At 35.3% G+C, this 72,089-nt stretch overlaps 3 protein-coding genes and 2 pseudogenes across 3 annotated transcripts; 4 read left to right on the top strand and 1 right to left on the bottom strand.

The window, feature by feature from the left end:
- Positions 1-14,312: 14,312 nt before the first annotated feature.
- LOC139864018 (flotillin-like protein 4) lies at positions 14,313-16,792 on the top strand. Its single transcript, XM_071852610.1, has 3 exons — positions 14,313-14,870; positions 15,522-15,890; positions 16,139-16,792. Exons 1-3 carry the CDS (start codon positions 14,313-14,315, stop codon positions 16,634-16,636), a joined length of 1,425 nt encoding a protein of 474 aa, XP_071708711.1. The 3' UTR covers positions 16,637-16,792.
- A 6,064-nt stretch (positions 16,793-22,856) lies between these two features.
- Positions 22,857-25,341, top strand: LOC139864023 (flotillin-like protein 1). Its single transcript, XM_071852615.1, has 3 exons — positions 22,857-23,414; positions 24,261-24,629; positions 24,874-25,341. The coding sequence occupies exons 1-3, from the start codon at positions 22,857-22,859 to the stop codon at positions 25,339-25,341; spliced, it is 1,395 nt and encodes a 464-aa protein (XP_071708716.1).
- Positions 25,342-28,715: 3,374 nt separating this feature from the next.
- On the top strand, positions 28,716-44,677 carry LOC139864011 (flotillin-like protein 1; annotated as a pseudogene).
- Positions 44,678-45,245: 568 nt separating this feature from the next.
- On the top strand, positions 45,246-47,239 carry LOC139864004 (flotillin-like protein 4; annotated as a pseudogene).
- Positions 47,240-47,486: 247 nt separating this feature from the next.
- LOC139863996 (hydroxyproline O-arabinosyltransferase 1) lies at positions 47,487-49,993 on the bottom strand. The gene is made up of 8 exons (XM_071852593.1): positions 49,448-49,993; positions 49,152-49,219; positions 48,847-49,048; positions 48,646-48,743; positions 48,493-48,562; positions 48,282-48,353; positions 48,058-48,171; positions 47,487-47,787 (listed from the first exon to the last, which is right to left on the bottom strand). Exons 1-8 carry the CDS (start codon positions 49,850-49,852, stop codon positions 47,728-47,730), a joined length of 1,089 nt encoding a protein of 362 aa, XP_071708694.1. The 5' UTR covers positions 49,853-49,993; the 3' UTR covers positions 47,487-47,727.
- Positions 49,994-72,089: the final 22,096 nt, after the last annotated feature.

Here is a 72,089-nt window from a genome sequence, read left to right as displayed (position 1 = left end):
AAAATTAATATATATATATATATATATATATATATATATATATATATATATATATATATATATATATATATATATATATATATATATATATATATATATATATATATATATATATATATATATATATATATATATATATATATAAGTTTACGTATTAGTGAAGAGAAAAAGGTGTGTAAAATTCGGCCGAATGCTCAGCCTTTTAAAGGTGGATTTCTGACTTTTTGGGCTCCGCGAGTGCGGTGGATTTTGCTCTTCAGAGCTCCGCGAGTGCGGAGCTGTGGAATCCAGCTCACACAAGCTTGGCTCCTAGCTTGCCGACGGTTTATATAATATAATATAATATATATATTAATTTTAAGAATTAATTATATATTATATTATATTCATGTGCATAGTTGACTTGTAATTTTTAGTCCATTGCATTGAGCGTTGAGAGATGACTCTGGTCCCGGTTCCGAATTTTCGAACGTCCAAGCGTACAATTTAATATCTTGTATTTTGTGTTTCGAATCTTGTACTCTTGTAATTTTGAGACGTTTCTCATCAATAATTGGAACCACTTTGATTGTATTTTGTACTTTTGAGCTTTTTGGTCGTTTGCGTCTTCAATTCGTCGAATCTGTCTTTTGTCTTCACCTTTTATTATTTAAATGAATATTACTTGTAAATAGGACAACTGCAACTAAAAGCTTGTCTTTCTTGAGGAATAATGCTATGAAATATATGTTCGTTTTTAGCATTATCAGTGATCTTAGATGGACAATCTTGAAGGAGTGTCATGATTCAAAGTGGGTTGGTCATTCAGGTATCAAGAGGACGCTGACATTAGTAGAAGGCACTTATTATTGGCCAAGGATGGAAGACGACGTAGAGACGTACGTGCGGACATGCCTAATATGCCAACAAGACAAGATAGAGCAACGCCAACCAGCAGGACTATTACAGCCGCTACCTAGACCAAAAGGACTATGGGAGAGTGTTTCCATGGACTTCATTACTTGCTTACCCAAGTCGGAAGGGTGTGGGAGTATTATAGTCTTGGTAGACCGGTTTTCTAAGTATGGTACCTTCATAGCCGCATCATCCGAAGTTACCGCGGATGAAACCGCAAAACTATTTTTCAAGAATGTGGTGAAGTATTGGGGAATACCACATGTGATAGTAAGCGATCGAGATCCGAGGTTCACGGGGCGCTTTTGGACAGAGTTGTTCAAGATCGTGGGAACGGACTTGAACTTATCTATGAGTTTTCATCCCCAAATGGATGGACAGACGAAAAGGGTGAATGCACTATTGGAGCTCTATCTTCGACACTATGTAAGTGAAAATCAACATGATTGGGCTAAGCTTCTTGATATTGCTCAGTTCTCTTATAACATTCAAAGGAGTGAGTCCACGGGGAAGAGTCCTTTTGAGTTAGTGACAGGACGCCAACCTTTAACCCCGAATGCTTTGGCCGCTTCATATGATGGAAGCAGCCCAGCCGCTTATAGAACGATGAAGGAGTGGCACGAACAAGCCGACTTGGCGCGAGCATCACTAGATAAGGCGGCCAAGAAAATGAAGAAATGGGCGGATGAGAAAAGATGACATGTTGAGTTCAAAGTTGGGGATAAAGTAATGGTAAAGCTTTTACCTCAACAATTCAAAACATTTAGGAAGGTGCACAAAGGATTGATTCGGAGATATGAAGGCCCATTCCCGGTAATTGAACGTGTTGGGAACGTATCTTATCGAGTTCAACTACCACCCAAGTTAAAGATCCATCCAGTATTCTATGTAAGTTTTCTGAAACCTTATCATGGAGGCGAGGAAGACCCAGAACGAGGAGTTTCCAAACGAGCAACAATGGCAGTTGCGACTTCGTTTGATCGTGAAGTGGAAGATATCTTGTTGCATCGAACTGTACGGAGACGAGGTGTGCCGAGCTATAAAGAATACCTAGTTAAGTGGCGTAACTTGCCCGATATTGAAGCAAGCTGGGAAGTCGAAGACTTATTATGGCTGTTTACAGACAAAATCAAGAAGTATCACGAGGATCACACGACGAGGACGTCGCGAGCTTAGGTGGGGGAGAATGTCACAACCCAATAAGTTTGTGGCCCAACCCACTAAGATTATGACCCAATTAAGAGTTTCAACCCAAGAACCTCATGGAAGGCCCAAGAACATCATTGAAGCTCCCTAGAACTTTCCCATGAGTTCTTCCATGGAATGGTATGGAATGTTCATGGAAATATCTATCTCCATGTATATACTTGAAGTTTCTAGTACTTAGATCCTAACCATTGATTTAGATTAATCTTAGCCATTCATTTTGTGATATGAGTAGTATAAATAGGGGTGGCCTCATTTGGCACAACACACCTTAAATCTCAAACATTTTCTCTTGTAAAGCATTCTCAAGCAATATAAGTATTTTCTTCAATTCCACTTGTTCTATAATATTTTCTCTTTTGGTTACTTGAATCGTTATAAGGTCCGAGTAAGGCTGACTTAGTAGAGACTAAATGCCGCACGTGAGCTTATCGAGATAAGTCCGTGACAAATGTCAGACCTACTTAAATTTTATTAAGAATTTTTAATATAATGCACTGAACCAGTCACGTGAAGGAGAATTGTGAAAGAGAAAAAAACATGGCTTTGATTGAAAATGGTGGTGGCGTTTTTACAACGAAAATAATGATTTTTGGTTGAAAATTATAAAAAGTATTCACGGTAAGGATGGAATGTTGCGTTATTTGACTTCAAATCGTAGGTCATGCAATGTTTCAATCTAGAAAAATATAAGCAGAGTTGGTATTGACATTCGAAAATTGAACTTAAAATTTGTTAACGCTTTCGTTAAAGTTATTGACAATGGGAAAGACACCTTGATTTGGAAAGATAGATGGTTAGATAACCAACTTTTGTGTGAGAAATTAGAAAGGCTTTACAGGTTGAATTCAAACAAAGAGGCCCTTGTTAATGATCGGGTCAGTTTCGTTGAACTTTCAAGGACGTATTTGTGGGAATGGCGAAGAACTCGAAGTGGTAGAACACTTTCAGAATTCGAAGACATGCTGAACAAGTTGAATTCTTTCATTTTCATAAATAAGGACAAAGATTTAAGCAAGTGGCAAATGCATTCGAGTGGTGTTCTAACTTTAAAATCTCTTACTCAAATGCTCGATGAAAGGATTATTCCTCGACTTGCACAACTTCTTCCAACATTACGCAATAGGTTTATCCCGAACAAATTGGAAGTGTTTATTTGGCGAGCTAGGTTACGAAGGCTTCCAATAAAAATGGAGATTGATAAGCGAGGTATTTATATTGATTCGGTTCGATGCCTTATTTGCAATGATGGGCCGAAAATAGTAGACCATAGGCTATTCTAATGTTCGCAATCTAAGGAAATCTGGAATCGAGTTTTTCGATGGTGGAATAAAGGTACGACTCCATACTCGAATCTTGAGGAAATGTTTCAAGGGAAATGAAGGAATAATGGTGGTGATCAAACTTCAAAGCTTTGGCAAGCAATCGAATGGGCCACCAGTTACTTAATTTGACGTTATCGAAATAAAAAGGTTTTTGAAAATATATCCTGGAAAGTGCCAATGGCGTTAAATGACATACAGTCTCAAAGTTTCTTATGGTTATCTAATCGTGTAACAAAAATGGCTTTAGAATGGACGCAAATGGCTTCATAATCCTGTTATTTTTGATGATCACGGTTGAGTGCACATAGCCTCCTGGTTTCCTGTTTTGTTGTAAATGTAATGTACTCAGCTTGCCATCCTCAATGGTGATGGCTGTTGTATCGTTTCCTTACTGTTTTAGGCTTTTTTGGCTCTAGCATGATCATGCTTAAATGTTGTACTTATTTTGCTTATTCGTATTATATATCATTTTTTCTTTTTTTTAAAAAATATTTTATGATTTGACTGGTGAGAGTCTCATGACATGTTATTATATAAGCTCTTGTTAATATTTTTATGTAAGTTTAACATTTCTCAAAGGGAAATGTATATCTGGATTATAATTAATGAATAAAAATATGCGATTGTTGAAAATGTGTGTTGAATGACTAATTTACCCATGAGGTTGTGCTAAATTACAGCCTTATCACCGTGAACAGTGACAGACTCATGACAATTAGTATTATGATAAATATTGAAGTATTTACAATAGGAAACTGTATATCTTGATTGTAATGAATATTAATTTTTTGAAAAAAAAATTAGAAGTAATTACTATAGAATTAGTACGGTGGTGTTTACTTTTTTCTGTAATAAATCATGTTTTTATTTGCCTTTTAATGTGAAGGGTGTCTGATTCAATGTATCATAGATACTGGTCAATTTCAGATTAAGTGATAAAAAAAATAACAATTTTTACTTACTTAATTAAGAACTGTTTAAAAGCAGATCATTAGCCATTAATCAACCCTCTTTATCTCTCCGGTATAATTTATAATTAGTTTTATAATGTACAATAATAACAGTAATAAAAATAAAAAATTGACAGAAATTGTTTTATATATATATATATATATATATATATATATATATATATATATATATATATATATATATATATATGGAGAAACTACTTATCGTTTTTTATATTAAGATAGTATATATCGGATTTCAAAGGATAATACGTAGTATGAGCGTATTTACTATGGTGATAAAATGTTAGTGAGGAGTGTTGTGAAGTTTTATTGTGAGAAACACAGTTGTTATGGTTAATGTTGTAAAAGATTGTGGATGATATAGTAAAATATAATTAATAACTAGATAAAAAATGGATAATTAATTTATATTAGAAAAGCCAGAACCAATCAAATACCTTCTATGTTCGTTGCGGATATCGTGGTTATATGCACCACGCTCTGAATATATTGTCCCACAACGTCCCACAAGTGATCAAGGAGTAGTAACTCATATCACGGAAGAAAACTTTGCACAGAGGGAGCGTTGTGGGCTTGTGTGTGTTCCATTAGACACGACGAGAATAATACAACGCTACAAAAAAAAATTCGTCAAAAGATGGTAAAGGATTTAAAAAATAGTGATCAGATTTCAAAGACTAATACGGAGTATAAAGAATAACTAGTTGATCGGATTTCAAAGAGAAATACGGAATATAAAGGAATTGGGCAAATTTAAAAATATTAGTAATTTTCGAGGTTTTATATCGAACGTAAATGAAAGGAAATGAGGGAAAAGGAACGAGTGTTCATCGGTTTTTTTTTTTTTTTTTCGAAGACTTTTCACTCATATTTAGGTGGACGGAAAAAGAAACCTATGAATTAATCTTAATTTTAAATTTAAATATTATTGTTTGTTGTACGTAACATAAAACAATGGAAAAAATTAACTGAGTCGTCTATCTATGCTTATTTCTCGTGTTCAAAAATAATACACTAATGTGTATAAACGTGACAATTAAATACTGACTGCGTTTTGTAAAATATAATTTATTTTCTAACAAAGTTAGTTCAAATACTGTAAAATGGTATTAACTATAAACATATTTATTTTGTTTAATTTCATTTCCTTTAATTACTTTCAACTGGAAAATACGATATATGCTATCTTTATACTGAACCATTTAGTTGACTTTTATTAATTTTTTTCAACAACCATTAGTTGACTTTTATTATGGATTATTTATTTTAAATAGGGATGACATCGGGCTAGATTTGAGCCGAGTTTATGTAATCCGAGACCCAAATTTAATTAAAAACCCGTCCAAAACTCGGACCCGGACCCACTAACTCCCCATTTAGTTACTAACTAGCGGGTTATCGGATTTTTCCACGAGTATCCGGGTCCCCATTTATTTACGAACTATCGGGTAAATGGGTTCCACGGGTAATCGGTTGTACGGGTAATCGGGTATACGGTCCAGATAATTGGGTATACGGACCGGAATTGTGTACTCGGATCTTTTTTCGGCCATACGGACCGAGTAATCAGGTTTGTGTAAAAAACCATCCCCAGACCCGGACGTGCGAAAAATATTAATTCTCATACCCAGCCCTAGACCCATCTACCCGGCCCGAACTCGGTCCAAAAAATTCGATTCCGGATTTCCCCATCAAGTACGGATTTTTTGACATCCATAAATTTAAGTGGGCCGAAATGACAAAAGTTCTTTTTTTAGAGTGTTCCCATCGATTTAGTCATCACCACCACCCTGGCTAGCCCTCATGAGGGCGCCGAAGGCACCAATTAGCCCTGGGTTTAGCCCTCACTTCTCGCCCTACTCCATTTCCTTCTCAAGCATGTTGTAGCACGAAACAAAAGGTAATCGGACTTGTACATTTTGTTCCAATATTTTGTACTACATATTAATTAATAATTAATTAATATAGTGAGTCCCAATTTATTTGAGGAAATATATCACGGTTGGTAGTGTCCTGAATTAATCCTAGTGAGGGAGTGTTGACGTGACCGCTGATTTTTTTTCGGTTACGTTTGATAAGGAAACTTGTAATGGTTGGAACCACTTTTATTATTTATTGATTTTCTAAGTTTGCTATATATACACTCCATTAAAAACTTTCAGTTGACTTTTATATAAGTCAACAACACCTTTCATTACCCGATTTATTCAAAACACTTTCCTAGCTAAGCAATCACTTCTTAATGTTTATGAAATTGCACTGAAATTTAAATGTTAAAATGACACCTAATACATAATATACCAAAACCATCCCTAACTCACTTTCACGATCCAATTTTTGTAAATATAAAAATGGCGTTTACTTGACCTATCATTTAGAATTTACAACCATATAATCAATTACGAACTTCAAACTTTTCATGAGGGACAAATAAAAATAATTATGAATTATGACCAGAGGCGAAACTAGGATTTTTTTCACAGGGGGCAAAAAAAAAATTTTTAAACCGTAGCAATTTTTTTGGACAAAATTTGAAGATTTTGGGGCAAAAGTTGGAGAATTTGGGGCAAAATTTGAAGGTTTTGGGGCAAAATATGTAGGTTTGGGGGCAAAAAAAAAAATCCACCGGGGGCAAAGTCGAAAAACCCAAAAATTTTACACTGAAAAAAAAATCCACTGGGGGCGCCCGCCCCCCTGCCCCATACCATTTTCGCCTCTGACAGAGGCGAAACTAGGATTTTTTTCACAGGGGGCAAAAAAAAAAAATTTAACCGTAGCAATTTTTTTGGACAAAATTTGAAGATTTTGGGGCAAAAGTTGAAGATTTTGGGGCAAAATTTGAAGATTTTGTGGCAAAAGTTGGAGAATTTGGGGCAAAATTTGAAGGTTTTGGGGCAAAATATGTAGGTTTGGGGGCAAAAAAAAAAATCCACCGAGGGCAAAGTCGAAAAACCCAAAATTTTTACACTGAAAAAAAAAAATCCACTGGGAGCGCCCGGCCCCCCTGCCCCATACCATTTTCGCCTCTGATTATGACTAATTTAGGAATGACAATTAAGGTACATTTTTTAACCTTATATACGTAAAACTTACAGGAATAAAAAATTTTTGAAGGGCGACAACCTACTCTTTTGTCTCCACTAAACACCATCCGTGTACTTGTGTACACGATCTACAGATTAAATAACCCGCAATTTAATTATATCAAAAGAAATAAACATAAACATCCATATTATGAAAAGGTCTACTGTTGAATTTTTCATAGAAAGAATAAAAACTTTTGGCATACACAGCTGAATATCCACATAGATAAAACAACTTTAGGACATTGTTTACAAGTCAAGATGCAAAACAGATGAAGATTTTCAGCCTACAATCTAGAAGCCCACCTTCTAGATATTCAAAGTAGGCAACCTTGACAACTCATATGGAAGTAGCAAAGTTGATAACGATGACGGCCGCCAACCTTCTCCGTTCACACCATTCCACCGCCATAGAATCTTTACTATAAATAGAGGTGCAAACCTCAGTTGTAAATCATCCCAAATCACTCAGAAAAGTGTAATCACAACCTAGAGATTGTGTGTGTGTTTGAGAGTTTTTTTTTTTTTTTTTTTTTGTAAGAGTTTTGTAATACTCTGTACAAATCTATTCTTTTAAAGTAATAGAGTTATTTTCTCTCAAATTTGTATCTCCCAACGTCCAGGCGATCCCCTCTTCCTAACAAGTGGTATCAAGAGCTTGGTTAGAGACGTTGGTTGAGTTTTTGGGTCTTCTGAAGTTTTCTCAAAATTCAATTTTGAATGTACCATTGGATTCATCTCGTCGAACCGAGTCCAACGCAAAAAACGGCGACTTAAACGGAGTTGTAACGAGCCAAGAAAACGCGGTCAAAGTTTGGTCAACTCGCCGGAATCTCGCCGGAGAAGACGACCGGTGCCGGAATTTTCGCCGGAGAATACGATCACTGTAACAATTCACTGTAGCAGCTGGCGGCACTGTAGCAAGTCACTGTAGCAGTACTGTATCGGTACTGTAGCGGTACTGTAGCGGTGCTGTAGCAATTCTGAAATTTTACAATTTGGTCCCTGAAATTTTCAGAATTTCATTTTTGGTCCCTGAAGTTTATAAAAATTATAATTTTGCCCCGTAAGTGGAATTTAAGCCGCAAAGTGTCTATTCCACCATTTTCAACTGTTCCGGACGTAACGGTGATCTCTGTTTTCTACAATTCAACCCCGTTTGTGTTAAAAAATTATTTGTAAGGTGATAATGTCCACAGAAGAGTCAACATCATCTTCCGGAGCTATGATTATGCTCACAGCCACAAACTACACGCTGTGAAAACCTTGGATGGAAGATCTCCTCAGCTGTAAGGATTTGTTCGATCCTATTGAATTGAAGGGTATAAACCCTGATTCTGCCAAAGAGAAAGAGTGGAAGAAATCAAACCGAAAAACTATTGGTCAGATCCGTCAATGGATTGATCATAGTGTCTTCCACCATGTTGCACATGAGACAGACGCATATGTCCTCTGGAAAAAGTTGGAGGACATGTACCAGGCCAAGACTGCTCGGAATAAAGCCCTGCTGATGAGGCGTTTAGTCAACATGAAACTCAAAAGTGGAACTTCAGTTGCCGAGCATACCAGTGAGTTCCAGAGCTTGGTCAACCAGTTATCTTCTGTAGAGATGCCGCTTGGCGATGAAGTTCAGGCGCTACTGCTACTTAGTTCCCTTCCCGATAGTTGGGAAACGCTGGTAGTAACACTCAGCAACTCAGCCCCGAATGGCAAACTTACCATGTCAATGGTCAAGGATGCCCTATTCAGTGAAGAGGAAAGGAGAAAGGACATGGGCACAGATCAGACCCATGCCTTTATCACAGAGAATCGGGGGAGACAGCGAATGAGTAGCAAAAATAAATGTAGAGGCAGAAGCAAGAGCAGGGGCAGGTCAGTTGATGGCAGAAAACCAACATATAAATGCCATCATTGTGGATTAGAGGGACATATGAAAAAGAACTGCTATAGATTGAAAGAGGAACAAGGTCAAAGCAGTTCACAACCGAAGAATAAGGTTGGAGAAACATTAGTGACTATCTCTGGTGATGTAGCTTATTGTTTAACCCATGATGAGACATGCCTTCACGTCTCACGAGAAGAAACAAAATGGGTGGTAGATACTGCAGCTTCCTACCACGTGACTCCATACAAGGAATACTTCACAACATACAAAGCTGGAGACTTTGGAGCTGTGAAGATGGGAAATTCCAGTTCCGCTGAGATTGTCGGAATTGGTGATGTCAAGATAAAGACAAGTTCCGGGAGCACAATCACTTTGAAGGATGTCCGCCATGTGCCAGATCTTCGGCTGAATTTACTTTCCGGAGTAGCTCTCGACAAACAGGGCTATAATAGTCATTTCAGTAGAGGCACATGGAAATTGTCAAGAGGCGCTATGATAGTCGCTCGAGGACACATTTGTGGCACACTATACAAAACTCATGTGAAGATCTGCACATACAGTATTAATGTTGCAGAAAAAGAGGCGTCACAAAATTTATGGCACCAGAGACTCGGCCACATGAGTGAAAAAGGGTTGTCTACCCTAATAAAGAAGGAGCTTATCAATGTAGACAAGGACGCTGCACTAGATCCTTGCAATCATTGTCTGTTTGGTAAGCATCATAGAGTCTCGTTTAATTCATCTTCAACGAGAAAATCAGAGTTACTGAGTCTGGTACACTCTGATGTTTGCGGTCCCTTGGAGGTTGAATCAATTGGCGGCAACCGATACTTTCTGACGTTTATCGATGATACTTCTCGAAAGGTGTGGGTATATTTCTTACGGACGAAGGACCAGGTGTTCGATTACTTCAAACAGTTTCATGTCATGGTAGAACGTGAGACAGGAAAGAAGTTAAAGTGTTTTCGATCCGACAACGGCGGTGAATACTCTTCCAGGTAGTTCGATGCCTATTGCAGATCATATGGCATCCGACATGAGAAGACGGTCCCACGTACCCCTCAACATAATGGTATAGCAGAAAGAATGAACCGAACAATCATGGAACGTGTTCGGAGCATGCTCAGTATGGCTAAGCTGCCAAAGCCATTCTGGGGAGAAGCAGTCAGAGCCGCTTGTTATTTGATCAACCGATCTCCATCAGTACCACTGAATTTTAAAGTTCCGGAGAAACTTTGGTCTGGAAAGGATCCATCATAATCTCACTTAAGAGTATTTGGATGTTTGGCGTACGCACATGTATCCAAAGAGCTCAGGCAGAAGCTGGATGTAAAGACTACTCCATGCATATTCATAGGCTATGGAGATGAAGAATTTGGATACAGATTATGGGATCCAAAGGAGAAAAAGGTGATCAGAAGTAGGGACGTGGTGTTCCATGAAAGCCAGACAATAGAAGATATTGAAAAGCCCACAATATCTCAGAAATCAAATGTTGTCACTCAGGTGCCAGAGGTAACAACAGAATCATTTATGAGAAATGAACATGCAGTGCAAAAAGAAATGCCAGAAGTAGAAGATAATGAGGAAAATGACGGTGCTGAGCAAGGGGAGCCACAACCCCATCTGCCAGACGTTCCAGCACCATCACAAGGTCAAGATGATGGTGGATCTCCTCAGAATGTTCCAGAAGTTCGTAGATCTGAATGAGGTCGGATTCCATCGAGTAGATATCCAGAATCCGAGTACATTCTACTTACTGAAGATGGAGAACCGGAGAGTTTTCATGAAGCAGTAATTCATAAGGATAAAGAAAAATGGTTGCTCGCAATGCAGGATGAGATGGATTCTCTGCAGAAAAATCAAACTTATGAGATTGTAGAACTTCCACGCGGGAAGAAGGCACTGAAAAATAAATGGGTGTTCAAGCTGAAAAAGGATGGTATTGGAAAAGTGGTGAAATACAAAGCACGACTTGTAGTCAAAGGATTCCAATAGAAGAAAGGGATTAATTTTGACCAGATATTTTCACCAGTAGTCAAGATGACTTCAATTAGAGTCATACTTGGATTGGTCGCAAGTATGAACTTGGAGCTTGAACAGATGGATGTAAAGACAGCTTTTCTTCATGGAGATTTACATGAAGAAATTTACATGGAGCAGCCAGAAGGTTTTGAGGTTTCAGGAGATAACCTCGTATGCAAGCTGAAGAGAAGTTTGTATGGTTTAAAACAGGCACCTAGGCAGTGGTACAAGAAGTTTGACTCGTGCATGGTGAGTCACGGGTACAAGAAAACTGCAGCAGATGAGTGTGTCTACATTCAGAAGTTTTCTGAAGGAGATTTCGTTGCTCTTCTACTTTATGTAGACGATATTTTGATCGTAGGGAAAGACGCAACGAAGATCAACCAGCTGAAGAAGGAACTCTCTAAGTCTTTTGACATGAAAGACTTAGGACAGGCTCAACAGATTTTGGGAATGCAGATAACCTGAGACAGGAAGAATAAAAGGTTATGGCTATCTCAGGAGAAGTATATTGAACGAGTGCTTTCACGTTTCAATATGAACAATGCCAAACCTGTTAGCATTCCATTAGCTAACCATTTCAAGTTAAGAAAGAGTTCTTGTCCCTCATTCAAGGAAGAGATCGGGGAGATGTCGTCAGTACCATATTCTTCAGCAGTTGGAAGTTTGATGTATGCGATGGTGTGTACAAGGCCCGATATTGCTCATGCAGTGGGAACGGTGAGTCGTTTTCTCTCGAACCCCGGGAAAGAGCATTGGGAGGCGGTAAAATGGATTCTCAGATATCTTAAAGGTACAAAGAATCTATGTCTTTGTTACGGGGGAGCTGATCCAATCTTGGAAGGCTATACAGATGCGGATATGGCCGGAGATCCTGATAGTAGGAAATCTACTTCAAGATTCATTTACACTTTTGCAGGGGGAGCTGTTTCATGGCAGTCAAGACTACAGAGGTGTGTTGCATTATCCACAACTGAAGCAGAGTATATTGCTGCCGCAGAAGCTGGAAAAGAAATGTTGTGGTTAAAGCGTTATCTTCAAGAATTTGGAATCAAGCAAAAGGAGTACAAGGTATATTGTGACAGTCAAAGTGCTATAGATTTGAGCAAGAACTCCATGTACCATTCTCGTACAAAACATATTGATATTCGCTATCATTGGATACGCGAGGTAATTGATCGACAACTGTTGAGACTAGTGAAGATCCATACAAAGGAGAATCCTGCGGATATGTTAACAAAGGTGGTGACTCGAGAGAAGTTGGAGTTATGCAGAGACATAACTGGAATGTTTGTGGATTCGGCTGGAGGGGGAGAATTGAAGATTTCCAGCCTACAATCTAGAAGCCCACCTTCTAGATATTCAAAGTAGGCAACCTTGATAACTCATATGGAAGTAGCAAAGTTGATAACGATGACGGCCGCCAACCTTCTCCGTTCACACCATTCCACCGCCATAGAATTTTTACTATAAATAGATGTGCAAACCTCAGTTGTAAATCATCTCAAATCACTCAGAGAAGTGTAATCACAACCTAGAGAGTGTGTGTGTGTGTGTGTTTGAGAGTTTTTTTTTTTTATAAGAGTTTTGTAATACTCTGTACAAATCTATTCTTGTAAAGTAATAGAGTTATTTTCTCTCAAATTTGTATCTCCCAACGTCCAGGCGATCCCCTCTTCCTAACAACAGATTAAAAGCATGATACTCCATCCTTATCGTTGATTATCAATTATTTATTTTAAAGACAAAGTAGTCGGAATCACCGATGGGGATAGAAATCACCAACTAATCATCTTTCACGCACATATGCGTCTTCGGACAAAAATTTGAACTGCATTACAAGGACTCGATTCTTAAACCATTTCGAGAGGCAGCCGGAACATGCTTTCATTCCTGAAATACGAGTCGGTAAAACCTCCCGTAATGGCTTATCAATTATAATGCAAACAAATTTTGGGTGATGTATAATAGATTGGAAAATTATTATACTCTTTGTATTTAAAGTTAGTTCAACTATAAATGATTTAAAATTAAAAGATTAAGAGTATTAAAATATACTATTGTACATGTTAGTGATTTTATTATTTATTTTTTCAAGTGGTTAAGTTTTTCGAGACTGATAAAAATGCTAAAATAGAAGACTAAAATGGGATGAAATAATACGTTTTTTTCCTTCCAAAAATGATTGCTATTATTAGATTAGAAGTCATGATAAATAATTGCAATATCTTGTATCTAAATGTAACTTTATCATCATAACCATAACTTTTTTCATGAATATGAATACATATTTACTTTAGACAAAAGAAGAAACATTTCTATAATAAGTAACCCGCCCTAAGAATTGAACACCACGAGTCGTGACACTGAGCTCGGTGTTAATTCTCAGTGTTAAGCTATTTAAAACCGAGGCCAAAACAGGAGAAATCGTTCAGTGTTAAATTTCAGTGTCCAATTTATTATTTAATTATTTTTTAATACTTTAATAATATTATTTTAAGAAAGAGAAGAAGAAAGAGAAGAAAAAAATAAAGAAAAATAAAATAAAATTAAACAACAGCGTTACCCATCCAATGCTGAAATTAACACCGAATCTAACACTGATTTAACACCGGGGGAACTCGTGCGCACCGTTATCCCCGGTGTTAAATCTCCTTAACACTGAAAAATGTGTACGACTCCCCGTGCTCTAAAATATTTTGCATCATTTAAATTCTTACTAAAATTAAATAAACATCCATCAATAACCCACATAACTATTTTAGTAATTAATTAAAGAGGGAAACCACATAGAAATTTACGTTAATTTAGCACTTATACAAAACACCCTTGCACTATATAATTGTGGTAATATAATTCATTAACATAATCTTCATACCAACATACATTAAAATTTTACCAAAACTCTCCCTTTTAAGCCATGTACAGGGTAGCAAAAGCCTCCGAGTATCTTGTGATCACCGGTTACGGGATCAAAGACATCAAAATCGCGAAGAAAGCATGGATACTTCCCGGCCAATCATATTCCGTTTTCGACATTTCACCGGTGAACTACACGTTCGAAGTTCAGGCAATGAGCGCCGAAAAACTCCCTTTTATTCTCCCCGCAGTTTTCACAATTGGTCCTCACTCAGACCACGAAGAAAGTCTACACAAATACGCCAAGCTAATATCGCCTCACGATAAGCAATCGCAACATGTACACGATCTTGTGAAGGGGATCATTGAGGGGGAGACACGTGTACTTGCTGCTTCAATGACTATGGAAGAGATATTTAAAGGAACTAAAGAGTTTAAGCAAGAGGTGTTCGAGAAAGTTCAACTTGAATTGAATCAATTTGGTTTGTGGATCTACAACGCGAATGTTAAACAGTTGGTTGATGTTCCTGGACACGAATATTTTTCGTATTTGGGACAAAAAACACAAATGGAAGCCGCGAATCAAGCTAAAATTGATGTTTCTGAAGCCAAGATGAAGGTGATTATGATAATTTATTACTATTTTTATTTAATTATTAATTTTCAACTTTATACATATATTTGTTACAGTTTGAGGACTCCGCTCCTTTGAATACAACCTTATCAGTGTAAACGAGCTGAGTCAACTCAGAGCTCAACTAGACTCCAGCTCGGCTCGTTTAAAATTTAAAAACCTCGAGCCTCGATCTCAACTCATTTCAAGCATAAATTAAGCTGGAGCTTGACTTGTTTGATATATACCATACAAGCTCGAGCTTGGCTCATGTACAACTCGTTTATATAATAGTTATTTCTATATAATCATGTATTATTTTTTTTAAGAAAATAATGTATATAAATGAAAGGTTCGTTTAGGCTTACAAGCTTGTTGGAGTTTGAGATAAGAAGCTCGAAGCTCGTTTATTAAACAGTCTTTGAAAGTTGTTTAAGCTTAAGCTCGAATTCGTTTATATATGTTCAGCTTGAATCATGATTTTAACGAGTCAAACTCGAGTAGTTCAGCTCATTAACTTATATACATCACAATACCTGGGATTAACGGATAAGTAACCCCAAGTTTAGTGACCATGTTTCTAAATTACTAGAGTAGAAAATTGGAGAGTTTCATAAAACAAAGTGATGTTGATCAGTTTTTAATTGAATGATATAGGGTGAAATAGGATCGAAACTTCGAGAAGGGCAAACACTACAAAACGCAGCAAAGATTGATGCAGAAACAAAGATTGTATCAACACAAAGGCAAGGACAGGGGAAGAAGGAAGAAATAAGAGTAAGAACTGAAGTGAAGGTGTTTGAGAATGAAAGGGAGGCTGAGGTGGCTGAAGCAAATGCTGAGCTGGCAATGAAGAAGGCAAAGTGGGCCCAAAATTCTCAGGTGGCGGAAGTGGAGGCCAAGAAGGCGGTAGCACTTAGGGAAGCAGAGCTGCAAAAGGAGGTCGAAATTATGAACGCGTTAACTCAGACGGAGAAACTTAAGGCCGAGTTCTTGAGCAAAGCTAGCGTTGAGTACGAAACCAAGGTAACTTTCTACACATAGAAAACAACTTTATATACTTTTAGTTTTTCATCTAGTTGATTGATCATATATGAAGAAATTTTGGGTGACGATTTGTATGCACTATTTTTTTATTCATACACCATCAAATGCTTTAAAGTGTTATTCTGTACAACAGTCTAATGCATGTTAAGTGGTGTATGGTTAAAATTGATGGTGTATGGATCATCTGCCATACGGATTATGGAACTAATAAATTTGATTAAAACAAGGTTCAAGAGGCGAATTGGGATCTTTACAAGAAACAAAAACAAGCAGAAGCAATTCTTTACCAAAAAGAAAAAGAAGCAGATGCTCAAAAGGCGATGGCGGAGGCTGCATTCTACTCGCGTCAACAAGTAGCTGACGGTGAACTATACGCAAAACAAAAGGAGGCCGAGGGTCTAGCTGCTCTAGCTCAGGCCCAAGGTACCTACATACGCACCCTTCTGGGAGCGTTGGGAGGTAACTATGCGGCTTTAAGAGATTATCTAATGATTAATAACGGAATGTATCAACAAATTGCCAAGATTAATGGAGACGCGGTTAAGGGACTGCAACCCAAAATTACAATCTGGACTGGTGCAAATGGTGGTGCAGAGGGCGGTGATGGTGGTGCGATGAAGGAAGTCGCTGGGGTGTACAAAATGTTGCCGCCGTTGTTTAACACGGTTCATGAGCAAACTGGAATGTCGCCACCTGCTTGGATGGGCAAAATTAACGAGTCTTGATTGTTGAATAAAAGTTAAGGTCATGATATGAAATGAGATAAGTTGGTCTACGGATATTTGAATTCTAATAATGGGTTGGAGTGTCTAATTGTCTACTACATATAATGTGAATTATAGTGTAAAAGTGGAAATCTATGTGTTTGTTGCAATTAAAGTATGGGCATTGTATATTTGGTTTGAATGATTGTGCAATAACTTTGTGTCTATCTACATATTTTCATATTATATTTTCTTATTAATTATATGGATATGGATATGGATATGGATTTATCGAATCTCAAATGTTTTAACCTATTATTTATAAGTGTCAGTTTTTAGATGGGTTCACATGCATAACATAAGTCCACTGAATATTAATTAACAATTAACAATTTCAAATTTCTATCATATGTTTTTAGCAAAAAAATATAATAAGGATAATTTACCATACTAAATTTTACTGATTAATCAAAGTAGTCTATTGCATATGATATGATATGATGCAGGTGTAAAACGAAACTAAAATACGTTAAATTAAAAATATTTCTTGCTGCTTGCCGTTCAAAAAAAAAAAAAAATATTTCTTGCTAAATGCAGAATAATACAAGATACGGAGTAACTTTGTTGGCAATATGCATGTTTTGAAAGTAGCTTAGTATAAGTATATATTTTGCCATCTTGATTGATATAAATTGATTATACTAATTTTAATGTATAAAAGGTACAAGAGGCGAACCGGGCCTATACAAGAAACAAAAAGAGGCTAAAAAGGATTTGAGAGATTATTTGATGATCAATTAATGGAGAAATGTAAAGCGCGGCTATTCGAAGTGAAAGAAAAAAATGAAGAAGGGTCATTACCCGGCGTTGTTTGGTTGTAGCGGAAGAATATATTGCGATTGTGAGGTCCCATCTTTTGAAGATTTTTGCAAATCTTAGTATGTTTAGAATAAAAGTTCCTCAAAAGTTCAACTTGATGACGTAAATTTAAGAACGAGAAAGAAGGCGAATGAGGCTTCCACTTCGAGTTCTTACAAGCTTAAAGACTATGTTGAAGACTTGGATTATGGTGAAGCGATTCAAAACTTGTTTATGGGTTCTTAGATGGTGGAAACGGTGGTTCATTGGAAAACGGGAAAGGAAAAATGTTTGAGGGGGCTTTTGCGACATTCGATGAAATGATGACGAGTGTGGCCGAGGAGAGCGAACCGGTTATTGCTACTCTTATTAATCCTCGTGAGATCCCTAATGCGCCGTTTAAAATTAAGAATCAACAAAAGAGGAGGAAAAAATTGATTCATGGTGCAGAGATAATAGAATTCGGCGTGTTTATTAAAGATATTTGATCTCGGAGTTTTCATTTTCGTGTTTCGTAGTGTTTTTCTGGTTTTGAGATTTGTTTCTTGTTAGTTTGTTGAGCATTTTGAATACTTTCTTGTTAGTTCTTGTCCAACTTGCCTCGATTTTTGTTTCGGTATAGGCAAGACGAGACTCGGTATAAATAGTTTGTATGTTCGCCGCTTTCTAGGTATAAGTCTCATCAGAATTCTCTTTTGTATCCTTTGTTGAAGACGTTTTCTGTTCGAAAATGTGTCTGTATTTATACAAGTCTTCATTCGTTTTTCGAAAAAATACGAAGTAAAAGATAACACTAAGACTGCTAGTATTGGCTCGGACATTAGAGCGTCGTTGCCACCGCCGTTCAACGTCACCAATACTAGCAGGCTTCCTAGGGTGCGTCGTTGCCAAGCGTGGTTTGAGATGTCGTTGTTTGGCATTTGAAACTGCGACGAGTAGTATAAATCGAATAAAAAATAAATATAAAATAAAAAAACTAGCAATTGGTAATGGTTAGTTTTATTATTTTTTAATTATTTATTTAATATTATATAAATCTAATTTCATTTCATCTATTTAATAAACACTTCCAACTCATTTTTACATCAAACTATCTCATTTAAAATTATCAAAATACATTTTCTCTTAACCTCGAACATGTAAAAAACAACAAACAAACACTCAACGTCCAAACACACCCGGTAATGATATAAGACAATCGTTACTCTAAGATACCGCTCAACACAATTTTTTTGTTCTAATGACGGGATCTTCTTCTATCTCGCAACCAAATATCCCCAATAAAACATCCCGCAACAAAATTTCAATTTCGAGGGGTACGCCTCTCCGCAACAAATCGCTCGCTGGTTACGCACCTCCACAACAATTAGCGATTTATGCACTATCACCACAATTCGGTAACACCTCCTACTTAGAAGATCATTGCTGACTCAAAAATTTTGCCTGCTAATTTGTTTTCATTTTGTAATTAATAAGTGGTAGTAAACATTACAGTTGTTCTTTAATTTTCTATGTATGTTTTCGTATAAGTATGCTGTATGCTATCTCGCATACTTAAGTTTGTATCAAAATTTTAGGTGGTTTAATGAAATTCTCATTGCCTTAAAAAAAAATGACAAAATTGCGCCGATGGTCTATCATGTTTGTATCAAATAGCATGCTTAACTTTTATCTGATGACCCTCAACTATCGTTTGTTAGCACTGATGACCCCATCGATAAACCCCGTTAGTTTTCAGCTGTTATATTTCCTCACGTGCTAGGCATGTGAGGGTATATTTGTCCTTTGTGTTTTGATTATAACCCCACACTTCATACCCAATATTTCAATCGTTCCTGACAAAAAAGGTTCCCAATTATAAACCCTAATTTTAACTGTAGGCGAGTTTGATTTGATGTAATTTTCGAAAATCGAATACCCTAATTTCAGTTGTTCTTATATTCTGTTTTTATAGATTAACGCAACCCTCCAATGTAAAATTTGAAATCGTTCATTCGTCCCCAATTGCAAAACCCTAATTTCAATCTCGATCAAATTGAACAACAATTGATTTCCAAGATGGTTTGATGTTAGTGTGGACCACAAAAGAATAACCGGTTTTCAGGTAATGAAGCGATTACATCCTTTTATGTCATGATTCTTTTTATGTTTTATAAACTGCTGGCTGCTGATTAGCATTCAAATACAGTTTGCTCCCGGCAGTTCATCGGAAGTGCTCACAACATCTGCAGATTCACGAATTCGTGTTGTTGATGGTGTTGACCTGGTCCACAAGTTCAAAGGTAACACACCAAGTAAATGTAAAGCTTGACAATTGTTTCTTATATTTTGCTTCTTCTGTTATATATTTTGTGTTCTATTACAGGTCTTCTCAATGGCTATCCCATTGCTTGGTATGACTGACACACGTTGGGATCTTCAAAATGGGTTCACTGAACCCACCGGTCTAAATAGGGATCATGACCAGCTTGAAGAGGTGTCCAATGCTAACCATGATTATACCAGGACTGTTAAAGTAAAAAAAAAAAAAAAAGAGTGATGCAATAGCCAAAATTTCCTAACAATCTTGAAGATTATGTTGTTTTTTAGTAGGTTAGGGTTTGCTATGTATGTGTACATGTTTTAAGTTGATGAGTACCTTGAATCTTATGTAACAGTTATAATTACTCCGTTTTGTGATGTAAGTTGAATGTTATGTGACTTTTAAACAATGAATGAAATATTTTTCTTTTGAATAAGTTTCAATCAGATTACAAGAATTGTGATGTAAGTTGTATAATGTATTCTGCGAATGTGTATTTCAATCACATTGCACCTTATATAACTAATCGTATGACCAAAAAAGGCTACTGTATGTTATGACCAACTGTATGTTTATGACTTTGTTTATGACTAAAAGGCTTGTTTTGTATCTTAATTGTATGACCAAAAAAATTATGCTTTATAATGACTGAAAACAGTATGGTACCCATTTACACTACCTATTTAAAAGCCTACTAAAAGAGTTCCCATTTTTGACACCCTACTTAAAGACTACCAATTTTTGACCTTTATTAAAATAGTACCCATTTTGACACCTTTTGAAAAGCCAACTAATGTGACTTATGCAGTTTGCTAAACATCACCTAGAAAAAACACCTGTGCAGTTTGCTAAATACTTGTTTCATTATGACTAATGTGTCATCACTTAGCAAAAACTAATGTGTCATTATGACCATACTGTGTATGCTTTATAATGGCCAAAAATACTTGTCCAGTACTCCAGTTTGCAAAGAATCACTTATTCAGTTTGCTAAACATCACTTATGACCATCAACTTTGTGACCTTATCAAGTGACAATAGTAAGTTTGTGTAGTTCACACAATTTAGTACCAATTGTCTTGACACACATTTAAAGTGACTTCACAAAATGTACCACAATTTAGCACCACAATTTAGCAGTCAACAATGATGTACCAGAATAGCAGTCAACATAATAATACCAGTTTTAGCAGTCCACAGATTCAGTTGCAAATTTTTTTTTTTTTTTTTTTTTTAGAACACTCTTATGACCTGGTAGTACTTTCACATAACATCACCAACTGACCTGTTATGACCTATTTTTATTATTATTATAGAACACTGTCATGACCTGCAACACTTTCAAATGACCTGTTATGAGCTGCAATTTTTTTTGTTATTTTATAGAACACTGTTATGACCTGGTGTTGACCAGTTTTGACCAACTTCACACCACATCACCAAATGACCTGTTTGACCCAGTTGAGCAAATGAGCACTTTGTAATGGTATTTTAGTAAAAAAAAAAAAAAAAAAAAAAGGTCAATAATCAGTATGTTATACAATTTGAAGTCCAATTTGACACAGTTTGACTCTAATTCTTCTTCAAGGCTTTTCACATCAAATTCAAAACTATCAACACCATCATATAAACTTATGTTACCATTCAAATACTCTTTGTTTGGTGGTTTACTCAAGACACCACCATGATGTAACTTTAATGTAAACTTTGAAGGATTCTCAGCTGCAACAAAAGAAATCATATAAAACGTAATAAGAATTCTGGTTTTAAAGACATATTTATATATTACTAACATTTTCTTAAATACAAGTATTATTTAGTTTACCAAAGCCCTACATTATAACCATCATATTTCAATTCTAACAAACTTTATTCAAAGTTCTTGATTGATCATAGTGTACATTTAATGATAATTTCAACGTGTCACTGCATTACCAAGACTTACGCTTCATTAACTTGGCGTTGTACACACACGAACAATTCGAATCTAATAGGAGCAACGAGTAAAAGGCAAGCAAAAACCAAAATGAAAAAACAGATTATGAACTTTTATAAGATTAAAGAGTTGAACTTCTTTATAGAGTCACATGGAATGCTTAATTAAAGGTATAAACTTTTACTGTGTATGTAAAATCTTGTCTCAATTAGTGTTTATTAGTGCTTTCAGGACATGTGCATAGCTGTATCAGTTTATCTCCCATAAACATAACATATTTATATATTAACATTTATGAATTAAACTGTACCAGTTTATGAAAAAAATATACTGATTAACACATGAAAAAAATAAACATAAACATAAAATACCATACAATTCCATCAATTTATCGATCCCATAGTCGATTCTGATTGTATAGAATGAATCAATCGGCATCTTAGGTGCGATTGATCATAGGTGTTTTGTTACGGTCGAATGTAAAGTTCTGTAGGGTTTACGTACGTACAGAACATGTAAACCGCACGACACTTTATTTATTGACATATACTGAAACGTGACTGCAATATTTTGTAGACCAAAATATCCTCATGTGCTAAGCATGTGTTTATATTTAACGATTCACTTTTAACGGGAGTTAGGCATAAGGTCAACCGTGTCAAAAATTGATAGATGAGGGTCATCTACATCAAAAGAAAAGATAAAGGTTATTCATGCTATTTGATACAAATATTATGGACCATCGGCGCAATTTTGTCAAAAAAAAATAGTATTAATTATTTAAATAATATTATATATTTATACTGAAAATAATCTGCTAATTCCGTACAAGATCCTTCTGGCACGCGCTCAGCAGGATCGTATTCTAACCACGCTCTTTACATACAGTTTTTGTTTCTATATGTTACCGGGTACTCCGTATATATTAACTTTACATACAGTATTTGAGTGTTATCCAAATTACTCCTATACGTATTTTCCTCGAACACGAGTATATATGACTCCTATTAGGATTAATATTTAGTTTCCTTATATAATTTAGGTTCCCTATTTTCCTCTATAAATATAGGTGTTAAAATCGATCGATAAAATCATCTTCTATTATTCTGTCAAAATTCATACCAACACACACACATTCATACACAATGTATCGAGTAGCAAAAGCATCGGAATATCTCGTCATTACCGGAGTAGGAATCTCCGATATCAAAATCGCTAAAAAGTCATGGATATTTCCCGGTCAATCGTCTTCCGTTTTCGACATCTCACCGGTGAACTACACGTTCGAAGTTCAAGCAATGAGCGCCGAGAAGCTTCCATTCATACTTCCGGCGGTTTTCACAATCGGTCCACGTTCCGACGACGACGACAGTCTCCGTAAATTCGCAAAGCTGATAGCTCCTCACGATAAGCAATCGCAACATGTTCACGATCTGGTGAAAGGAATCATTGAAGGAGAGACACGTGTACTTGCTGCTTCAATGACTATGGAAGAGATTTTCAGAGGAACGAAGGAATTCAAGCAGGAGGTGTTTGAGAAGGTTCAGTTGGAGTTGAATCAGTTTGGATTGTGGATTTATAATGCTAATGTTAAACAGTTGGTTGATGTACCTGGACATGAGTATTTCTCGTATTTAGGTCAGAAAACGCAAATGGAAGCTGCAAATCAGGCAAAAATCGATGTTTCTGAAGCTAAGATGAAGGTTAATATCTGTTTTATTTAGAGTTTTATTTGATATTTGATTTGAAGTTCTATTATGTTATGGTTGAATGTGATAATTAATCTGCATATACATCTAATTTTATTACTAGGTTTTTAATTGTGAATAAATGATACTAAGGATTATGAATATTGATTTTATGTTTATATTATGATATGAATTGTGAAAACTGATTTTATGTTTGAGTTATGCACATTGATTTTATGGTTGAATGATTGATTCAGTGTGATATAGGGTTTCGAGTTGTGGATAATGGATATGATTGTTGAATTATGTCTATTCAGTTGTTTGAAATTCGAATGAGTAATTTAGTGTGACATAGGGCTCAAGCTTTGAGTTATGCATTATCATCTTAGTGTATAAGCTTGAATATGATCTTAAGTAATTAAGTTGAATAGGTTTAAATCATAGAGGAATGAAGTGACTGTTTTATTTTTGAACAAGGATTGTAGCTTTAAAGATGCAGTTCATTACAGCTGTTATAAATCTGCTAAAATATTCAACTTCATCAGGTTTTGAATTGTGGATATATGATATAATGAATAATGAATGATGTTTGTTTAATTTGCTGAAGTTTTGTTAAATAGGATCTAAGCTCTGATTAATGAATGTCTATATAATTTGCACTGGTGTTCCATGTTGTATCTAAGATTTAAACGATTTGAATAGATGCATGTCTATATAATTTGCTGAATAGTTGATTATGCACTATGATTATAATAATGTACGTTAGTCTGAATGTAATTTTAAGTTTTCCAGGCTTTGAATTGTGGATAAGTCACTTTGATAAATGATGTTTTGATATGATTGATTGATTGATTGAAATAGGGTGAAATCGGATCGAAGCTTCGTCAAGGGCAGACGCTGCAAAATGCTGCAAAAATTGATGCAGAGACCAAGATAATATCAACTCAGAGGGAAGGACAGGGGAAGAAGGAAGAGATAAAAGTGAAAACTGAGGTGAAGGTGTTTGAGAATGAGAGGGAAGCTGAGGTGGCTCAAGCGAATGCTGAGCTGGCAATGAAGAAGGCTAAGTGGACCAAGGATTCACAGGTGGCTGAGGTGGAGGCAAACAAGGCTGTGGCACTTAGGGAGGCGGAGCTGCAGAAGGAGGTCGAGGTCATGAACGCATTCACTCGTACAGAGAAACTTAAGGCTGAATTCTTGAGCAAAGCTAGTGTTGAGTATGAAACCAAGGTAAGTTTATTATACATTTTATTTCAAACCTTTTCTTAAAATATAAGTTGAAGCAGTAATTACATCCATTGATGAACAGGAATTTAAATCTGTGCTTCGAGAAAACATATACTCCATATATTCTATTAGCTTACATATGAAGTTTATTGATTCAAGTTGTATAATAAGTACAATTGAAAGTATGTTCTAATCAACCGTTTATCTATATTGCAATGTTTGATATGAGCTTAATGTGTTAACAAAGGTACAAGAGGCGAATTGGGAGCTGTACAAGAAGCAAAAAGCTGCAGAAGCAACCCTTTATTTGAAAGAAAAGGAAGCAGAGGCTAAAAAGGCAATAGCTGACAGTGAGTTATATGCAAAACAAAAGGAAGCTGAAGGTCTTATTGCACTTGCCCAAGCACAGGGTACTTACATTCGCACACTTTCAAGTGCCTTAGGAGGAAACTATGCTGCTTTAAGAGATTACTTGATGATTAATGGAGGGATGTATCAAGAAATTGCAAAGATCAATGGTGAGGCCGTTAAGGGGTTGCAGCCGAAAATTAGCATCTGGACTGGGGCAAATAGTGGTGCTGCAGAGGGTGGTGATGGTGGAGCTATGAAGGAAGTTGCTGGGGTGTACAAGATGTTGCCACCGTTGTTTAACACGGTTCATGAGCAGACTGGAATGTTGCCACCAACTTGGATGGGTAACATCACCCAATCCTAATTCTAAGTACTTTCGTTCCATATGTTAGGTTTTTTTTTTTTTTTTTTTTTTTAATCAAGTCATTACAAATGTTTCTATGATAAATCGTAGTGTTGAGTGCCAATGGGGCTTTGCCTCATTGGTCACCATGTTAACATGGTGTTCGAGGAGACCAGGGTTCGAGTCTCGGGGGGGGGGGATTTTCGTGAATTAACTTCGTGAGCTAACCACTAACATTGCCTTTCAAAAAAAAAAAAAAAAAAAAAAAAAAAAAAAAATCGTAGTGTTGAGTAGTACTTACCGACTGGGAAAAATGTTATAGACAGTTCGTTTTGTTATGCAAATATCTTAACCGAAAGGCTTAAGTAGGGATTCAGTTTCGGGTGCTTTAAGCGGTTTGTGTAGTCATGTTCACAATATTCACTAGAGTTACTTGTCATTTTGTTGATTAGCTTTTTAAGATTACATATCATGAATCAGGGACAAAAAGTTTCATAAAAAATGTGAATATTTTTTATAACTCCGTATTTATTTCTTAGAAGAACCAAAAATAAAAGGTAAGAATGGTAAAAGTAATAGAGGAAAGTTTTCCAATAAAAATGGCTTAACTAGTAATGACCATTGGATCTCCATTGTAGCAAGAGCACTACTCACAGGATCCTACTCTTATGCATTATGCAACCTAACAATAGCATATGAAGATACATACATCTAGTGTGTGAATGCTTAAGCTTGATCTCAGCGTTTTGTTTGTAAATTGCGTGTTGAAACATGTACCAACATGCTTTTCTACAAATTGTGTTTTCTTTTTCTTTTTTTGGTGAAATAGAAAACGTATATAACGAAGGAAATTTATCAAAAGATGAAAAAACCTATCAAAATACGATGGATCCAGGATGGCCTCGCAACTATAAAATCGTAATCTAACATACAAGACAAGCCGGAAAAAATACATGATATAAACTGAAATCAAAAAACAAACCCAAAAGACCTAAACAAATAATAACCAAGAGACGCATTCTTCCCTCTCAAATCCAGTTTAAGAACCTTTCCTCCCTCCGCAAATGTTTACCTGCACGATTCTCAATTAAATACGACTTAGGTGATTCAAAAGACGGAAACCTCACGCTTTTACCAACTACCGGAGGAGGTCCAAGTGCCGACTCGAAAGAACCCACGGAGCCACTCGATGGACCTTCCACCACGTCAACAACATCTTCATCACGTAAAACAAACGTATCAACAACACCCGATCCAACCGCCTTATTCTTTACAATATAATCGAAATAGACAAATTTTTTAGAACCCACATTAGAAACAACCTGAGAAGCAGATGGCCCAATGTCAACACCACAACCTTCCTAGCTACCTTCACTTGAGATTTAAACTGAATAACAGAAGGTCCATGCTCCATGTCCTTTCGACTCTTCCCAATACACTCGAAAATAACGTTATGATTACGCGTAAATCTCCACTCTTTCATACAAGTCTTTTCGCAAACTTTACCGACACACGGGAATGGCAAATATTCATCTGAAGCAATCGGAATGTCGGATCACCTTAAACGGGGGTTAACGATGAACAAGAATTCAACTTCGAAACAGTAGGACACAATGGTTCATCACCCCAACGAGTCTCCTCATCAGAAACCGTTTGCGAGCCAGCATTATTACGAGGATAAAAACCTTAGCAACCAAAGCCACCTTGTAATTCTTGCTTGGTTCCGGTAAACAAATTGTGTTTTCTGTCTTAGATATATCGTGTAACAATTACCCTCAATTAACCAATCAAAAAATGCTACAACTTAAACTTTCTTTCACCAATGCGTTATCGTATAACAATTACCCTTTAATTAACCAATTGTGTTTTCTGCCTTGTAATTCTTGCTTTGTTTGACGTGCTATGTGTAGAGGTGTTTTACTTTGACACTCGTTTCAATCTACTTGTTAATATCAGTTATTAAAAGTATATCGAAACTCCACTTTATTAATTATTTAATTTAATTGGCAATTATTTAACTGGCAATTATTAGTAAGAGTTTAGATAACTTTTTCAAACCTTTATTTATGTGAGCCTCATCCATCTTTAATGGGATATGTGAATAGTTTCATCCAATGACCTCGATCGATCGTCAAAAATAGATAAGACGCCATGTCTTACGACTGCAACCAAACTACGCGTAGTGGCTGCCATGTCTGAAGGCGGCAACGAACCTACTCAAAACAATCGGAGGTCATTCAGGAGAGTCAATAACCGTCACCACCCACAACCATCGCGGACCTGCATTTATGCATTAAAATAATCCTATGAACTGTAAAGGCTTGTTCTTAAATGATATAATTATAATACTAATATATATCTAGGTCTTGTTTATTTTTTAGATATATTTGTCTGAAGATCTGCAGCATGTATTTGTCTGACGATGCTGGTAGTACCATCGAAGATTGAGAACCCCCACCCCTCGAGACTTTTCCAAATCGCATTGAATACCATCAAATGTTGGAAACTCCCGTTTGAAAAGAGAATCAAACCTATAAATATTTAAAATTATAAGTAAAAAATATTATATAAATAAATTTAAGTATAGATATATATAATGTTGCAATATATGTATTTTAAATAATTAAGGTAGATTGAATCGTATCCTTTTGAAATCTAATACTCCGTATTTATTAAATTTACTTCAAAATTTTAATTTAATCATTATCATTTAAATTTAAAATAAAATAAACAAAATATATTATATCAAATATTAAATAGTATTACTTATTTAAATAATACTCCGTATTATATTAAATTAATATTGAATTTTGATTGATCAATCAAATTTTAATATTAAAATCAAAGCCTCAAAATCCGATTCCTTTATATACACACAGATTAATATTATATTTATCATTTTTTTTAGAAACAATGATTTTATTTTATGTGCTACCCTTTTAACTTTAGAAAAATTCTTAACAAATGAAATCAAAATACTAAAATGCGCGGGGTAGTATCCCTGCTATTTTCCGTACAAGATCTTTCTGACACGCGCTCAGCAGATGGTAACAGGAAACAAACTTTCAACACCACTCCCACGCGCTCTGCAAATCGTTTCCTCACCACGCTCTTTACATACAGCTTTTGTTTCTATATATTACCGAGTATAAATTAACTTCAACATACACAGTAAACTATAAGAATTTGAGTCCAAATTCGTCCAAAATATTTTCCTTGTGCTTGTGGACTTGTTGTGCAAGTATTATAAGACTCCTATTAGTATTCATATTTAGTTTCCTTATATTATTTAGGTTCCCTATTTTCCTCTATAAATATAGGTGTTTAATCGATCAATAAAATCATCTTCTATTATTCTGTCAAAGTCGATACAAACACACACACATTCATACACAATGTATCGGGTAGCTAAAGCATCGGAGTATCTCGTCATCACCGGAGTCGGAATCTCCGATATCAAAATCGCTAAAAAGTCATGGATATTTCGCGGTCAATCATATTCCGTTTTCGACATCTCACCGGTCAACTACACGTTCGACGTTCAAGCAATGAGCGCCGAGAAGCTTCCATTCGTACTTCCGGCGGTTTTCACAATCGGTCCACGTTCCGACTATGACGACAGTCTCCATAAATACGCTAAGTTGCTCTCTTCTCACGATAAGGAATCGCAACATGTTCACGATCTGGTGATAGGAATTTAAGCAGGAGGTGTTTGAGAAGGTTCAGTTGGAGTTGAATCAGTTTGGATTGTGGATTTATAATGCTAATGTTAAACAGTTGGTTGATGTACCTGGACATGAGTATTTCTCGTATTTAGGTCAGAAAACGCAAATGGAAGCTGCAAATCAGGCCAAAATTGATGTCTCTGAAGCTAAGATGAAGGTTAATTTACTGTTTTATTTAAAGTTTTATTTGATTTGAAGTTCTATTATGTTATGGTTTGAATATAGTGGACATTTGTTTGAGACTTTGAGCAAGTGATTTAGTGTGAATGTGATAATTAATCTGTATATACATCTAATTTTATTACTAGGTTTTTAATTGTGAATAAATGATAATGGATTATGAGCATTGATTTTATGTTTAATTTATGATATGATTTATGAAAATTGATTTTATGTTCGAATTATGCACATTGATTTTATGGTTGAATGATTGATTCGGTGTGAAATAGTCGAGTTGTGGATAAATGATATGATTGTTGAATTATGTTTATTCAATTGTTTGAAATTGGAATGAGCAATTTAGTCTGACATAGGGCTCAAGCTTTGAATAATGCATTATCATCTTACTGTATAAGCCTGAATATAATTTTAAGTAATTAAGTTGAACAAGGATTGTAGCATTTAAGATGCAGTTCATTATAGCTGGTATTAATATGCTAATATATTCAAGTTGATCAGGTTTTGAATTGTGGATTAATTTAATGATATAATGAATAATGAATGATGTTTGTTTAATTGGCTGAATATTTGCTAAATAGGATCTAAGCTCGGATTAATGCCTTTCTCTCTCCTACTGTTTTCTTCTCTCCCAACGTTCAAAATCCCTAAACTCCCAACAATATTTTTTTCTTTTCTTTTCCTGTAAATAACAGCACAATAGCTGATTAATAGAAGACACCGCCACATTAATCTAACGCGATTTTACTGTACGAACCTAACAGTCTTGCCGGCGTCGGAGCTGTCACGCGCCACAGGTGCAACAGCCGGAGGTGAGTTTTCCGACGAAAGAGTGCGTTTTCCGGTCAATTCCAGGCGGGTAAGCTCTTACTGATTACACCTCTAGCACGGGAACGTTTCTTTTTCGCATAGAAAAAAAAACCACCTTTGCTCGCCGGCTACACTGTCCGCCGTCAATCCGCCGACTGCTACCGGAAATTTTTCCGGCCGGTTACTTCTTCACCTTGATCTTTTGTTAATTGCTTCCCGTTTCTTGCTCTCTATATTTTTTATGCGTTCTACTTAGATTAGTACTTATTATATTTATCTAATATTAAATATTAAAACTAAATTTTTATATATACCCATAATAATATATACTGTATCTATTTGCTGCTGTTTTGATACCTATTTGTATCCATACTACAATTGTTATCATAACATCAACATATACGGTGTATTTTTTATATTTATCTATTAATTAGTAAATATTAAAGATATATAATTATTATTGGCTATATATATACCTATATATTTATATTTATATATTTATCTATTAATTAGTTACATAAATTCTTTTTTTCTTGCTTTTTTTGTTACGTTGTAGCCTACCGGATAATATAGACACCACACTTTCGTATGGTCACGTGAGGTCATGTCCTCCTAGTTTAGGGGCGGGTAGCTTTAGAGGGGTTGGAGGAGGGAGTAGAGTAGCAACCCCAGGTAAGATTAGAGTGGGAAGTTGGAACGTAGGAACTTTGACGGGCAAGAGGATTGAGCTTGTGGATATCTTTCTTAAGTGTAAGGTGGAAATAGTGTGCGTTCAAGAGACTAGATGGAAGGGACAGGAGGCGGTGGACATTAATAACTACAGGTTGTGGTACTCGTGCTCTAGGACAGCTCGAAATGGAGTAGGAATCCTTTTAGATCCAACACACAAGGATCATGTTGTTGATGTGGGTAGGTTTAGCGATAGGATTATGTCGGTAACATTTATAATTAATGAGGAGACGTTCACGGTCATTAGCGCTTACGCACCCCACGTAGGTTTAGGAGAAGCGGAGAAGAAGAGTTTTTGGGAATTGTTAGATGAGGTTGTAAGGGGATGTCCAGCGGACCATCGTTTGATTATAGGGGGGGATCTTAATGGTCATATAGGAGCGGAGGTAGAGGGATATAGGGGAGCCCATGGGGGCTTTGGGTATGGGGTTAGAAATGAAGAAGGGCGCTCAATTCTCGAGTTCGCCATTGCCCATGATCTGGTTGTTGCAAACTCTTTCTTCAAGAAGAGGGATGCTCAGCTAGCCACCTTCCATAGTGGGGGTCATAGTACCCAAATTGACTTTTCCCTTCTTCGCAGGGGTGCCCTTAGGAACTGTAAGGACTGTAAGGTCCTCCCAACCTGGACTTGTTCATCCCAGCATAGACTGTTGGTCATGGAGTTAGGTACCCAGGGACGGGTAAACAGGAGGGCGAGAGAGGTACAACCACTGTTGTAAACGGCGTCCGTTGCGTCCGTTGCGACGCCCGTTGCGGCGTTTTGGCGACTAAACCGTTTCGACCCCGTCTCATTTTCTTATAAGTCGGTCAACGGTCAAAAGTCAGGTCAAATGCAGGAGAAATTGGGTCAACGCCGGCCAAAAGTCAGAAATTCTATTAAAATCAGTCATAAGTCGGTCAAATCAATCAAAATTGACTTAATTTAGTATTCCATTTTGTATTATATTAAGGCTAATAGCAAATATAGGTACAAATTTGTCAACGAAGGTTTTTTAGCTCTAAAATATGTGTAAATATATATTTATATATATATAAGTCAACATTAGTCAACATCCGTTTCGACCCCGTCTCGGCCCCGTTTTTTCCGTTGCGACGTTTTGAGGTCGCTATCGTTTCGGCCCCGTCTCGCGTCTTTTTCAACCTTGGGTACAACAACCCAGAATCCTCTGGAAGAACTTAAATGGAGAGAAGGCGGAGACTTTTAGAGCTAATGTTGTTGAAAGAATGGGTGCTGAAATGGAAAATACAGCCTTTATTGATGCAGATCAGATGTGGAACAACCTAGCATCCACTATTAGAGGGGTGGCAAATGAATCCTTGGAAGTGGCAGTTGGGATGTCGAGAGCCCAAAATGGTTGTAGAGAATCATGGTGGCTTAACGACGAGGTCCAAACTAAAGTCGCGCTTAAACAAGCGAGGTTTCGGGAGCTCACCTCCTTTAGAGGGGGTACACTAGCAGACAGAACTAGGATAGAAAATAGCTATAAAGAAGCCAAGAGAGAAGCAAAGATCGCCGTTACACGTGCAAAAGATAAAGCTTACGAAGACTTATATAAGAGACTAGACTCTAAAGAAGGGGCAAACGACATCTACAGGATAGCCAAAGCTAGGGAACGTCGGCGAAGAGATCTGGTTAACATCAAATATATCAAGGATGAAGCAGGTCAAAGCATAGTGAAGGAAGACAAAATTAGGAAACGATGGGAAGAATATTTCTCATCCCTTTTCGATGGGGGAAGGACTAGGAATGGAGAACCACATGGCTATGATATGGCCCCACAATACCAAAACAACTGTTTCTGCACGAGGATCAACCATGGGGAATGTAAGACCCGAATATTTATCTTGCTTGTTTGTGTATTAAGACATTCGAGATTGGGTTTCGCGGATTATTTATATAAAGTTTAAAATGAAAAAGAATCTGTTTCAGAGAGGCCGCGCGCCGCGCGGGGTAGGGGCGCGCCGCGCCGATTGCTGCTGACAGAACTCCCTTGTTTTTATTTAAATTAAATGAGGGGTAAAAGGGTAAAATCACATGGGGCCGGATTTGTGTGCCATATTAGCTACTTTGGATCAGTTTTGGATCATTTTTCATGTCCATTCATCCCTTCCAAATATTTAGAGAGAGATTGGAGGTTTTGGTGAAGAAGAAGCTCGAATCGTTCAAAGTCTCGGGTTTTAAAGTTGTTCCTTTCGTTCTCGGCTACACGGTGATAGTATTGGTAAGCTCAAACTCCGAATTTCAATTATCTAATTTGATATTCAAGTTAGGGTTTTGAGTTAATTTGTTGTAAAACCCTTTTAGGTGATGAAGTGACTTTAGTGATGCTAGTAATCGGGTTTATTGTTATTGTTGGTGGATTTCGGTTTGGTGAACAAATTGGTTATGTTTAGAACTTGAAATTGGGTTTAATCACTAGGTTTAGTGATTGTGGAAGTATTGAAACCTATTTAGGGTTATTTGGTTGACTAACTTTGACCTTGGGTCAAATTAGGGTTTGGTGGTGATTATGACCCAATTGGCGATTTAATGAAGTTTATAAACTTAAAATGGATTAAGTTGAAGTATAAAACCGAGTTAAATGTGTTTTGGTGTCAAAACTTGTAAAGAATGAGATTTTGACCTTTATGGGTCAAAATTAGGGTTTAAGTGTCATTTTGGGCAAGATAGGTGTTTAACACCTATGATCGGGTTTAATTGGCGTATTAAGACCATTCTCACTTGTGTTAGTGATTATTGATTAGTTTTGGGCACGGTTTGTGCTTGGAAGTGCATTTGGGTCGAAATTGCACTAAGTGACGAATTGGGTTGATTTGTAAATCCACTCTAAGTGTATTATTGTAATTGTGGTAATGGAATAGGTACTTTCCATTGGCGAGTTGCGGATTACTTGGAAGCATTCTTCAAGACTTCAAGGTGAGTGGAATATCTATATATGTATGTATATGATTTATGTGCCCGTGGAAATGGTGTCACATAGCCGTTTGGTGACCATAGTTGTGGGATATAGCCGTTTGGTGACCATAGTTGTGAGATATAGACGTTTTGTCCACATTGATAGTTGCCCGTAGTAATGATGTCACATAGCCGTTTTTGTGACCGTAGTGGTGGGACATAGCCGTTCTTGTCCATAATGATTATTGTGAGTGGAATATGTATATATGTATGTATATGATTTATGTACCGTGTTGATGGTGTCACATAGCCGTTTTGTGACCAAGGTTGTGGGACTTAGCCGTATTAGTCCATGTTTTGTACTAAGGCACATAGCCGTGTTTGTGTATTTAGTGGCAAGTAATAGCCGTGTTTTACTCCCACGTTGTTATTTGAGTTACCCGTACACATAGCCGTGTTGGTGTACGAAAGCGTGAGTAATAGCCGTGTTCTACTCACATTGAGCAAGTGATGCCATAGCCGTTTTTGGAACACTTGAGGGGTGATGCCATAGCCGTTTTTGGAACACCTCGGGGGGTTAGCATGCCATAGCCGTGTTTGGAAGCTAACGAATGTTATGAACATCGATGACTTGTTTCGCGAAGTCGTTCCCTAGCGAAGAGATTGGTTAACCATGAATTGTAATTGTTGATGCTAGCATTTAATTTGATTTATTATTTATATTTATTTATGCTAATGATGTTGCTAGTTGTACGGTTTGACGTTACTAGCTATTGATTGCTTATGAGGTTGCTAGTTATACGATTTGATGATACTAGCGTTTGGTACGATGAGGTAAGTGATTTATGTGTATTTATGTGATGTCGTGGATGCGAGTAGGTAAGTTGTATATGCATGTATATATTTATTCTACTCACTAAGCATTAGCTTACCCTCTCGTTGTTGACTCTTTTTATAGATTGCATGCGGATTGGTGGCTCGGGTAAGCGCGAGGACTAGAAGACTTGCATAGTTTGCTTTAGAGATTTGCTTTTGGATTGTTTAGGATTGGGTAGCGTATCCCCAATCGCCATGCTCGGCTTCGTTTTGTATTAAAAGTCTTACGGTCAAATATTGCATTTTGGTACTCAAGGGGTAATTTGGGTCGATGTGGGACCCGCTTCGTAAATTTGATTTTATTAATTAAACGTGCTAGTTTTTCATATATGAAGTCATGGTTAAAAGCGTTTTAGCTAAATGTGTCGGGAACTAGTCAAACATTTTCATTAAATTGACTTCCGGGGACAGCGGGCTGTCCAGGTGGTTTGGCGCGCCGCGCGGCCACCTGGCGCGCCGCGCAGATGGCCTGCACCAGAAAATTTTTTTTTTTTGTTGTTGAAATTTCGTCGTGTTTGGTCGGTTACGGTTTGGGTTGTTACAAGTGGTATCAGAGCATGGTCTAAGGGATTTAGGTGACTTGAGATAGGTGCCTAGACTTAGACTTTGTGTGTGCTTACTTTGTTGCGGGACTTGTAGGATTACGGGTCAGGAATAGGTTTAGTTAGTGCCTTGTTATAGGTTGACTAACGTTTGTATTAGTAATGCGGATATTATTAATATGTTATTCGTGTTGTGAAAATAATTCTCGCGTATGTTTGTATCGCGTAGAATCTTGATGTGTTTGTTTATGTGATCGAGCGAGACGGTCGTTGTACTAACAAGTCGATGCGGCGTGCGTGCGTAATAAGAACTTGCAAACCTTATTACGGGTGCAAATCGCGTCTAACGAGTGATGTACGACGAGTGTTTAGCAAGATGGGACGGGTTGTGCGTGCGATTTTATACGTTCGTGATCTAATCGTTTTGCATTTTGAGATTTGACGACGCGAAACGAGATCGAGGCGAATAACGTGGAGTTTAACGCTAGAGTTGCGGCCGCCGTTGCGGAGCAAATGAGAGCGTTTCGAGAAGAAATGGATAGGAAGTATTCCAAACTTCAAAGTAGTGGCGAAATGAAGCGTTATCTTAAGAGCTTCATGAGGACTAAACCACCGATGTACGACGGGAAACCGGATCCATTGGTAAGCACAACTTGGATTTCGGATGTCGAAGGGCGTTTTCGCACGATCGATTGCCCTCCCGAGAAGAAGACGAGGCTCGCAACTAGTTTGTTGCGGGGTAGGGCAAGGGATTGGTTGGATGGTAAGATTGATCTTGTTGGTGGTGAAACGTTTATGGTCTTATCGTGGGACGAGTTTAAGGAGGAATTCTTCGAGGAGTTCCGGACTTCGGCCGATTTGTGGGAATTGCGTAATGAGTTGCGAAATTTGCGACAAGGATCTATGGATTTGAGTACTCTTAAGACGACCTTTATGGCGAAGGCTCGTTTTTGTCCGGAGTATTTGGGGAATGATCGTTTGTTGATGGGGGATTTCTATCGGACCTTGAATGATGACTTGAAAAGTAGGATTAGTCGGGGTCAAGCGAAATCGTTTTCGGAATTATTCGACTTGGCTAGAGGTTTCGAGTCGTATTCACGATCGAAGAGGGGTGAATCTTCAAGTGAGAAAAGAGTTGTTTCTTATGGTGCTCCGAGTAAGAGGACTAAGGGTCCGAGTGTGAGCACGGGTGGTACGCGAACGGGTATATCGGATTCTAGTACGGCTAGATGTTACAATTGTGGCGTAAGGGGTCACAAGTCTTGGGAATGTTCGGTACCAAAGGGTGGTAGTATGGTGTGCTTCAATTGCCAAAAGGAAGGACATCGTAAGTCGGAATGTCCCAAGTTAGCGGGGACGGGTGCGGCGAGGAGACGTTAAGGTACGTTTAATTTTGATAAATATGTCTTTTGATTATTTATTAAATGCCGTTTGAGTTTGAGTTGCATGCCTTTGTTGTGTATGTTATGCTATGGGTGACGTTCCTAATGGAAGTACCCTAAGGTGATGTTTGATTGTCGGGCGAAGGGCGTAAGACTTGGTGCAACCAAGCGTTCCTTAGTATTTGGGGTATGTTTCTACCAAGCCACGGAAATGGTTTTGGTGTTCGATTGTTAAGCGCGTGTTCGCTTGCGTGTCGAAGTTGACGAATCATGAGGTTCGTCGGTTGGTTGGAACCCTTGAGATCGAGTGTTTTAAATCTCGATGGGCGTTGGTAATGGAGTCTTTATGACGCGACGTTAGGTGCCTCTTTTATACCTACTAGCGTGGTGTCGACTCCGATTGTGTTGTAGTTACATTGTACTTAGGGTACCGGGAGGAACCCTTAAGTATACGAGTGACTCGGTGAAATTGACAACTATAGTAATTGGATGATTGCGAGGGTGTAGTTTGTGTAATGCGTGGTACACTTTTCGTTCGAAATGTTTAAGGATTGTTTGAAATCCTTCGTATGCTCAAGGTTGGAGCAAGATGTGGTAATGGGTCGTGTGTACCCAATCGTTGGTAAAGTCTACCTTTGGTAGCATTGTACGGTTGTACGAGTGTGATATAGGAACGTGGTTCCAAGAGGGGGAGTCGCATTTCCGCACGAGGAAGTTTTAGTGTGATATTTCGGATGATGTTTTTGGTAGATCCGGAAATTTCGTTGAGACCTAGTTTTGGTCAACTTGTGGTAGAGTACAATTTTGGTTAAATTGTACTTATGATATTGGATTGGAATTACCACTGAGGTGGTAATGTGGTAAATCTCGTTGAGAGATAATGGACGTGTTTGGTGAGCAAGGTGAAATCCTTCGGTTAAGGGAGGTGTGTGTCGGATTCTCTTTTGGAGAATCATTGTTTGGTACCTATGTTTGATATAGGTGGTTCTTGCCCGATTGTGGGGATGGTTAGTGGTATCCGTTAGGATTCACTATAGTGTAGCAGGGCGCGATGTTGCACTACTCGTTGTTTGAGGCCGAAAGTGCGTATGTGATCGATGAAGCATGATCTTTAGGGTCCGCTGACTTCATCGTGGTATTGATGATTTATGAAGCATGACCTTCGGGGTCCGCTGACTTCATTATGGTACGGTTGAGTGATGGAGCATGATCTTTAGGGTCCGCTGACTTCATCACGGGAGTACGTGATCGGTGAAGCATGATCTTCGGGTCCGCTGACTTTATCCGGTGTTGAGATTTGGTGAAGCATGATCTTCGGGTCCGCTGACTTCGCCATAGTAGTGGATCGCGTGTGGTTTCGGATTCACGATGACGCGTGTGGTTTCGGTCATCATATTGTGGAAGTGGATCGCGTGTGGTTTCGGATTCACAAATGACTCGTGTGGTTTCGGTCATTGTATTGAGGAGTGAGTCTCGTGTAGTTCGGATTCACAAATGACTCGTGTAGTTCGGTCATTCCTCCGGGATAGTGACTCTCGTGTAGTTCGGATTCACTATGGCGCGTGTAGTTCGGCCATTCCCGATTGTTGTTGTGGTGAAGGTAGTGAGTCGCGTGTAGTTCGGATTCACTAAGGCGCGTGTGTTTTCGGCCAGCCTTCGTGTTGTGTGATCTGTCGGTTGTTTTATACACCGATGGTGGGGTCGTGAGGACCATGTTGTGTGATTAGTGATGCGATAGCCGTGTTTCGCTCACATGTTGTTACGGGTGTGACGAAAGTCGATTTTGTACACCTTGGTTTAGCGTTGCCATCATCGTTTTGGACGCTATCGGTTTTAGCCGTTTGTTATGATGTTACGGTAGTTGCGCTTTGGTCGTATTGCGCACTACAAGGGATGTTAGTGGTTGGTGTTGTCCGTAAGGATTCGTTTGGTTCGGTCTTCATCGTTCCGGGTTGTTGACCTTAGGTTGAGACTTGGTTGCTTTTAGCGTTGTACTCGGTAATAGTACGCTAAGGGATTTATATCTCGGTACGAGATTGGTTGAGTTTTCCTGATGTTAGGGAATGAGCATGGTTTTAGTGCTCGGATTGTGGTTTTGATAAATCGCGGGTGACGATTTAGTTGTGGAAGGCGATTCGTTGGAAAGGAATTGCTTAGGAAAGTCGGATTGGGACTTATGTCGAGGACCGTAGGGTGAGGTCCACTTGGTTAAGTGATGAGGATCACGAGGACGTGATCGAGTTTAAGTGGGGGAGAGTTGTAAGACCCGAATATTTATCTTGCTTGTTTGTGTATTAAGACATTCGAGATTGGGTTTCGCGGATTATTTATATAAAGTTTAAAATGAAAAAGAATCTGTTTCAGAGAGGCCGCGCGCCGCGCGGGGTAGGGGCGCGCCGCGCCGATTGCTGCTGACAGAACTCCCTTGTTTTTATTTAAATTAAATGAGGGGTAAAAGGGTAAAATCACATGGGGCCGGATTTGTGTGCCATATTAGCTACTTTGGATCAGTTTTGGATCATTTTTCATGTCCATTCATCCCTTCCAAATATTTAGAGAGAGATTGGAGGTTTTGGTGAAGAAGAAGCTCGAATCGTTCAAAGTCTCGGGTTTTAAAGTTGTTCCTTTCGTTCTCGGCTACACGGTGATAGTATTGGTAAGCTCAAACTCCGAATTTCAATTATCTAATTTGATATTCAAGTTAGGGTTTTGAGTTAATTTGTTGTAAAACCCTTTTAGGTGATGAAGTGACTTTAGTGATGCTAGTAATCGGGTTTATTGTTATTGTTGGTGGATTTCGGTTTGGTGAACAAATTGGTTATGTTTAGAACTTGAAATTGGGTTTAATCACTAGGTTTAGTGATTGTGGAAGTATTGAAACCTATTTAGGGTTATTTGGTTGACTAACTTTGACCTTGGGTCAAATTAGGGTTTGGTGGTGATTATGACCCAATTGGCGATTTAATGAAGTTTATAAACTTAAAATGGATTAAGTTGAAGTATAAAACCGAGTTAAATGTGTTTTGGTGTCAAAACTTGTAAAGAATGAGATTTTGACCTTTATGGGTCAAAATTAGGGTTTAAGTGTCATTTTGGGCAAGATAGGTGTTTAACACCTATGATCGGGTTTAATTGGCGTATTAAGACCATTCTCACTTGTGTTAGTGATTATTGATTAGTTTTGGGCACGGTTTGTGCTTGGAAGTGCATTTGGGTCGAAATTGCACTAAGTGACGAATTGGGTTGATTTGTAAATCCACTCTAAGTGTATTATTGTAATTGTGGTAATGGAATAGGTACTTTCCATTGGCGAGTTGCGGATTACTTGGAAGCATTCTTCAAGACTTCAAGGTGAGTGGAATATCTATATATGTATGTATATGATTTATGTGCCCGTGGAAATGGTGTCACATAGCCGTTTGGTGACCATAGTTGTGGGATATAGCCGTTTGGTGACCATAGTTGTGAGATATAGACGTTTTGTCCACATTGATAGTTGCCCGTAGTAATGATGTCACATAGCCGTTTTTGTGACCGTAGTGGTGGGACATAGCCGTTCTTGTCCATAATGATTATTGTGAGTGGAATATGTATATATGTATGTATATGATTTATGTACCGTGTTGATGGTGTCACATAGCCGTTTTGTGACCAAGGTTGTGGGACTTAGCCGTATTAGTCCATGTTTTGTACTAAGGCACATAGCCGTGTTTGTGTATTTAGTGGCAAGTAATAGCCGTGTTTTACTCCCACGTTGTTATTTGAGTTACCCGTACACATAGCCGTGTTGGTGTACGAAAGCGTGAGTAATAGCCGTGTTCTACTCACATTGAGCAAGTGATGCCATAGCCGTTTTTGGAACACTTGAGGGGTGATGCCATAGCCGTTTTTGGAACACCTCGGGGGGTTAGCATGCCATAGCCGTGTTTGGAAGCTAACGAATGTTATGAACATCGATGACTTGTTTCGCGAAGTCGTTCCCTAGCGAAGAGATTGGTTAACCATGAATTGTAATTGTTGATGCTAGCATTTAATTTGATTTATTATTTATATTTATTTATGCTAATGATGTTGCTAGTTGTACGGTTTGACGTTACTAGCTATTGATTGCTTATGAGGTTGCTAGTTATACGATTTGATGATACTAGCGTTTGGTACGATGAGGTAAGTGATTTATGTGTATTTATGTGATGTCGTGGATGCGAGTAGGTAAGTTGTATATGCATGTATATATTTATTCTACTCACTAAGCATTAGCTTACCCTCTCGTTGTTGACTCTTTTTATAGATTGCATGCGGATTGGTGGCTCGGGTAAGCGCGAGGACTAGAAGACTTGCATAGTTTGCTTTAGAGATTTGCTTTTGGATTGTTTAGGATTGGGTAGCGTATCCCCAATCGCCATGCTCGGCTTCGTTTTGTATTAAAAGTCTTACGGTCAAATATTGCATTTTGGTACTCAAGGGGTAATTTGGGTCGATGTGGGACCCGCTTCGTAAATTTGATTTTATTAATTAAACGTGCTAGTTTTTCATATATGAAGTCATGGTTAAAAGCGTTTTAGCTAAATGTGTCGGGAACTAGTCAAACATTTTCATTAAATTGACTTCCGGGGACAGCGGGCTGTCCAGGTGGTTTGGCGCGCCGCGCGGCCACCTGGCGCGCCGCGCAGATGGCCTGCACCAGAAATTTTTTTTTTTTTGTTGTTGAAATTTCGTCGTGTTTGGTCGGTTACGGTTTGGGTTGTTACAGGGAAGTTAGAGTGGCCCTACGCAAGATGGGGAGAAACAAAGCAGTAGGACCGGACCAAATCCCCATAGAGGCGTGGCGGTGCTTAGGCGATGATGGGGTTAGGTGGTTGACAAACCTTTTCAACACGACGTTTAGAAGCGCAAAAATGCCAATGGAGTGGAGACTGAGCGAGGTTATTCCCATTTACAAGAACAAAGGGGATGCGCAGACGTGTAGTAACTATAGAGGTATAAAGTTACTTAGCCATACCATGAAACTATGGGAGAGAGTGATTGAGAATAGGCTTAGACGCGAGACAAAGGTGTCAGAGAATCAATTTGGGTTCATGCCAGGACGCTCCTCGATGGAGGCAATTCACATTATTAGAAGTCTTATGGAGAAGTATAGAGAGAAACAAAAGAACCTACGCATGGCTTTCTTAGACTTGGAAAAAGCTTATGATAGTGTCCCACGAGAGTTGATTTGGAAGATCCTTAATAGTAGAGGTATCCCAAGTAGGTATATAAGAGCTATTATGGACATGTACCAGGGGGCGAAAACTCGCGTTCGGACGACAGTAGGATACACAGAGTATTTCCCAGTAGAAGTAGGTTTACATCAAGGATCTGCTCTTAGCCCTTTTCTTTTCGCTTTAGTCTTAGACGACCTGTCTCAAAGGATACAAGGGAGTATCCCTTGGTGCTTGATTTTTGCCGATGATATTGTTGTAGTATCGGAATCCCAGGATGAGCTAAACAGAAGGCTGGAGCAATGGAGGAATGCCCTGGAACAAAATGGACTGCGGATTAGTAGACTTAAATCGGAGTATCTTAGATGCGACTACGGGAGGATCGAAGATCACAATGATACTGTGGATATTCGTATTGGGGATCAGGTCTTACATCCACAGGATTCCTTTAGATACTTAGGATCAATGCTACACAAATCGGGAAGGATAGATGAGGATGTGTCTCACCGTATAAGAGTAAGATGGTTGAAGTGGAGAGCTGCGAAAGGGGTTTTGTGCGACAAGAAGATACCCCTTAAATTGAAGGGGAAATTCTTCAAGGTAGCGATTAGACCGGCCATGTTGTACGGATCGGAGTGTTGGCCAATGACGAAGGCCCAAGAGAGGAGGATGGAGGTGGCAGAAATGAGGATGCTCAGGTGGACGTGTGGTAAGACCATGCTAGACATGATACCTAATGGAAGTTTTAGAAAGAACTTAAAAGTTGGGAATATCGTCAACAAGATGAGAGAAGGACGGCTTAGATGGTTTGGCCATGTAAGGAGGCGGCCACCCACAGCACCGGTCAGGAGAGTGGAAGCCCTCACGGTTGGCGGCGTAAGGAGAAGAGGTAGACCTACACGTAGGTTGGAGGATAGACTGAAGCTTGACATGAAGGAGCTTTTATTAACCGAGGACATGACTTCTGATAGAAATTTGTGGAGGAGTAGAATTAGGATTGATGACTAGGTTGTATATTTATTTTATTTTATTTTATTTCCCTATTTTTAATTTTCTAATTAGTTTTATATATTTTTATCGTATGCCTTTTTGCCTACTTGCTTTTGTGCTTCATATATGCTTTGTATTTCCATGTTTTTTTTTTTTCACATACTATACTTATACTTATTGTAGCATTTTCGCAATTTGTTGTGTGCATTACATTATACTTATTTATATGTGTTATTGCACTATACCGTTACATGTTGCATTACATTATATCGCATTAAATTACACGTATTTACATGCTACATGTCTTTATGCTTACATAGTTTACTTATATGTTTTATACTGCATATTATAACTACATGCTTTATACCTACATGCTTACATACACATATTATACTTACACGACTTGTTATACTTGCATATTTGACACTTACATTTTTCACTTATATGTTCTTTTACTTTACTTTGTTACATGCCATATTTATCTTTACATTTTCCATGCTAAGGTTTCTTTTTTATCTACTTTACTTGCTTTTTAGTTACTTCACTTAACGGATTTCATGGTTCTTCTGGCCGGAGGTCCTTGGGAAGCAGCCTCTCTGCCCTATAGTATAGGGAGGGACGACTTCCTCTAGCCGCGGACCGATAAGTATCCGTGGGGGGAGGAATGACTTCCCTTTTACTCTAGGGTAGAGGAAAGACTGTCTACATCTAACCTCCCCATACTCCACTTTAGTGGAATTAGGTATTGTTGTTGTTGTTGTTGTTGTTGTTGTATTATAATTTGCACCGGTGTTCCATGTTGTATCTGAGATTTAAATGATCGAATAGATGTTTTTTTGACTGATTATGCGCTATGTTTATATCAATGTACGTTGGTCTGAATGTAATTTAGTGCTTTCCAGGCTTTGAATTGTGGATAAATCACTTTGATAAATGATGTTTTGGTTTGATTGATTGAATTAGGGTGAAATTGGATCGAAGCTTCGTCAAGGGCAGACACTGCAAAATGCAGCTAAGATTGATGCAGAGACCAAGATCATATCAACTCAGAGGGAAGGAGAGGGGAAGAAGGAAGAAATTAAAGTGAAGACTGAGGTGAAGGTGTTTGAGAATGAGAGGGAAGCTGAGGTGGCTCAAGCGAATGCTGAGCTGGCAATGAAGAAGGCTAAGTGGACCAAGGATTCACAGGTTGCTGAGGTGGAGGCGAACAAAGCCGTGGCACTCAGGGAAGCAGAGCTGCAGAAGGAAGTTGAGGTCATGAATGCATTCACTCGTACAGAGAAACTTAAGGCTGAATTCTTGAGCAAAGCTAGTGTTGAGTATGAAACCAAGGTAAGTTTATAGATTTTATTTTAAACCTTTCTAAAAGTATAAGTTGAAAGAGTAATTACATCCATTGATGAACAGGAATTTAAATTCGTGCTTCGAGAAAACATGTAGTATATTCTATTAGCTTACATATAAAGTTTCTTGATTCAAGTTGTACAAGTACAATTGGAAGAATGCATTAACTCAACTGTTTATTTATTTTGCTATGTTTGATATGAGCTTAATGTTAACAAAGGTACAAGAGGCGAATTGGGAGCTATACAAGCAGCAAAAAGCTGCAGAAGCAACTCTTTATTTGAAAGAAAAGGAAGCAGAGGCTAAAAAGGTAATAGCTGATGGTGAGTTATATGCAAAACAAAAGGAAGCTGAAGGTCTTGTAGCCCTTGCCCAAGCACAGGGTACTTACATTCGCACACTTTCGAGTGCCTTAGGAGGAAACTATGCTGCTTTAAGAGATTACTTGATGATTAATGGAGGGATGTATCAAGAAATTGCAAAGATCAATGGTGAGGCTGTTAAGGGGTTGCAACCAAAAATTAGCATCTGGACTGGGGCAAGTAGTAGCGGTGCAGAGGGTGGTGATGGTGGTGCTATGAAGGAAGTTGCTGGGGTGTACAAGATGTTGCCTCCGTTGTTTAACACGGTTCACGAGCAGACTGGAATGTTGCCACCAACTTGGATGGGCAACATCACCCAATCCTAATTCTCGGTACTTTAGTTCCATATGTGGAGTCTTTTACTTAAGTCATTACTAATTAGTAATTACTATGTTTTTATGATAAATCCTAGTGTTTAGTAGTACTTACTTTGGGAAAAATGATATAGACAGTTCGTTTTGTAATGCAAATATCTTAACCGAAAGGCTTAAGCAGGTATTCAGTTTCGGGTGCTTTAAGTGGTTTGTGTAGTCATGTTCACCATTTTCGCTAGAGCTACTTTTGCCATTTTTGTTGATTAGTAGCTGTAAGATTACACATGAAACAGGGACAAAAAGGTTCTTAAAAAATGACAATTTTATTTTATTATTTCTTAGAATAACCCAAAATAAAGGGCAAGAATGGTAAAAGTAATAGAGTAAACTTCTCCAGTAAAAATGGTGTAATTAATAATGACCAGTGGATCTCCATTCTAGCAGGGATCCTACTCTTATGTGCAACCTAACAATAGCTTATAAAGATACATACATGTAGTGTGTGAATGCTTAAGCTCGACTGTAGCGCACAAATCCCTTCGTATCTATCACTTTACAAGTTTATCTCCAATTTACGATCATGTATAAGGTTGCAAAAGCGTCAGAGTATTTGGTAATCAGCGGTTATGGGATCGAAGACATCAAAATTGCTAAAAAAGCATGGGTCCTACCTGGCCAAACCGCCTCTAAATTCGACATATCGCCAGTAAACTACACTTTCGAAGTTATGGCTATGAGCGCCGAAAAACTTCCCTTCATTCTCCCTGCAGTATTCACAATTGGTCCCCGATCTGACGATGAAGAGAGTCTACATAAATACGCGAAACTAATCTCGCCCCTTGAAAAGGAATCCAACCATATGAATGAGCTCGTAAAAAGGGTGTCATTGAGGGTGAGACACGTGTCCTGGCAGCTTCCATGACCATGGAAGAGATCTTTAGAGGAACTAAAGAGTTTAAGCAAGAGGTGTTTGGGAAAGTTCAACTTGAATTGAATCAGTTTGGATTATGGATCTATAACGCGAATGTTAAACAGTTAGTCGATGTTCCTGGACACGAGTATTTCTCGTATTTAGGCCAAAAAACACAACAGGAAGCTGCAAATCAGGCTAAAATTGATGTTGCTGAAGCCAGGATGAAGGTGATAATCATTTTTATATGAATATGAATAGATACAAATTTATTTTGCTTAGATTCAATCATATTCACAGATTGCCATTGTTGTAAAAAACTCCGATTACTCCTTTATAAGAACAGACCGAACCAATTTCCCAAAATCTGTATAATTAATCGCTCAACTTCGGGTGATGGGTCAAAATCAGATTTGTTGGTCAAAGTCAACATTTATCAAGATTTTAATATGAATTAAAACTAGAATTTTATAGTTTTTGAACAAATGAACGATTAGGTATATGATTTTAGACAATTACGTAATGTTTATGCTTATTTTTATGGTTTTTCTTATATATTTACACATGAGTTTGAAATTTATTATTTAATGTATAAAAAGTCCAATCCGATTAATCTCTGAATTACCGATTACTCTCAAGTCCCGACCGATTACACCCCAAGTAGCGAATTTCGCAACATGGGATCTATAAATGTAAATGATATGGTGCATTTTGTGATTGGCGGATTTAGGGTGAAATAGGAGCAAAGCTTAGAGATGGACAGACGCTGCAGAACGCAGCAAAAATAGATGCTGAGACGAAGATCATAGCTACACAAAGACATGCAGAGGGTAAAAAGGAAGAGATAAAAGTGAAGACGGAAGTGAAGGTGTTCGAGAATGAGAGGGAGGCTGAGGTGGCAGAAGCCAATGCTGAGCTGGCAATGAAGAAGGCAAAGTGGACCAAGGATTCACAGGTGGCAGAAGTTGAGGCGAAAAAGGCGGTAGCGTTAAGGGAAGCAGAGCTTCAGAAGGATGTTGAGGTCATGAACGCATTGACTCGTACTGAGAAACTAAAGGCCGAGTTCTTGACCAAAGCTAGCGTTGACTATGAAACCAAGGTAACTTTTTTTTTAGATATTAGTAAGTATGAAATCGAAATTTTGATATGAAGATTTTAATATAAAGGTACAAGAGGCGAATTGGGTACTATACACGAAGCAAAAGGACGCAGAAGCGTTGCTATATCAGCAAGAAAACGAGGCGCATGCTCAAAAGGCGATAGCCGAGGCTACTTTTTTCTCTCGTAAACAAGAAGCCGACGCTGAACTATACGCAAAACAAAAGGAAGCAGAGGGTCTTATTGCCCTTGCTCAAGCACAAGGTACTTACATACGCACACTTTTAGGTGCGTTTGGAGGTAACTACGCTGCTTTAAGAGATTATTTGATGATTAATGGAGGAATGTATCAAGAACTTGCTAAGATTAACGGCGAGTCTGTTAAAGGACTGCAGCCAAAAATTAGTATTTGGACCGGAGCAGGTGGCGGTGTTGATAGCATTGATGGTAGTGCTTTTAAGGAAGTTGCAGGGTTGTATAAGATGTTGCCGCCGTTGTTTAGCACGATTCATGAACAAACTGGAATGTTGCCGCCAACTTGGATGGGCAAAGTCGCCGAATCCTAAATTCAATCTTTCGTTTCGTAGTTAAGGCTCTATTTTTTTTGTTCTATTTCAGGCTCGAGTTTCCGACTCGTTTGCGAGCCGACTAATTTCGAGAGGACAACCTGTTTTGCAAGCAGCACGGAGTCGTGCATCGTGAACCTCATTACCATTATAGTTGAATCACATGTTTTTTTTTTTAATTAAATTGCAAGTTTGAACATCATTATGCAATAGACTTGTTTCGAATATATCAGAACATGATAGAATATACTAACGCAGCTATTAAAAAAAACGGATTTTTCAGTATAACTCGAGCTATATCTGAATAAAACAAGTTGAAGGTCATGTGCTTTGGAGCCTCAACTATAATTAGATGAAAAAAATATAACATAACTTCTCTACAAAGAGGTTTATACGTAACCAACCGATAACGAGCCTATGTTGTGTTGAGGGCAGATGAAATATACAGAGGTTTGTAAGAAGCGTTGCAGATAGTTTACTCGAAAAGCTTAAGGTCCCCAGTTTGGGATATTTTCTGAAGCCTCGTTCACCATTTTCACGAGTGTTACCTGCGATTATCGTAGATTAGTTAAAATTACATCATCAAAAAGAGTTTGACTTTTGAAGTCAAACACACCAACATAGTAGACTAACAAACTCAAGAATTAAAAGTAATAAGAATTGGTTAGCATTTAAAGATTTGTGAAGATTACGCGAGAAGTAAACATGGATGCTAAAAAGGTGCTAAATTTATTTATCCTTATCATTGGTCGATTTTGAGAAGTAACAAGTTTGACCTTGAAAGTCAAATACTGTTGAGTCATATAACAAAAGCTTACCACACTTTCAGGCACACCGGGTGGGGGAAGTGGAAGGTTTCTTGGAGGGTAAATGTTATCAAACGATCTTTTGTCAAATCTCCACTCCCCAATCTTTCCATACGTTAACTTCCCCTGTACATAATTCAATTCAATCAATTATAGTTTCTTTATAAAAAAAATTAATATATAACAGAAAATTATAAAATAAAATAAAAACTAGATGCTACGACATACTCACATACCTGCATATCATAGTCGCAGCCGTATGTGTAGTGAATTACGTACTTGTTGCCAATTTCTGTGTCCCATGGTGGCTGTACATATACATTAAGCATATGAACATGTTCTACATTAGTAATGTTCCTATTTAGAGAACTTAAGAAACAAACAATTCATCAAAATAATTACATTAAACCATGATAACATACAATAAAACATAAACTATAATCGTACCTGGAGCATGAAGTCCTTGCGTAAAATGTTGCCAACGTCATGCAAAGCAGACGAAACAGCATAAGCATACCTGCACGGAACACCAATAAATAAAATTAAATTAAATTAAATTAAACTCAAATTATTTACTATCTTAAACTCCATATTTCTTACATCTCGAGGACCCAACCGAAAGCCTTATCAGCTTCAGGATCTTTTTTCATTGCTAACGACACGTTCATCCATGTGGGCGCTATTTTTTTAAGTGATTCCTAAACCACGAACAAAAACAAACTTATATCATATATCATATTACAAGAAGTCAAGATTTAAAGTATACCTAACTATTACTTTTATAAGCATAATTATTTCTACCTTCCCAACAATAACAGGTGAATTTCCTATAGGATCAATGTTGGTAATCTGGCCCTTTTCTTCGGGGAAGAACTTTCTTAAAACTGGCTCGTATTTTTTAGGTTCAATGTAGAAGAACGGGAATGCTGCTCCGAGACCGTCTCGGGACAAATTTGGTATCGGTTTAACTATAATATGATCAGGCTCTGACATCAATATATAGCTGTATGTAACATAAGAATGAGATATTAAACATTCATGCATATAATATAAGTACAAGTATATAAAAAAATTGAAATTTTTGGATATATTATGTTTCTACATACTCTTCTTTAATGTCAGCTTGTTTAAGCCATTGCACAAATGCCCAGGGTCTATTTAGGACTATATAACCCTGCACATAACAGAAAATTAGTTAAAGAATGTAACTAACTAATGGAAATTCTATAGCATAATAACTTACAGGCAAACCAAGACTATATAAACATCAATTGCAAACTGACAAGTCCTATATAATGTCAATTTTGAAAGTCAAAATTCACCTAATTGACAGTAAAAAGTCAAAATTGGGCTTACAAAACTTAAGTATAGCAAGTCTTATATAATGATCACAAAAGTATACCTGATCTGTACCAGCTGGCAATGGTTGAGCAACAAAAGTAGGGATCTCATCCATAAATTTATCAGCTTTACCAGAATGCAAGATCCTTGTAAATCCACCCATTTCACAATCAACACCACCATTTTTTTTCATTTTTTTGAACCAATAATACATAACCCTAGTTTGCCATGTATTATAAACAGAATCAGAAGCAGTAACAGCAGTATGAAACAATCTTTTCTTATTAGTCAACGTTGACTTTCTATTTCCTGGCATCTTGATAATTGGGTCAACAGAAAGAACCCCTTGTGATGAACCAGGGAGTTCTTGCCTAATTGGGGCATTTGCTGAAATTATGATATTGTATGTAATTAGAGCTACTGAAAAGGCTATAAGTACAGTAAAGAATAAATTGCCACAACCCATTTTCCAAGATTTGATTTTTATTAATCTTTAATTACATTTGAGAATTGGGAATTGAAGGGGTGTTGAAGAAGATGAACAAATTAAGGTTTTGCGCATATGGGCTGTAATCCAAGGTGTTATGTAAAATAATGTGATATGAGTAGTTGAAAATTATAGAAATGGCTGATCGACCAACCCCTTCCCAAAAATATTCCTTTTTTATTTTTATTTTATTTTTTTGGTCCATAAAAAACTCTTATACCATCGGTAGTTACCCGTAATGAATCATAGGCACGGCTTAGTTACCCGCATTAGTTACCTGCACTCACCATGAAGTTAATGGAAGAGTTTTGGTTAGCTATAGTAATTGTGGGTCCCAGTGATTTTTTATTGTTGGACTTGATGCTTTATTGCTTGTACGTTGTATATTAAAAGGAGTATTGTTTTAGTCATGATAGAGATTGTTTAGTTATGAGTTAGTTATAGAATATTGGTGTTGATGTGGCGCTGATTTGGAAGGTTAAGAGGATGAATAGTTTAGTTACGATAGGGAGTGGCCTTAGGCTGCATTCTCGAGGTTTTTTTATAGCAGAAAGAAAATGAATTCAATGGAAAACTAATAAAAGGTGATTCTCGAGTTTGTTTTTTAAGGGAGGAAAGGAATGGAGAGGAGCGGAGTGGAGTGGATTTTGAAAGGTTTTTTAACAAGGATGCTTTCCGTCCATATTTGAGATTGTGAAGGAAAGCATTTTATGCATTTATATAATTACAAATATATCGTTATTTACCCTATTATAGTCACACGTACAACACAATAAATTTATTTTGCAGTCACCTACGTTGCTTCCACTTTTTGACAACTCGCGACTTTGTGAAATTTTTCACCTCTGTACATCTTGAGCAATAGCGTTATAATTAGGGGTGGTGTTGACTGTCGAGTGCTCTGTTTGAATATCAGATTAGAATTAAGGTATTGATAAGCGTTCACACATTAGGCTTTTGTTGGATGTGGAAACCCACTGCAAGTTTTTGTGTTAATTTTAATGGAGTAAATTAGGGTGGAGTAAATTGAGGCAGAGTAAATATATAGCTACTGCTTGTACAGGTATAGAAAATTGACAATTACACATAAAGCAACTCAGTATTGATATAGAAAATAAAAATGTAGTACCAAAAATATTAAAACTTTGAAGTTATTTCTTCCATTATACGGAGTAATTACTTCGATTCTGAAAATGGTTTATAAAAAAATTGATGACTTTCCTTTTGGTTGTTTTCCTTCCAACTCGAGAATACATCACAGATATTTTATCTCACTTTCCTTTCTGTTATTTTTTTTCTCTTCCTCCTCATTCTTTTTCACTTTGAGCTGTCTCATTTCAAGTGTTCAATTGATGTTTTAACTAATCAGAAGAGGTTATTCTGAAGAATTTATTTTTTCTGATTGTTGAATAATGAAGTTAGTGAAATTTACTAAAACTTCGTGCAAAAAGTAGGTAGACACCTCTAATGAAACAGATAGGATAGTAAAAAAAATGAAAACACTAATGTATATATAAAATTCTAAAACAATACGGCGTATAAATTAGAGACAAAATTGCGCGGATGGTCCATCATGTTTGTGAAAGGACCCGTTCATATACATTATAAACGATTCACAATAGTTGATTACATCGCGAGGTATTTGACCTCTATATGATACATTTTACAAACATTGCATTCGTTTTTAAAAGACAAACTTTCTTTACATCGAAAATTGACAGGCATGCATACCATTTCATAATATCTACTAATCAACTATAAATTGACTTAATAATAATCTTTGATGAACTCAATGACTCGAATGCAACGTTCTTCGAAATATGCCATGAAAGACTCCAAGAAATATCTCTAAAATGAGCAAATGCACAGCGGAAGATTTCTTTCATACCTGAGAATAAGACATGCTTTAAAGTGTCAACCAAAAAGTTGGTGAGTTCATTAGTTTAATATAAATAATTATTTCCATCATTTTAATTGACCACAAGATTTTCGTTTACAGTTCTCATAAAATATACGTCCCATGCATAGAGACAAAAATAATCATTCATATGGATTGAACACCTGGTAACCGACATTAACAAGATGCATATAAGAATATCCCCTATCATTCCGGGAAATCCTTCGGACATGATAAAAACAACATCGAAGTACTAAAGCATCCGGTACTTTGGATGGGGTTCGTCGGGCCCATAGATATATCTTTAGAATTCGCGTCAATTAGTAGATCGGTTTACTAATTCTTAGGTTACCAAGCAAAAGGGGCATATTCGGCTTCGATCATTCAACCATATAATGTAGTTTTGATTACTTGTGTCTATTTCGTAAAACAGTTATAAAACTTGCGCATGTATTCTCAGCCCAAAAATATAAAGGGTAAAAAGGCAAATGAAACTCACGCATATAAATATTGTAAAACAGTTAATAAAGCATTTGCATGTATTCTCAGCCCAAAAATGTAATAAATAAAAAGGGCAAATGAAACTCACCTATTGTATTTCGTAGTAAAAATACATATAACGTCATTGAACAAGTGTAAGGTTGGCCTCGGATTCACGAACCTAAAATAATTATGTATATTTATATGTTGGTCAATAATTGTCTTAACAAATTAGGTCAAGTCATAGTGTACCACAATCCTAATGCTCGAGACTAATATGCAAAAGTTAACAAAAGTTAATTTGACTCAAAATGATTTCCAAAATTTATACATGATTATTATATAGTTTAAATATCGTCATTTTATATTTTTAAATATTTTTAAAAGATTTATTAGAGTAAATAATATAATTCATTTATTAATAAATCAAACTTTATATAAAAATATACTTATATATATCTTAGATAATAAAATTTATAAAGTTCATTGAATATCATAAAAATGTTATGATAGATTTTATTAAGGTAATTATATTATTTGTATTACCTTTTTTTTATTTGATAAAATAACACTGATAATAATAATAAATGAAAGTTGCATTATTTTGTATTAATAATAATTATTATTCTATTAATAATAATAACAATATTTATATTTACGAAAATGGTATTATAACAATATGATAATTTTTATAAAAAATGAAATTTTATATTAACAATGATATTCTTATTAAAATATTAATTTTTGTAAAGATGATATTTTTAATATTTATAATAATACTTTTAATAATAATAGTGATAAAAATAATGAAAAATGATAATTTTATCTGAATCAATATCGTTAAATTTCATCATGATACTCATACTCATTATTTCCTAATCAATTTGTTAATAGCTTTTAAATCGTCTTTCATATCGCGTTCATTTTGATGATAATAATAGTAGTTATAATAATTAAGTGTTACTTAATATTATAATACTAATAATAATAAATGTTATGATAATGATATTACTAATAACTATTTTAATGATTAATAATAATAATAATAATACTAATTATAACTTTAACAATAGTAATAATAATAAAAATATCAATTTTTAATGATAATACTTTTTATTGATAATAATAATAATAATAATAATAATAATAATAATAATAATAATAATAATTTGATAGAACTAGAACGATGTTAATAACGACGATGGAAATAATCACTTTTAATAATAATATCAAAAATTCAATTGACTATAACTTCTAATCCGTTCATCGAATCCATTCGACATCTAAATGAAAAGTTCTTAATTTTTCGCTAGCTTTTCAACGACATGCATATCTTATATCTTATCTCAATCGTAGGTGTAAATAATTCGAGATTCAACATAACCTATCTAAGGGCAATATCAAAAGTACAAGCATGCATAATCCTAAATACTCGAGCACTAGTCAGGGATACACTATTAATATATAAAAGTTAATTTACGAGTACTCACATATCAATATTGAGATTCAATATTGCATGAAAGGTACATAGGCGCAACGGAGACGATATGAAACGCCCCATCCTAATCCATTCGGACGAAGTCCATATCGATTATAAACGATTCATAATAGTTGATTTCATCACGAGGTACTTGACCTCTAAATGATACATTTTACAAACATTGCATTCGTTTTTAAAAGACAAACTTTCATTACATCGAAAGTTGACAGGTATGCATACCATTTCATAATATCCAACTATAAATGACCTAATCCGTCATTTACTTAATAATCTCTAATGAACTTCAGTGACTCGAATGCAACGTCTTTGAAAAATGTCATGAATGACTCCAAGTAATATCCTTAAAATGAGCTAATGCACAGCGGAAGATTTCTTTCAAACCTGAGAATAAACATGCTTTCAAGTGTCAACCAAAAGGTTGGTGAGTTCATTAGTTTATAGTAACCATTTCATTTTCATCATTTTAATAGACCACAAGATTTTAAATATTATAAAACGTGCAGAAGTCCCATTCCAACTGCACAACAAAAAAATATCTTTCATATGAAGAACACCTGGTGAGGATTCAAAATATAATAGTAACCATCTGTGCCGGTCTTTCACCCCACGGCTGAATACATGTGCCTTCAAAATATAGAACCTCTGTGCCGGTCTTTACACCCCACGGCTGAACACATGTTTATAAAATATAGGACAACCAGTGCCAAAATGTCATAAACAATAAACCATCCACCCGGCTCGGGAGCTCATACGCTCTAACGGAAACCGGGGGCTAATGCGTGTCATAATAATCAACCCCAATCCCAGATAATTCTATCATAGAATTCAGTTAAGGTACTTGTGTCTATTGCGTCAAACATTTATAAAAGCGCATGTATTCTCAGCCCAAAAACATAAAGGGTAAAAGGCAAATGAAACTCACCATACTGTATTTTGTAGTAAAAATACATATAACGACATTAAACAACTGAACAATGCAGGATTGGCCTTGGATTCATGAACCTATATCATTTATATATATATTAACACATATAGTGGTAATCGAACAAATTTATATATATATTATTAATAATAATATATACTTGTTATATTATATGTTATTTAATATATTTAATTTATATATTTTATATAACTAATGTTTATCATTCTTTATATCATGTTAATAATAAAAATTTATATTAGGGTTTTTATATGATACAATATATTTTTATATATTACTTGATATATTTTATATATAGTTTAGCTAATATCGTTTTAATAATACAATGTAGTGATATGTATTATTAATATTTTTGTATTGCATTTTTTACAAAAATATCTATTTGTAACAATACTAAAAGGATATGAATGATAATTATCATGATAGTAATAATAGTTAATAATAATGAAAAAAAATGTTAATTTTTAATAATGATAAAGGTAATAACTTTACTAAAAATATTAAATTTTGATAAAAAAAAATGATAATCTTAATAATCATGTTACTTTAAATAAAACTAATAATTTTTCTAATAATAATAATAATGATATTAATAATAATCATAATAGTAATGATAATCCTAATATTCATTTTAATGATAAATATAATAGTAACAATAATAATAATAATAATAATAATAATAATAATAATAATAATAATAATAATAATAATAATAATAATAATAATAATAATAATAATAATAATGATAATGATAAATATAAATGCTACCTTATTGGAACAAGCCTTAAAAAAAATAAAACGCCTTTGTTAGGGATTGAACACACGACCTCAAGCTTAAATGACACATAACCAAACCATGGACCTGTCTGCACCTTTTCTGATGGAACACGAATTTGAATTATATTTAACTTGTTTTATTTGATTTGTAATTTCTTCTTTTTCCCAACAATTCGACTAACTCAACAATCTTCACATAAAATCATAATCATAACAGCGAGTAGCATCACGATTACAACATCTTACTCATCGTCATCCATTAATCATCAAAACCATTCGGTGTTTAATTCATCTTCATCTACACCATTCGTTATCATCACGAATTCATCAACATTAAAGCCATAACAACCCATCATCTTCCATCTAACATTACTCTTATCATCTCAACTCGCCATCATGTATCATACCCATAATAACAAGTGATGTGTGTGCTGCTCGTCCAGTAGGTAATAGATGGACCCGAATGTCTTTGCAAGGTCGTGGCCCATCAATGAATAAATGGCCCAACAGGAAAATTGATTTAGCCCATCAATTGACTAAGCCCACGGATCCAAAAATAAAACCTGGGGTTCCAGTTTGTTGTAATCACTTCGATAGAAAGAAAAATAGGGAAAAGAAAAATGGAAAGCAGGGACCGATCAAACATGTGGGGTTTTCGAATAACAGCTCACAAATTCGGTGTATTATCTCCTTTTATTTATTTATTACTATATTCTAACTTTAAGCATAACCACTTGTTAAACAGCACTCCCATCTTTAACATTAATTTTGGAATTTGTCGGCCACAAGGAAGATCTTGCTGTAATCATGAATGATAAAGGTATTGGCAAAAAAAAAATGAAATTTCGAATATATATATATGTGTATAACGACTATTGTTGTATTAAAGGTTCCAACAATTAATAGTAACAAGGATTTGGAAACATAAGGTGATTGGTATACGGGCAGAAATAGGAACAAGTATTCGTTTAATAGCAGTAGCAGCATGAAACAAAACTGCAGGTGGATGATTGTTACGGTTTAAAACAAATAAGGGTTAGGAGTTGCTGCAGTAACAGTAATGGGTGGTGTGTTGTTAAGTTCACAAAGAAGAAAAGAAGGAAGAAGGAGAGAGAAGTGATAGGGTGTTGATTTGTGAGATGTTCTCGGTCATAAGCGAAGAAATAAATCTCATATAGCGATGGTTTTTGACGATTTAAAACAAAAACATAAGAGGATGGGTTTCGGTGGTGATAAAGGTTTCATTTAAAAGAAAAGCACAAGAAGGAAGCGGTGGTTTCATGATTGTTGATTTAAAAGTGGTGATGATATTATCGAGTTTCAAAGGGTGATCACCGTTGGTGATTACAAAGATGATGAAGTGGTGATTGTGTGGGTTCGAATGATGAGCAACGGTTGATTGACAATAGGTGAAGAGCAGAGGTAATGACGAGTTTTAGTGTTTTGCTCTCTTTAATTTCTATATACATTGTGAGAATAGAATTGTATGTAGATAGGATTCGAATAGTTGATGCAATAATCTTATTTGTTTGTATTGTGATTTGATATGGACGTGTAACAAAATTGAGACAATTAAATTGACAGAAGGATACGCTGAAGAAGAAAACAAATAAGCTCATACTGATTTGTACTGGCTTGAACAGAAAAGAAATCATCTACAGGTTGCTAGGGATTCAAGGAGTCGACAGCTGAATCAACTAGTACAGAAATATAGAAAATAATAAAAAGTTGAAAGAGATGGCAAACTGATTTTGGATATTACTGCTACTGGATTCGTTCTAGTACATATGTTTGTTAAAGACAGAATTCAATTTATCAATAGATTGATAATGATATAAACATATTACGTATTTATTTGTTTATTTATATATATAAGATTGTAATTGTATATATATACTAATATCTGTATCTGTATTTATATGTATATAAATCTGCATTTTTGTATAAGAATATGTATTTATATATATCCATATTTATGTAGGTATATATATATATATATATATATATATATATATATATATATATATATATATATATATATATATATATATATATATATATATATATATATATATTAACTTCTTTAACTTTTGATATTTAGCAAGTATAAATATTAATAAAGTAGTTAGTAATAATAAGTGATAAATAATATTATTACTTAGAAAGAAAATGAAAGTTTGTAAGTAATTTACTTAATAATAATAATATTAAAAATGATAATACAATTTTATTAGTTATAATAATGTTAATATTATTATTAATGATAAATATGATATAATAACTTATACATATCAAATTTTATATATATCCCTTGTATTAAAAATAATGATATTAATTATAATTATAACAGTAATAGTAATATTAATAATACAATAACTGATATTAGTATTAATGATAATAATGAAAATAATATTTATATTATTAAAATAACCATTTTTAACTTGTAATTATTTTCATATAAGTAATTATTATAAATTTCTATATATAATATTTATAACTTATTACAATATTCACATAATAGTTATGTATAGAAATTATATCTAATACTTACATATTAACCTGCAATTGTTTATATATATTAACATATCTATATACAACTAATGGTTCGTGAATCGTCGGAAATAGTCAAAGGGTAATTGATTTACATGAATATAGATTTCAAAACTTTCGAGACTCAACATTACAGATTTTTGCTTATCGTGTCGGAAACATATAAAGATTAAAGTTTAAATTTGATCGGAAATTTCCGGGTCATCACAGTACCTACCCGTTAAAAGAAATTTCGTCCCGAAATTTGATCGTGGTCGTCATGGCTAACTAAAAAAAATGTTTTCATGACGAATATGAGTTGATGGATAGAGTTTTATCATCATTGAGTAATATAGGTAAAACAGTTTGATTACGCGAAGAGTATAAGCGAAGCTATCATATAAGAGTGAAAATGAATAAACGCAGGTTTGACGTAACCGGTGGCGTAGTCAAGATTGATTTTCGGATTTTAAGGAATTTAGAAGAAAATCTTCATAATAAGATTTGATTCTTTGGTAATTGAGGAAATTAGGATCTGTGTTGGTTAAATGCGATAATCTGTTTCGATTGCTCTGTCGGATATTTCACTATAAATCCACCGTCTTCGTTTCCTTATTCTCACATCTCCCATCTTCCATATACTCTTCTTTAATTTATATTTCCACAATATTCATCAGTATGCTCCATCCAGTTCTAATTCTTAATATATTCCTAACTTTCATATCCGTCATCCTTCTTTTTCATCTACCTCTGGAAGAATCTATTTACTTCTAGTATACTCTTGATTTTATAGTGTTTTTAGTTCTCTCGTGTCTTTATGTTGTTATATGCATCGATATATATGGTTTGTAATTTCTGAGTTGTTGTTGGGTTTTATATCTTCCCTTATATTTCGAATTTCTTTGCCTTCTTATTCTCCTCTCGATCTCTAGTAAAGCAAGTAATGGTCCAGAATTCATAGGTATGAAGTTTTGGATGAACATAGTTAATATTTTAAGAAGAGAATCGTAATGGCACGATATTGATTTGGTAAATTACCAGAATATCCGAAAAGATAGAACTATTAAGAATATATGTTCTTAATATGTTTGAAGATTTGATAGAATGTAAGAGTCATGTAAATGGCACATGATGACGGTAGGTTCTGTGAATCATCACGTTCCATTAGAAACTCAACATGAATTACTGTAATATAATCACGTTGATCAAGTGTCATTATATTATACTAACTCATGCATCAGTTCCCAACACTACTTCAAAAGCATTCATACTTTAAATTCGAAGATTTACAGAATATAGAAACCAAAACAGCTTCCTTTTATGAGATAACACAGATAGCGAGGAGGGATAATTAATATCGGAAGAGAATATTTATGAAGATATCTTCAGAAATATTGAGGTTATTAATAAAGAAAGATACGATGATATCTTAGGATTTTAGAATCAAATTGTGATGAAGAAATTCATTCACGATGATTTAGAGTAGGTAAGGAGTAAGGTATTCGCTAGAGATTTCATCAGAAACAGAATCATCTGGATTCTTTATGTACAAGTTCAATCCTTGTAATTTGTTCAGAGTCTCCTTCATGGTTTGCTCAATCTGTTTTTCAGTACCAAATTTTCTATCGAGCTTTCCTAACACTCCTTTCTTTATCATCAACTTTTGGTCATTTAGACCATCTATAATTTTTCTGTTTTCTCTGCATTTAATGCTACCATAACTGAATCGTCGATTGTCAATCCGAGGTGGTTTCAAATGAATTGTGTTTTTAGATGATTAAACGCTGATGGTAATATGGTGGAATATAAAAGGTTCTCCGGTAACGATAAAAGAGCACACATATATATCAAGGTTATAATAAGGTTGTTTCGAACAAAAAGTCGAAGTTGACTTGCTGGAGCTGTGACAAAATTGGCTACTCGAACAGGAGTTGCAAAGTTATTTTTGGTAATAATAACGCCATAGGGGCTAGCACAGATACGTGTTAAACGTTTACTAAGTTTCAGAGAGTTTTCAGGTGCATAACTATATGCATCAATCTTTTCTTCCGTAGATGAAGTGCGGTTGGTTCATTCTCTCGATTGAAGTGTTTTCACGAATCATGAAAGGTTTGAACACGGATTGTAATCGTCAAGATACAAATGAGGTTTAAAATGAAATCAAGTGGCAAACTTGAAGAATTGTTCAGTTTCATATGTTATAATTAATATTTTAATTCATTTTAATTGTCCACTGTTGGTAGTCCTCAGTTGATTGGTCCACAGTTAGCTAGGAACAGTTAGCTAGGATTTTGTTAGCGTGGATTCTTAACAAAATTTCTCATAGTTTATTTGTTTGTTTCTAACAAATTTTATTTTGTCTAATGTTTTCTTCATTATGCCACTTGTTGGATTCTGATAGGTCAAAATCCAAATATAAAATTTGAATGGAAATGGTTATTCTGTGGTGAACGGATTCATATATTTGTGGATGTAAGTAGGATAGGAATTGACTGTTGAATCCGATTTGGAGAATGTACAATGTAACTTATTAATGTGAAATCTTAAATATTTCTCAGGTATTACCTACCCGTTAAAATATTTTCATCATTAGCAGTTTGTACGAAAAAATTTTAATCACAATTTTTATGAAAATATATATACATATATATTTTCTTCAGATGAAATCATGAATTTAATGAGTCAATATAATATTAGACTCATTTGATTTTCGGTTTCAGCTAGAATAAGTAATCTCTAAAACTATTAGGATCCACATATTCTTCGCAGAATATTAATGAAGTTATGGTTCAATACTTCATTGTTAATTGCTGTTGGTACTCCTTGGTATCCATGGTGCGTATGATGTTGATGTTCGTGGAACAGATTGTGATGTTGAGGTGTGGAATGCGGATGTTGTTGTTGGTGGTACTGTTGGTACTGATGCTGGTGGTGCTGAAGCTGGTACATTTTGCACCATATTTTTCTAGGCTACAACTCGGGTGCGAAGCTCGTTGACTTATTATTCCGGGATGATTATCGGTAGGAACGAGCGAATGAATAACGTTTAGAATTTGAGATAGTATATAATCGTGGCGAGATATTCAGGTAATGAGGGTGAAAATGGTGTTTCGAACAGGTTCGCCGGTAAGTGATTCAGGTTCTTCTCCAAAAGGTAAATTCAGTTGGTGGAAGGAATCGCCTTCTTCGCGTCTCCACTGATTAAATCGTCTACGAACCCATCAGATGAATTGGGGATGGCTGATTGATTGATTCATTCTGGTGACGCTGCTTTCGGAGCTGGAGTGGGACTCCATGTCGGAATCCGAGGGACTTGAACTAGTGGTGAGTTCCATTGCTTACGATTAAATAAAGGATTTTTCGATATGAAATGATTTTCAGATATCATATGATATTCTAATTACATAGAATACCTATACATAGTACAGAAGATCCCGTAAATTACGAAGGGAATTAAGGAAACGTGTCAGATAAAGTCTACAGTAACAGATACGCTAAGATATGAATTATCAGATATGCTAAGATATGAATTTTTGTCTATACACTATTCATGCAGTCAATGCAGTAAGATGTGTCTAGACTAAGAATGATAAGCAGGTAATCTTCGACAAGAATTGATAAGCAAAAACTTTTGACATGCAGACCAGGTTCAAGTCCAGACTCATTAATATAACCTAACAACTACTAGGTCGAAGTCCAGACTTCACTAATGCATCCTAACAACTACCTGTTAGACACTCTAATGCAGACCTGGTTCGCTAAGACCACCGCTCTGATACCAACTGAAACGCCCCATCCTAATCCATTCGGATGAAGTCCATATCGATTATAAACGATTCATAATAGTTGATTTCATCACGAGGTACTTGACCTCTAAATGATACATTTTACAAACATTGCATTCGTTTTTAAAAGACAAACTTTCATTTCATCAAAAGTTGACAGGTATGCATACCATTTCATAATATCCAACTATAAATGACCTAATCTGTCATTTACTTAATAATCTCTAATGAACTTCAGTGACTCGAATGCAACATCTTTGAAAAATGTCATGAATGACTCCAAGTAATATCCTTAAAATGAGCTAATGCACAGCGGAAGATTTCTTTCAAACCTGAGAATAAACATGCTTTCAAGTGTCAACCAAAAGGTTGGTGAGTTCATTAGTTTATAGTAACCATTTCATTTTCATCATTTTAATAGACCACAAGATTTTAAATATTATAAAATGTGTAGAAGTCCCATTCCAACTGCACAACAAAAAAATATCTTTCATATGAAGAACACCTGGTGAGGATTCAAAATATAATAGTAACCATCTGTGCAGGTCTTTCACCCTACGGCTGAATACATGTGCCTTCAAAATATAGAACCTCTGTGCCGGTCTTTACACCCCACGGCTGAACACATGTTTATAAAATATAGGACAACCAGTGCCAAAATGTCATAAATAATAAACCATCCACCCGGCTCGGGAGCTCATACGCTCTAACGGAAACCGGGGGCTAATGCGTGTCATAATAATCAACCCCAATCCCAGATAATTCTATCATAGAATGCAGTTAAGGTACTTGTGTCTATTGCGTCAAACATTTATAAAAGCGCATGTATTCTCAGTCCAAAAACATAAAGGGTAAAAGGCAAATGAAACTCACCATACTGTATTTTGTAGTAAAAATACATATAACGACATTAAACAACTGAACAATGCAGGGTTGGCCTTGGATTCACGAACCTATATCATTTATATATATATTAACACATATAGTAGTAATCGAACAAATTTATATATATATTATTAATAATAATATACTTGTTATATTATATGTTATTTAATATATTTAATTTATATATTTTATATAACTAATGTTTATCATTCTTTATATCATGTTAATAATAAAAATTTATATTAGGGTTTTTATATGATACAATATATTTTTATATATTACTTGATATATTTTATATATAGTTTAGCTAATATCGTTTTAATAATACAATGTAGTGATATGTATTATTAATATTTTTGTATTGCATTTTTTACAAAAATATCTATTTGTAACAATACTAAAAGGATATGAATGATAATTATCATGATAGTAATAATAGTTAATAATAATGAAAAAAAATGTTAATTTTTAATAATGATAAAGGTAATAACTTTACTAAAAATATTAAATTTTGATAAAAAAAAAATGATAATCTTAATAATCATGTTACTTTAAATAAAACTAATAATTTTTCTAATAATAATAATAATGATATTAATAATAATCATAATAGTAATGATAATCCTAATATTCATTTTAATGATAAATATAATAGTAACAATAATAATAATAATAATAATAATAATAATAATAATAATAATAATAATAATAATAATAATGATAATGATAAATATAAATGCTACCTTATTGGAACAAGCCTTAAAAAAAATAAAACGCCTTTGTTAGGGATTGAACACACGACCTCAAGCTTAAATGACACATAACCAAACCATGGACCTGTCTGCACCTTTTCTGATGGAACACGAATTCGAATTATATTTAACTTGTTTTATTTGATTTGTAATTTCTTCTTTTTCCCAACAATTCGACTAACTCAACAATCTTCACATAAAATCATAATCATAACAGCGAGTAGCATCACGATTACAACATCTTACTCATCGTCATCCATTAATCATCAAAACCATTCGGTGTTTAATTCATCTTCATCTACACCATTCGTTATCATCACGAATTCATCAACATTAAAGCCATAACAACCCATCATCTTCCATCTAACATTACTCTTATCATCTCAACTCGCCATCATGTATCATCCCCATAATAACAAGTGATGTGTGTGCTGCTCGTCCAGTAGGTAATAGATGGACCCGAATGTCTTTGCAAGGTCGTGGCCCATCAATGAATAAATGGCCCAACAGGAAAATTGATTTAGCCCATCAATTGACTAAGCCCACGGATCCAAAAATAAAACCTGGGGTTCTAGTTTGTTGTAATCACTTCGATAGAAAGAAAAATAGGGAAAAGAAAAATGGAAAGCAGGGACCGATCAAACATGTGGGGTTTTCGAATAACAGCTCACAAATTCGGTGTATTATCTCCTTTTATTTATTTATTTCTATATTCTAACTTTAAGCATAACCACTTGTTAAACAGCACTCCCATCTTTAACATTAATTTTGGAATTTGTCGGCCACAAGGAAGATCTTGCTGTAATCATGAATGATAAAGGTATTGGCAAAAAAAAAATGAAATTTCGAATATATATATATATATGTGTATAACGACTGTTGTTGTATTAAAGGTTCCAACAATTAATAGTAACAAGGATTTGGAAACATAAGGTGATTGGTATACGGGCAGAAATAGGAACAAGTATTCGTTTAATAGCAGTAGCAGCATGAAACAAAACTGCAGGTGGATGATTGTTACGGTTTAAAACAAATAAGGGTTAGGAGTTGCTGCAGTAACAGTAATGGGTGGTGTGTTGTTAAGTTCACCAAGAAGAAAAGAAGGAAGAAGGAGAGAGAAGTGATAGGGTGTTGATTTGTGAGATGTTCTCGGTCATAAGCGAAGAAATAAATCTCATATGGCGATGGTTTTTGACGATTTAAAACAGAAACATAAGAGGATGGGTTTCGGTGGTGATAAAGGTTTCATTTAAAAGAAAAGCATAAGAAGGAAGCGGTGGTTTCATGATTGTTGATTTAAAAGTGGTGATGATATTATCGAGTTTCAAAGGGTGATCACCGTTGGTGATTAAAAAGATGATGAAGTGGTGATTGTGTGGGTTCGAATGATGAGCAACGGTTGATTGACAATAGGTGAAGAGCAGAGGTAATGACGAGTTTTAGTGTTTTGCTCTCTTTAATTTCTATATACATTGTGAGAATAGAATTGTATGTAGATAGGATTCGAATAGTTGATGCAATAATCTTATTTGTTTGTATTGTGATTTGATATGGACGTGTAACAAAATTGAGACAATTAAATTGACAGAAGGATACGCTGAAGAAGAAAACAAATAAGCTCATACTGATTTGTACTGGCTTGAACAGAAAAGAAATCATCTACATGTTGCTAGGGATTCAAGGAGTCGACAGCTGAATCAACTAGTACAGAAATATAGAAAATAATAAAAAGTTGAAAGAGATGGCAAACTGATTTTTGGATATTACTGCTACTGGATTCGTTCTAGTACATATGTTTGTTAAAGACAGAATTCAATTTATCAATAGATTGATAATGATATAAACATATTACGTATTTATTTGTTTATTTATATATATAAGATTGTAATTGTATATATATACTAATATCTGTATCTGTATTTATATGTATATAAATCTGCATTTTTGTATAAGAATATGTATTTATATATATCCATATTTATGTAGGTATATATATATATATATATATATATATATACACACACACACATATATATATTAACTTCTTTAACTTTTGATATTTAGCAAGTATAAATATTAATAAAGTAGTTAGTAATAATAAGTGATAAATAATATTATTACTTAGAAAGAAAATGAAAGTTTGTAAGTAATTTACTTAATAATAATAATATTAAAAATGATAATACAATTTTATTAGTTATAATAATGTTAATATTATTATTAATGATAAATATGATATAATAACTTATACATATCAAATTTTATATATATCCCTTGTATTAAAAATAATGATATTAATTATAATTATAACAGTAATAGTAATATTAATAATACAATTACTGATATTAGTATTAATGATAATAATGAAAATAATATTTATATTATTAAAATAACCATTTTTAACTTGTAATTATTTTCATATAAGTAATTATTATAAATTTCTATATATAATATTTATAACTTATTACAATATTCACATAATAGTTATGTATAGAAATTATATCTAATACTTACATATTAACCTGCAATTGTTTATATATATTAACATATCTATATACAACTAATGGTTCGTGAATCGTCGGAAATAGTCAAAGGGTAATTGATTTACATGAATATAGATTTCAAAACTTTCGAGACTCAACATTACAGATTTTTGCTTATCGTGTCGGAAACATATAAAGATTAAAGTTTAAATTTGATCGGAAATTTCCGGGTCATCACACGATAAACACTAGGTTGACCTTACGAACACACCCATGAACCATACCCATCACCTCCATGGCTATAACTCATAATTTCCTTAGCCCTATCCTACTCGCAAAACTTGTCTTGAAATGACCCGCTCATGACCTCGTCGTAGTATTTTATGTATATTAATACTAATAATAATACTTCTAGTGATAATAATTAGATTAATAAAAATATTAATCTTAATAATAATATTTATAATATAAATATATGTGTGTATATCGTGAGAGAGATAAAGAGTGAAAACTGGAACCTCGCTCGAGTTGATTTTATGGATATAAGTTGTCACCGACACTCATGCATTCGCATGAGTGTCTAATGTTATTATGTACTCATGATAAAAATACCGGAACATGGTTTTGAATATGGTTTTGAACGTAGTATAGTTAATATTATTTATAAATTAATATTTAATCTATATAATTAATTATATATTATATTATATTTACGTGCATGGTAAAAATGTAATTTTTACTAAAATGACACGGACGTTGTCACTCGACTCATGTACGACTTTCGGTTTTTCGAGCGCACTTTCGTATGTTTAGAAAACTAGCCTTTTACGTTACGCGACGTGTACCTTTAATAATAATTTGACTTATTTATCAGTAAACTACTTTATGAAAATGTATCTTATAAAATTTGAGTGTCGTGGTCATTTGCTTCTATAAATCAGTTACTCGTTGCTTACAAAAATATATTATTTTGTATTGGGACGTTTTTATGACTAATTTAAAAATATAGATTTATATATACATATTTACAAATATAAGTTTGTATCCAAAATCTTTTATTTAACAATATAACATTTAGTTTTTCAAACTATTTATTTTCCAAAGTTTATTTTTATTTCGTTTAGAAAAATAGTTTATCGTGTAATGCTTTCATTTTACGAATTTAAGTAGATACAATTAATTTATGTACTAATCGTTTTAAAAATCAATTGCGTCACTAGGCGAGTGTTACTACCGTGTACTTAGTTTGAAAATATTTATTTTTCAATGAACACGCTTTAAATACACGTTACGACCAATATTCTAACTTATGTTTATTTAATCAAAGACATTTTAAATAACAAGTTCTATTATATCGAAAAGCGTTTTCGTACATTTGGAAATTTCATCAATTGATTAATATGCAATTTAGTCTTCCACTAGCTTTTGTCTAACACTCGATATTTGACACATTGTCCTTATATGCTAATCGCTTTACCATTTTTTGAATACCGTTAAAAGAAAGGTTTTCTAAATCAAAGTGGACCTCTCAATAGAGACTCGCAATCATATAATGTAACTGTTAAATCACTCATTTGATAACATCTTCTAATTCCATCGATAACTATTTGAATATATTAAAAAACAAATACGTTTATGTAAAGTATTATACGTCTAATACTTAGTTAATGTTTTCAAGTTATAATATATACACATATACATATATAATCAGATTTGTTCATATAATGGTTCGTGAAAATAGAAACTTGGTCGAGGTTTAAATGAATGTATGAACACAGTTTAAAAAAAAAACTTTGAGATTCAACTTACAACTTTGCTTATCGTGTCGGGAATATATAAAGATTTAAGTTTAAATTTGGTCGAAAATTTCCGGGTTGTCACAGTACCTACCCGTTAAAGAAATTTCGTCCCGAAATTTGAGTGTAAAGGTCGTGAATGATAATAAGTATGTTTTCATGATGCATACGAGCTGAAAATTTGAGTTTTATCATCAGCGAATAATTTGAATAAACAATCCATTTATATGAAGAGTACGAATGAAGCTAACATAGAAGAGTGAAATGAGTAAGTGTAGATTCATCTTATCATTTGACGTAGATATGATTGATTTCCAGATTTCAAGGGATTTGAAGAAAATCTTCGTAATAAGATTTGATTCTCCGGTAATCAAGGGAATTAGGATCCGCTTTAAATGCAATCGTCAATTTTAATTGTTCTGTCGGAGATTTTTTTTTTTTTTTAAATTCACCTCCTTCGTTTCCTTACAACTCACACCTTCTGTTGATGCATTTTATGCAAGTCCCTAGACATCTACCCACGTCCATTGCAGGTACAACAATTTACAGACCACCATGATCGCTCGTTATTATCCTATCCGTGTTTGTATGTGGTTACAGGAACTACAGGAACGAGATTTGGATGTTTGACTATGTTAGACTTAGTCAGACGTACGAGTGAAGCCTCACTCATACAGCTGACATGCTCATACGCACGGTTGATGCTGAGCTAAGTCACAATTACAACCTAAATGAGAAGACATGAGTGAGTGATCACCCTTACGGCTGATGAAGCCAACTCGTACGTGTGATGGATGAATCATACGGGTGAGTCAATAGCAGGGGTATATAAAGTCTTATGTTCTTCATTTTAGGTTAAGCCTCTCATTTGTTACACACACTCAGACCTGGTGAGCTCCTCCGATTATTTCTCAACCCAAATCATCCAGGTGGTAAATAATAGCTCTAGGTGTTGATCTAATCACACTTGATTTAGTTGTGGTTTGACTAAATTAATCCCAAAAAGCTTAACCTATTCACTAGAGGGTTTGATTCACTTATTCCGTCACTGTGTGAGTTAAATCTGTTAATTTCTAAGTTCCTAGCCATGTTTCATCACCTTCTATTCTTTCTCCCTCAAATCATATTTTAAAGTATTCATCAATATGCTCCATCCAGTTCTGATTCTCGATATACTTCTAACTTTCACATCGGTCATTCTTCTTTTTCATCTATCGCCGGAAGAATCTATTTACTTCTACTACACTCTTGGGTTTATAGTGTTTCTAGTTCTCCCGTGTCTTTATATTACTATATGCATCGATATATATGGTTTATAATTTCTGGTTTATCATTGGGCTTTATATCTTCCCTTATATTTCAAAGTCTCTGCTTCTGTCTTCTATAATTATTGTCATCCACAGTTAATGCTCTCTTTTATTTGCTGCAATTTATACCCCAATTTCTATTTCGGAGTTTTGTCCTTTCGTTTATTCTTCTTGCGATTAAGCACCGCTTGTAATGGTCTAGAATTCGCAGATATGAATTTTGGAATGAACATTGTTAATGTTCTAGGAAGGGAATTGTAATGGCACGATCTTGACTTGTCAAATTACCAGAATACCTCGGAAAAAGCCGAATCATCAAGAAATATTTTCTTGATATTTTAGAGATTAAGTAGAATACAAGAGTCGTGTATCATGGCACATGATGACGGTATGGTCTGTGAATCATCACGTTCCATTTAGAAACTCAGCATGACTTACTGTAATATAATCACGTTGATCAAGTGTCATTATATTATACTAATTCATGCTTCAGTTCCCAACATTAATTCAAAATATTCTTATTTTAAACTCGAAGGTTTCAGAATTTAAAAACTAAAATAGTTTCTTTTATGATGTAACATAGATAACGCGAGGAGATAAATGATTTCAGATAAGAATAATTATGGAAATATCTTCAGAAATATGGAGAATATTTATAATGAAAGATACGATGATATCTTAGAATTTCTAATATCAGAGGATGATGAAGGATATTGTCCGCAGGAGTTTAGAGTCAGGAGCAAGGTATTTGTTAATGATTTCAGCAGATACTGAATCATTTAGATTCTTTGAAGGCAGGTTCAGTCTTTGTGATTTATCCACGGCCTCCTTCATACTTTGCTCAATCCGTTTTCCAGTTCTAAAACTTCTCTTTTTCTGCGCTTTGCCAGCACACTATTCATTATCATCAAACTTTTTACTGTTAAGGTCGTTTTATAGTTTTTGCTGCTTCATCAACATTTCGAGAACTATTCCGCAGTTCAGGGTGTTTTTCAGAAACTTCACATTCAAGTATGTAAGTCCAGGAGATAGATGTTATATGTACACATATAACTGTTGGCGTAGACATGCTGCGAGATTTCAAAATACTGATTGCTAATTCCCGATGATTTGTATGGCAATTCTCGGTACAAGATGCGAATGAGTAAATGATGGGGTTTCAATGAATAACTATAATGACTTTTTGGAGAGGCTAAAGTCAAAGGGTAATGAAGTTGTTGGTACATCTGCTAATAATGTGGTGGAATATAAAAGGTTCCCCAGTAACGATGGTGTATATCTCAAGGTGATAATACTGAAAAGTCGAAGTTGACTTGCTGGAGCTGTGACAAAACTGGCTACTTTGAAAAGGAATCGCAAAGTTATTTTTGCTAATAAATGCCAAAGAATCTGACGCGGATATGTTGTTTAAACTTTTACTTTGGTTTCAAGAGTTTTTCGGGTACATAACTGTGGGTAACATGTGGTTGGATCATCATCTCGATTGCTCATCATTTGAAGCGTCTTCAGAAATTTTCAAAGGGTTTGAACACAGATAGTAATCGTTAATATACATTTGATGTTCTAACGCAGTTTTGAAGTCAAAATATAGCTTTGAAAGATGTAGGAATCTAAAAGTGATGGTACCGGTTATATCTCGAATTGAATTCTAAGGTTTCAAAATCAGAATATGTAATTGAGTTTGAATGAATATGGTTGTTTTGATTTCTATGAAAGAATATATATTATTGTGAAAGTAGGAAGTATAGTTGATAATTTGCTTAATCAGATTCGAAGAATGTAACATATTAATTGTGAATATATATATATCTCTCGGGTATTACCTACCCGTTAAAAAAATTTCACAATTAATATTTTGTACAAAAGAATTTTATTACAGTCTTTATGAAAATATACATGTATATATTCTCTTCAGATGTAACATAGATTTTAATGAGTTAATACTAAATTAAACTCATTCGATTCACGGCTAGAACTAGAATTGAATAATCCCTTGAAGGCTTTAGAGATTACATAAGTATTTCTTCAATAATATTGAAATTATGAATCAATACTTCATTATATGTTGAGGCGTGATGTTAGTTTTTGTTAAATTCTTGTGAACTTCGCAAAGTACGAATGATGGTATCTGGAAAGTTTTGAGTACATCGATGATGAAAGTGTAAAATCAAATCTATACTTGATTTATTAGGAATTGGAATAGTTGAATTGAGACAGAGATTGTAGTTAACGATGGTTAAGTTGCGGGCGAATGACGTACATTATTGCATATTTGTAATATGAATTAACCGAGTAGTTAAGATTCACACACAATAGCTTAGCACGGAAAGATTTATTTTTATTTCAAAATATATATATATATATATATATATATATATATATATATATATATATATATATATATATATATATATATATATATATATATATATATATAAAATATACATATAATTTCTTCAGAGGGAATGAGTTAATTCATCATAACTCGTTGATACAATATACGCGTTATTGATTAGTAATGATGTCCACAGTGATTCTTGTACTGACGGAATTTGTGATATTATAGATGTTGTTGATTCTGATGCTGACTGCACTGACGATGCTGGTGACGCTGACGGTACTGATGATGCTGTTGATAAAAACAAGTTTAGCTGGTTAATTACACACCATTTTTGTCAGGGTTTCTACTCTTCTTTCTATCATTTTGGTTCGCTTAACTGATTTATGGTTAGGGCTAGATTAGATAATCTCTAAGACTTTAGAGATTACATAATCTCCGCGGAATGTTTCTCTAATGAAGTTATGAATTAATACTTCGTCAGTTATTGTTGTTGGTATTCCTTGGTATCTATGGTGCGTATGACGTTGATGCTCGTGGGACAGGTTGTGAAGTTTGAGGTTTACGACGCGATTGTGGTTGGAGGTGGTAATGGTACTGTTGGCGTTGATGATAGTGGTACTGGTTATGCTGCAGGTGCTGCTGGTGTTTGTAACCTTTGCACCATATTCTCCAAAGCCAGTAAGCCACTACCTGAGCGCGAAGCTCGTTGACTTCTTCTATTACACCGGGGTGATTGTCGGTTC

This window comes from Rutidosis leptorrhynchoides, chromosome 1, assembly GCF_046630445.1.
Source record: "Rutidosis leptorrhynchoides isolate AG116_Rl617_1_P2 chromosome 1, CSIRO_AGI_Rlap_v1, whole genome shotgun sequence".
Classification (NCBI taxonomy): Eukaryota; Viridiplantae; Streptophyta; class Magnoliopsida; order Asterales; family Asteraceae; genus Rutidosis; species Rutidosis leptorrhynchoides.
Note: the sequence above shows the minus strand (reverse complement) of the source record. Positions and strands in the feature narration are given on the sequence as shown.

Bases quoted from the DNA above. Each gene is read 5' to 3' on its own strand.
- LOC139864023 (XM_071852615.1), top strand. From the start codon at position 22,857: ATGTATCGAGTAGCAAAAGCATCGGAATATCTCGTCATTACCGGAGTA. The intron at 23,415-24,260 runs GTTAATATCTGT...TGATTGAAATAG, and splicing joins TTTCTGAAGCTAAGATGAAG to GGTGAAATCGGATCGAAGCT. The intron at 24,630-24,873 runs GTAAGTTTATTA...GTGTTAACAAAG, and splicing joins GTGTTGAGTATGAAACCAAG to GTACAAGAGGCGAATTGGGA.
- LOC139864018 (XM_071852610.1), top strand. From the start codon at position 14,313: ATGTACAGGGTAGCAAAAGCCTCCGAGTATCTTGTGATCACCGGTTAC. The intron at 14,871-15,521 runs GTGATTATGATA...TGAATGATATAG, and splicing joins TTTCTGAAGCCAAGATGAAG to GGTGAAATAGGATCGAAACT. The intron at 15,891-16,138 runs GTAACTTTCTAC...GATTAAAACAAG, and splicing joins GCGTTGAGTACGAAACCAAG to GTTCAAGAGGCGAATTGGGA.
- LOC139863996 (XM_071852593.1), bottom strand. From the start codon at position 49,852: ATGGGTTGTGGCAATTTATTCTTTACTGTACTTATAGCCTTTTCAGTA. The intron at 48,563-48,645 runs GTAAGAAATATG...TGTTCCGTGCAG, and splicing joins TTCGGTTGGGTCCTCGAGAT to GTATGCTTATGCTGTTTCGT. The intron at 47,788-48,057 runs GTAAGCTTTTGT...CGATAATCGCAG, and splicing joins CCGGTGTGCCTGAAAGTGTG to GTAACACTCGTGAAAATGGT.